Below are 72,089 nucleotides of genomic sequence, written 5' to 3' on the forward strand. Positions count from 1 at the left end.
TCTTGAGAAAAATAAGGGAAATGACTATTCTCTATCCCTTGCAAATGACCAATGCAATGTTCAAATATTGGAATGCAAGATTGAGGAGGTTTTAAAATTTGCCAAATTGTGCTCATAGATGTTTCTGTGAGGAGACGTATTGCCCAAAGTGAATGAGAGTATGGATGCAAGCTGAGTAAAATAGGAAAGGGGCTAATTATCTGTGTGTGTTGTTAGATGTTTAGTTGCTGCTCCATGCTGGCTATACATGGATAGGAAGGGAGAGCTCTCAGTTTGTATGAGTGAAGAAAAGATGAAAACAAAATCAGAGAATGGCTAAAGTCAAAACCCTTTTGATCTCCCTCTTCTAGAAACAGCATTTTATAGCATGCTTCACATTATAGTTTCAACTTGGTTTATTTGGTCGTACTATCATAGGAACATCAAGAACAGGAGGAAGCCAGTCAGGGAAAGTGGTGATGTAGTGGTAATGTCACTGGCCTAGTTACCGGGAGTCCAGCTCTGGGGGCATGAGTTCAAATCTCATCATGGCAGATGGTGAAATTTGAATTCAATTAATAAATCTGGAATTAAAAACTAGTCTAATGATGACCATGAAAGCATTGCCGACTTGTTGTAAAAACCCATCTGGTTCACTAATGTCCTTTAGGGAAGGAAATCTGCTGTCCTTACCTGGTCTGGCCTACATGTGACTCCAGACCCACAACAATGTGGTTACCTCTGAAATGGCCTAGCAAGCCACCCAGTTCAAGGGCAATTAGAGGTGGGCAATAAATGCTGGCCTAGTCAGCAATGCCCACATCCCATGGGCAAATAAAAAAAACCCTTGCACCTGCTCCACCATTCAATTAGATCATGACTGATCTGTACCTCAACTCCATTTCCCTGTCTTAGCTCCATATCCCTTACTCAACAAAAATCTATTGATCTCAAATAGAAACAGAAAATGCTGGAAATACTCAACAGGTCTAGTAACATCTGTGGAGAGAGAAGCAACGTTAACGTTTCAGGTCTGTGACCTTTCATCAGACCGGCAAAGGTTTGAAATGTAGTATGTTTTAAGCAAGTGAAGTGGGGGTGCAGGGGAAAAAGAACAAAAGAGAAGGTGTGCGATAGGGCAGAGGGCAGGAGAGAATTGGATGACCTCATGTTTACTGCTGCCCGTGTCTTAACTCACACAGAATCCCACTCTCCTATCACCCCTGTGCTCACTGACCAACATTGGCTCCCAGTAAAGCAGTGTCTTGATTTTAAAATTCTCATCCTTGTTTTTAAATCCCTCCATGGCGTCACCTCTCCCTATCACTGTAACCTCCTCCAGCCACACAAACCTCCGAGATATCTGCACTCCTCTAATTCTGGCCTCTTGTGCATCCCTGATTTTAATCGCTCCACCATTGGTATCTGCGCCTTCAGATGCCTAGGCCCCAAGCTCTGTCATTCCTTCCTCATACCGCTCCACCTTGCTTTCCCCCTTTAAGACACTCCTCAAAACGTACCTCTTTGACCAAGCTTTTAGTGATCTGGCCTAATATCTCCTTTGTGGCTCGGTGTCATATTTTGTTTTATAATGTTCTTGTGAAGCACCTTGGGATGTTTTATTACATTAAAGACACTATATAAATATACATTTTTGTTATGCTGTTTACTGAATCTCACTGTGCATAAAATATTGATGTGTTTTGGCTACAGTACAACACTCACTGGGATAGATGTTTAAACTTCTATTCTGGCATAAAACTGGCACTGAGGATCACCCACTCATTACAAAGCCTCCTGATCTTCTTTTCCATTGAAATCAACAAGTAGCCGAATTGCAGTGCTGGTATTATTCCAGCTTTGTAAGATGAGAACTCTATATCCACTGTGTTATAAATAAATTCATTTTACAAAGAGTGCATTATGAGGTTTCTGAAATGTGTAAAGGCAAATTTTCCTCTTTTTCACATTACAAATGTTCTCAAGGGGTTCTCTTCAACCACAGGTTGAATTGATTGTTGGCGACATTAACAATTCCAATCGGGTACTTTGGACCCGCTGCAGGAATCTGTTACTGTCTTCAAGAGCTTTGTTTTCTCTGTCATTGTTTCCTTTCATTTTGTGATAGCAGATTCTAGTCTGTGTCAACTTCAGAGATTTAACTCTATAGTAAGTGTCAAGACAGTCATCTGATGCTCATTTGCTGCCGTCTAGCAAGAGATGATTGTCTTGGAGATAATTTCAAAGGGCTTTTGGGTGCACGTGTTGATTGATAAGTGAATTGTGCTTTGAAGAAACCATTTCATGTCTGCATCAGAAGCGAGATAATCCATCCTGCTACTTTTATTTTGCTTGCAGAGATCGTATTGCAAACCTTGGACAGTTGCAGCATAAACCACAGAAGGTGAAAGCGACAAAAAGACACATGACTGATGAGACAAATCAGCTTTATTACCGGAATCCCTTCTGACTGCTCACACTTGAACTGTCAGTTTGAAATCATTCACAAGACCTCACGTCAAACACGAGAATGTTCACACGTTATAGCAGAGCAGTGGATGGATTTGGAAGTCAGGGACTGTGGTTACCAGATACAGCCTCTGATGGTGTGGCTGAGAACATCTTTGCTGTTTGTCTCATTTGCCTAATGATTACTTATCTGCTGAGTGTTAGATTTCCCTGAGTGATCCTTTCAACCCTTCTTTTTGAAATGGTTCATTAAGGTGAAGAGTGACAGAGTACAGGAAAAAGTTGCTAACAATGCTTAGGATTACTAATATTGCACATTTTGACTAGCCTCAAAAATTAGCCTGTTTTGTATTGCAGACGATATTATCTTAATATGAACATTGCCCCACTGAGGAGGTGCCAATCCTATTCTCTGGTAGCTTCAACAGATATACAGTAATATTCACAAAATGTTAGAGATTATTTCATTCCTATACTAACCAACTTTTGCCCTAATCCAGTGCAGTGATTGCTATTATAAGCAGTTTTTTCAAAAGTAAAGGATGAGCTGTTGGTTCTAACTGGTAGACAGCCCAGGTTGTTGATTGGTCTCTAGACTACTGCTCTCATATCCTACCCCACAACCTGTCTCTTTGATAACTCAGTCATGACACTCAAGAGTCAATCCTCACCTAAAATGTCAGGTCCTGTGATCTGCTCCCAGAACAGCTAGCTATTTATGCCTTATCCCTGCCCAACCTATTTGGCTACTCCTTTTATCAGCTCTTACATAGGATCACAAAAAAACTACAGCACGGAAAGAGGCCATTTGGCTCAACTGGTCTATCCTGGTGTTTATGCCCCACACAAGCCTCCTCCCACCCAACTTCATCGAGCACTATCAGCATAATTTTCTCTTCCTTTCTCCCTCATGTGTTTATCCAGCTTCCCCTTAAATGTTATTCACCTTAACTGCTTCATGTGCCAGCAAGTTCCACATTATAACTACAAACTGGGTAAAGAAGTTTCTCCTGAATTCGTTATTGTGTTTATCTGTGACTATTCCATATTTATGGCCCACTGTTTCTCGACATTTGCCCAATCAATTACCTTTCATACTTTTAAAGATCTCTTTCAAGTCACACGTCGAGAAAGGAGCCAGGGCCTGTTCAATTTTTTCTGATAGTTGTAACCTGGTATCAACCTTGTACATCCTTTTTGCATTTTCTTCAGTGCCTCTATATCTCTTTTCATAATCTGGACATGAGAACTGTGCAGTATACTGCACTTGGTACAGGAAGGTTCAAGAAATCTTCAATTACACTTGATTTTGTGTCTCTGTGTCATATGTCACCTCTCATTCAGATACTGCCACTTTTCTATGTCTTGGAATTTCAGTTGTCGGCACCATTACCTTTTATTTATTCACAGGATGTGAGTGTCACTGGCAAAACCAGCATTTATTCCCCATCCCTAATTACCCTTGAGAAGGCGGTGGTGAGCTGCCTTCTTGACAACTGAGTGGCTTGTTAGGCCATTACAGAGGGCAGCTCAGAGTCAACCACATTGCTGAGGGTCTAGAATCACATGTAGGCCAGGTAAGGATGGCAGATTTCCTTCCCTAAAGGATATTAGTGAACAAGATATGTTTTTAGGTGGTTTCATTGCCGCCATTGCTGATACTAGCTTTTCATTCCAGATTTAATTCACTGAATTTAAATTCCCCAATTCCCATAGTGGGATTTGAACTCATGCTACTGGATTATTAGTTCGGGCCTCTGAATTGCTGGTCCTTGATGCACCAGCAGCTAAAGATCAGTTGGTCCATTCTGGTAGGCCGCTTCTGCACCCTCCAAAGCCTTAGCACCCTTTGTGAAGTCTGCCAGCGTTTCAGTGGGGCTGTGGAATCCTGGGCCCTGAGGTCTTCATTTTTGGTGGTCAGCCATTTTGCAATGTGACGAGCCCATTTAAATTCTTGCAGATACTGTATAGTGGTGGGTTTTCAACTGCTCTTCTTACATTGCGTTATTGATTACCATCAACAAAGGCTATTAGCAGTGATAAAAAGTCAAACCACTCTCTTTCTGTAATTAGAAAGAACTTGATATGATCTATTGGACCATTGTTCTTTCTTCTGTGAGGCTGACACTCACATGCAGTCCAGACTGATTAACGAGCACACAACAACATCAGTCGCATTTATATAATCCGCTTAATGTAGCAAAATGCCCGAAGGCACTTCACATAGAATTACAGTCCCGAATTTTACTGGTGGAAACAGAGGTGGGGGGGAGGGGTGCAGTAAAATAGCAGGAGTCTGCATTGGAATGGAAGTATCCCAGTAGCGGACAGGAGGTGGGCCATGGCGAGGATCTGCCACTTGCAGCACGGGAGGCTGGCAACTGATTTGCATAAAAAAGACACCTCTTAGTGGCCTGCCGGCATTTTGCTAATACTCCACGGCCCAAAGAGAGGCCCAAGGGCAGGAACGACATCCCCTGTAACCCCGACGATTGCACCCCCCCCCCCCCATCCCTGGAGGTCTCCCCTCCAATCAGCCAGGCCTTTCGCCCTCAACAATCCAGAATTTGAAACAATTCTTACCGGTCTGAGGACCCCTAGCTGCCTCAGCAGCGCATACCTCTCCTGGTGGGTCCTCCAAGACTTCAAAACTGCTGGTCCTCTGATTCGGTCGGCAGTATCAGGACCCCGCCCGCCATCCTTATTTGGATGGCAGGCCCAGAGGTGGCCAATTAGGGGGCCGCCTCTGCTAAAATCACCAAGCTGGTCCTGCTGCCTGCAAGTGTGGGCTTGGGACCCCCATTTGCTCCCAACCTCAGGGTGTCGAAGCCCATGATAAAATTCAGTACAAAAGGAGGCCATTCCACCCATCGTGCCTGTGCCAGCACTTTGAAAAGAGCTATTCAAATAGTCTCATCCCCCTGCTGTTTCTCCAAAGCCATGTCAATTTTTCCTTTACAAGCACATATCTAACTCCCTCTTCAGAGTTACGATTGAATCTGCTTCCTCTGCCCTCCAAGGCAGAACATTCCTTTCATAACTCACTAAGTAAAGAAAAGAAAATTCTCCTCATCTCCTCCCTGGTTCTTTTGACAATTATCTTAAATCTGTGCCCTCTGATTGTCTCCCTATTTGCTCAATTGGAATATATGAAAAAAGGAAAGAAGGTACCAGCCCTTCGTTTTGCAAGCTGGAACGTCAGAACTATGTGTCCTGGCCTGTCGGAAGACCTTACACGAATCAACGATTCTCAGAAGACCGCCATCATTAACAACGAGCTCAGTGGACTCAACGTGGACATTGCAGCACTTCAGGAGACATGCCTCCCTGCGAGCGGATCTCTAAGAGAGCAAGACTACACCTTCTTCTGGCAGGGTAGGGACCCTGAAGAACCAAGACAGCATGGAATGGGCTTCGCCATCAGAAACTCTTTGCTCAGCATGATAGAGCCACCCTCAAATGGCTCGGAACACATACTGTCCGTCCGATTGTTCACCTTAATGCCAGGGTTGGGGCCGACCATGACTCATGGCCCTCCTGCCTTGGGCACTATGGCATTGGAAGGATGAATGAGAATGGACAGAGACTGCTTGAGTTGTGTACCTATCATAACCTCTGCATCACCAACTTGTTCTTTCACACTAAACCCCGTCACCAGGTTTCTTGGAGACACCCAAGATCACGTCATTGGCACCAGCTGGACCTCATAGTCACAAGGCAAGGCTCTTTAAACAGCGTTCAAATCACACGCAGCTTCCACAGTTCGGACTGCGACTCCGATCACTCCCTGGTGTGCATCAAGGTTAGACTCAAACCAAAGAAGCTGCATCACTCCAAGCAGAAGGGCTGCCCGTGCATCAACACTAGCAGAATTTCTCATCCACAGCTGTTACATAAGTTTCTAAATTCACTTGAAAAGCCCTTCAAAACACTCCCACAGGGAATGCAGAGACAAAGTGGGCCCACAACAGAGACGCCATCTATGACTCAGCAATGACCACCTATGGCAAACATGTGAAGCAGAATGCAGGCTGGTTTCAATCTCACTTTGAAGAGCTGGAACGTGTCTTAGCCGCTAAGCGCATTGCACTGTTGAACTACAAGAAAGCCCCCAGCGAGTTGACATCCGCAGCACTTAAAGCAGCCAGAAGTGCTGCACGAAGAACAGCCTGGTGCTGCACAAATGACCATTGGAAACACCTATGCAGTCATATTCAGCTGGCCGCTGACACCGGAAACATCAGTGGAATGTATGATGGCATTAAGAGAGCTTTTGGGCCAACCATCAAGAAGATTGCCCCCCTCAAATCTAAATCAGGGGTAACGATCACTGACCAATGCAAGCAAATGGACCGCTGGGTGGAGCACTACCTAGAACTGACTCCAGGGAAAATGTTGTCACTGAGACCGCCCTCAGTGCAGCCCCGTCTCTGCCAGTCATGGATGAGCTGGACGTACAGCCAACAAAATCGGAACTCAGTGATGCCATTGATTCTCTCGTCAGCGGAAAAGCCCCTGGGAAGGATGGCATTACCCCTGAAATAATCAAGAGTGCCAAGCCTGCTATACTTACAGCACTGTACGAACTGCTTTGCCTGTGCTGGGACGAGGAAGCAGTACCACAGGACATGCGCGATGCCAATATCATCACCCTCTAAAGGAACAAGGGTGACCCCGGTGACTGCAACAACTACAGTGGAATCTCCCTGCTCAGCATAGTGGGGAAAGTCTTCGCTTGAGTCGCTTTAAACAGGCTCCAGAAGCTGGCTGAGCGTGTCTACCCTGAGGCACAGTGTGGCTTTCGAGCAGAGAGATCCACCATTGCAATGCTGGTCTCGCTTCGCCTGCTACAGGAGGAATGCCGCGAACAACAGATGCCCCTCTACGTTGCTTTCATAGATCTCACCAAAGCCTTTGACCTCATCAGCAGACGTGGTCTCTTCGGACTACTAGAAAAGATCGGATGTCCACCAAAGCTACTAAGTATCATCACCTCATTCAATGACAATATGAAAGGCACAATTCAGCATAGTGGTGCCTCATCAGACCCCTTTCCTATCCTGAGTGGCGTGAAACAGGGCTGTGTTCTCGCACCTACACTGTTTGGGATCTTCTTCTCCCTGCTGCTCTCACATGCGTTCAAGTCTTCAGAAGAAGGAATTTTCCTCCACACAAGTTCAGGTGGCAGGTTGTTCAACCTTGCCCGTCTAAGAGCGAAGTCCAAAGTACGGAAAGTCCTCATCAGGGAACTCCTCTTTGCTGACGATGCTGCATTAACATCTCACACAGAAGAGTGTCTGCAGAGACTCATCGACAGGATTGCAGCTGCCTGCAACGAATTTGGCCTAACCATCAGCCTCAAGAAAACGAACATCATGGGACAGGACGTCAGAAATGCTCCATCCATCAATATTGGCGACCATGCTCTGGAAGTGGATCAAGTTTCACCTACCTAGGCTCAGCTATCACCAGTAACCTGTCTCTCGATGCAGAAATCAACAAGCGCATGGGAAAGGCTTCCACTGCTATGTGCAGACTGGCCAACAGAGTGTGGGAAAATGGCGCACTGACACGGAACACAAAAGTCCGAGTGTACCAAGTATGTGTCCTCAGTACCTTGCTCTACAGCAGTGAGGCCTGGACAACGTATGTCAGCCAAGAGCGACGTCTCAATTCATTCCATCTTTGCTGCCTCCGGAGAATCCTTGGCATCAGGTGGCAGGACCATATCTCCAACACAGAAGTCCTTGAGGCGGCCAGCATCCCCAGCATATACACCTTACTGAGCTAGCGGCGCTTGAGATAGCTTGGCCATGTGAGCCGCATGGAAGATGGCAGGATCCCCAAGGACATATTGTCCAGCGAGCTCGTCACTGGTATCAGACCCACTGGCTGTCCATGTCTTTGCTTTAAAGACGTCTGCAAACGCGACATGAAGTCCTGTGACATTGATCACAAGTCGTGGGAGTCAGTTGCCAGTGATCGCCAGAGCTGGCGAGCAGCCATAATGGCGGGGCTAAAGTGTGGCGACTCAAAGAGACTTAGCAGTTGGCAGGAAAAAAGACAGAAGCGCAAGGAGAGAGCCAACTGCGTAACAGCCCCGGCAACCAATTTTATCTGTAGCACCTGTGGAAGAGTCTGTCACTCTAGAATTGGCCTTTATAGCCACTCCAGGAGCTGCTTCACAAACCACTGACCACATCCAGGCGCTTACCCATTGTCTCTCGAGACATGGAGGCCAAAGAAGAAGAAGAGGAAGAAGAAGAAGAAGAAGAAGAAGAAGGTATGTGAAGGAAGCAGTAACCGAGCCAGGAATTAGCGGGGCATGCCAAATGCTCGGTTGAAAAGATGATATTTCAAGGAAGCTCTTATAAGAGGAGGCGGATGTGTGATGGCAGAGTAGTTTAGGGAAGAAATTTCAGAGGGAATGACTTAGGCATCTGGAAGCTCGACTGACGAAGATGTGTTGAAGGAAAAGAGGAAGCACAAGAGACTGAAGTCAGAGGAACATATATTTTGGGGAGAAGAGTATGGCTGTCAGGATAAAGAAGATATGGCAATAAGGAATGGAGGTGAGGTGACAGAACATTTCAACAGAAGATTGGGAATTTTGAAGCTAAGACGCTGCGGGGGGAGGTGTCAGGGGTGTTGTTGGTCAATGAGGTCGGGGGTGATGGACGAGTGGGACTTGGTACAGGAGAGGATATGAGCAGCAGAATTCTGGACAAGTTAGGGTCCATGGAATGTGGAGGGTGGGAGGCTGTCAAGTAGACCATTAGAGTAATAAGTAGAGCATTAGAGAATTGAAGATAACAAAGGCAAGTGTGAGGTTTTCAGCAGTGGATGGGCTGAGGTACGGACGGAATTGGACAACATTTTGGAGGTGGAAGTAGGCGGTTTTGCTCACGGAGAGAATATGAGTTTATAAACACAACTTGTGGTCAAATAGAATTCCATTGTTGCAAATATTCTGTTTCATCCTGAGGCAGTGATTGGTGTTCTGATCTAGCTGGGAGGAGTGCACTGTCTTTTCTAGTTCCACTTCTCCACAGGTCACAACATCCATTTAAATGTTTACCCGGTTACCGATACAGCCAACTATATACTCTATTTTTTACCCCAGAATAAAATACACCAATCAGGTTTCTTTAATAAACAACAAAATTATCAGTTAATTATGAAACAAGACTTAACCAGTAATGAAGCAAAACATTAACACAGAGTGAAATTTGAAAGTTCCCTGTTTAAAAATTCCCCAATTACACTCACACACACTGGAAAAAAATACAGAAATTCACTCCGCAGAGGTCTGTTACACAAAAGCGACAAAAAAACTACTTTAGACAAATATTTGCTAATTATTGATGAAAAAAGAAGATATGGAAGGATTTCAGTTGTCCCTTTTTTGGTCTGGCATCCAGGTATGCGGAGATGGGTCACGAGGATCATTTTGGAAGCCGTCCGTTCTAGAGATGTGAAGAATTATTCCAGTAGGCTTTCTAGGAGAAATGTAGCATCAAGATTTTTGCACCAGCACGCTATACAGCACCAGGGAATTTTTTTTTCCACACTGGATCTTGGAAGAATTTCTTCAAAAAGTTAGAGAAGGAGGTGAGCTGGGTGATTTATTTTCCCTTGGCAGGAAAACATCAACTTTCTTCCAACAGTTCACACCACAACAAAAGCAATGTCCAAACCCCAAATAGTCGACCTCCTGACCTCCATAAACCTTGACATGTGGCTTTTCTGTAACCATTTTTCCCCAATTCACCAAGGGTTCTGCAGCTTTCTGAGCCCAAGTCACAGGTGGCCTCCAGCGCAGGTAACTTTCAAACAACATCTTTGAATTTGGTAAATAAAAGCACATCCATGGAATATTTTCAGTTTTAACACAAGTCCTCAAAAAATAAAATTATTAAAAATAATGGAAGCACTTTTGTAACATTGGTGATAGAAAGATAGTTGTTCACAAGGGAATATAGTCTTTAGAAGAAACTGAAGGTGAAGGCTTCAGTCTTCCCAATGTTTTGTTGAAGCAAGTTAAGACTCGCTTAAGACTGGATGTCAGACAGCCTGACAGCACAGAGGTGGAGGTACTGAAAGATGTGATGCAATGATAGACTTGTTAGTGTAGTGTAGAAGTTCTGCCCTGTGCAGAGTTAATTGAAGATTGATTTTTTAAAAACATCTAACTATAGTTATTATATTTTGAAAGGTCACTGACCTGAAATGTTGGGCTGGATTTTACATCGGGCAGGCGGGAACTGGCCACCGACGTAAAAGTCAGTGGCGAATCCGCTTCTGCCTGGCCTGGGGATCCGTCCCACATTTTACAGGTCCCCAGGCTTTAATTGTTCCGAGGTGGGACTTCCACCCGCTTCAGGGAGGAGGTCCCGCCTCATTTTGCTGCCGGCCAATCATCGGGCTGGCAGCTCTCAGTCCCAGCAGCGCCACCAGGTGCAGTGGCCACTACTGGTACTGCAGCCCAGCCGAGGACATGGAGCCAGGACTGCAGGTAAGTTTGGTTTGCCTCGCCAGGGATAATTGGTCAGGCCCCGGCGAGGCAAGGGTGGTCTTTGGGTCCTGGGGGTGGTTGAGGAAGCGGAGGGGCACTCAATCGGGCATCCTGTGCCCATTTGGCAGGGCCCAGCCCCGGGGCACTAAGAGGCCACCAGCTTTCACTGGGCAGCCTTTCCTGGCTCCCGGATTCCTGTTTGCCGTCGGTAAAATCCCGGTGGAGGCAGGCGAAGATGCTTAAGTGTCCGTTAATATGCAGCTTAAGGGCCTTGATTGGCCTAGGGCGGGCGGCCCATTTTTCTCCCCCCCCCAACACTACATAAAGTGGGACAGAGGTGGGAGTGGGTGGGGAAGGCCTCCCGGAGTCTCCCGCTCCATTATACACCATCCTCCACCTGCCACCATCCGCCTCGATGATGTGGCTTAAAATTCCGGCCACTAACTCTGTTTCTGTGTCCACAGATGCTGCCAGACCTGCTGTGTATTTCGAGCACTTTTTGTTTTTATATTAAATGACAGATGGAATTTAGTACAGAGAATGTGAGGTGATGTGTTTTGGCAGAAGGGGTAGGGATAAGCATTTAGACTAAATCACACAGTTCTCAAATGTGTACAAGTGCAGAGGGACCTTTGGGTTCATGTGCATAGATCTTTGAAGGTGGCAGGACCTATTGAGAGAGTGGTCAGCAAAGCATATGGAATCTTGGGCTACATAAATAAAAGCATAGAGCACAAAAGCAGGGAAGTTTTGATGAACCTTTATCAAGCTCTGGTTTGGCCCCAACTGGAGTATTGTATCCAGTTCTGGTCATCAAATTGTAGGAAGGATGTGAGGGTGCAGAGGAGATTTACCAGAATGGTTCCAGGGATGGGGGATTTTAGTTACAAGGTTAGGTTAGAGAAGCTGGAGTTGTTCTCACTGAAGCAAAGAAGATTGAGGGGAGATTTGATAGAGGTGTAGAAGATTATGACAGGCTTAGATAAAACAGACCAAGAAACATTGTTCCCATTAGCTGACGGTACAAGGACTAGGGACACAGACTCAAGACTTTGGGCAAGAGCTGTAGGGGGCATGTGAGGAAATACATTTTTACACAACAAGTGATGATTACCTGGAACTTGCTGCCTACAAGAATGGTGGAAGCAGAGATGATGGATAACTTCAAAAAGGAAATTGGATGGGCACTTGAGGGAAATAAACTTGCAGGGTTATGGGATAGAGCAGATGACTTGGACTGATTGGTTTTCTCTACAGTGAGCTGGCATGGAGTCGACGGGCTGAATGGCCTCCTTCTACGCCATTATGACTCTATAATTGGATAGAAACAGCACAGGCATGATGGATCAAATGGTCTCCTTCTGTGCTAATTTATGATTCCAGTACACAAATGGTATATACATGTTGAAAAGAGATCTTGAAGTGAAAAGCAAGTACTTGTATTCTGAGCAGCAGCTTTCTGTTGTAGTCAGCTGAGGAATGTAGAATATTAGTGATCTTGGTAAGATTCTGCAGTCAATCAGGATGGTCTCAGAAACTAATTACATAGAATGTATAGCACACAAACAGGCCATTAACCCAAATGGTCTGTGTCGATGTCCCTGCAATACACAAGCCTCCTTCACCCTACTTCATGTAACCCTATCTCTATGATCCTTCTATTCCTTTTACCCTCATGTATATCTGAAGTAATTTATGACTTTAACCCCGTTTAGGGACTTAACCAAATCAAGCTTACATCCCTATAAGTCTCCCTTAATTAAGTTCAGACCAGACAAGTTCCTGCAGACACTTGTTTGGGTCTGAAGAACTGAACTAATCTTCCCTCAAAGAAAGAAAACTAACAGAAAATATTACTATATTTTGGATAGCCTATTTTTAATAATTATAGCTAAGTCTTAAATATCCCAGATATTATAAGGGTCTGGGAAATTCTCTTCAATAAGTATCTCCCCACTTAAGGAGACACTGAGAGGGGATTCTTCTAGTTGTATACAGGATGCTACTTGAGATGATTTATCAACTTTAATATATTTATTAAAGAGTTGAGCATGGAATACACTTTAAGTGGCTAAGTATACTACAATATCAAAGATTATTAAGAGATGTAAAACATAATCTTATTTCTAAAATAGAATCCAAAAGTTTAACCTTGACAATGTTACAGCAAAATATTTGGAATATCCATCAAAATTTAAAGTAAACTTTTACCTTAAATTCACCGAATACCATAGGTTGAGAAGCATTGATGAGGAATTCAATACTTTTGGCTTTTTGATTCAAAACTCTCATGTTTATGCTGTTTCTAATCTTTCATCTCATCTTTTGGAATGTAGGTGTTACTTTCTGTGTGTGTTTTTCCTGCTTTTGAAATCCATAAATGGTAATATCGTGGGTTAACGTATTTGCTGGAAATCCCCTTCTCTTGAAGTTGTGAGCTTTTATCTGGTCAAAATGTTTGTAATTGGATTTACTTGGAATCTGTTTTTGTAAGTATCATTTCATGTTGTAATTTATCATCTGTAAATGTCTTTTTATGGTACCTTATACCATGATTTTTAGTCAGACTGTCTATATCACTATCAACTTATTAAGTTTATAACCATCAGTATTGACTTCACATAGGATGTTTCAATGTGTGTCATGTTCTAATTCCATTGTAGCAGAGACCTTGGAAGACCTTGGAATGGATTTTTTTTTAACTCTACCTTCTTAAAGGGGAATTTCAGTGAGCTTTGAAAATTGACCATTTAGTCAATCTAATTCTAAAAGGTATAATGTATTAATTATATCTAAATTCTGCTTAATTAAATCTATTATACCTATGCTTCATCACACCCCACTCTTGATCAATATAAAGGCGAACAACAAAGACAGATTCAGAATAATACTATGCTAAGTGTTGGTGATCTCAGGTCATGAAATGTTTAATGAAATGAATGTATCTCGACACGTCGAACATCAATGATCAATCGACGAAACTATGTGATGAAGTGGAGAAGTCTGATGAAGCGAGGCAGACACGTCTTCGATGAGATGGACAATAAGGCCACTCAGCGCTGGTTCGAGATTCTATTTGCAGAGCTAAAACAAACTTATAGCAGCAAAAGAGAAAAAAAACCCTGCAAAGACTACAGCACTGAACATAATTTGAAAAAGAGAAGAAAGAAAAAAGATCACTTAAGAACTAGAATGAAGATAACAATCTCTATCACAGTGAGCACTGGAACGAGATATGAGAATATACCAAAAGTGCATCCAACCACTCCTGTGACAGCATCGGTAAGTCATTCAATGGCAGATTTAGCAGCAGAAGTTAACCCCGACATTGCCTCTACAACCCCTTGACTAATAGCCTGTTGACAGGCCAATCTACAGCTTGCCAAATATTAGTCAATTTAACCTGCGACAGCAAGTCCTTCTAATAGTTTCCTTAACTAATAATCAGTATAGATAAGAATACCCTGTAACTGGCTAAGTACAGTACTAAGCTTACTAAGTTTAACAGGAGTATAAATAACATGAGGACCATAGGAATTGCTAGATCTAGAAGATTTAATATGTTGGAAAGTGTGAGCACAGCAAGTAACATCCTCAGAGGGCGTGTTCGTAGAGAAGTAAAGTTCCGTAGCTGCCGCTCGATCTTGAATCAATAAAGTCCTGTTGGCATAAACTAAAATGTGCTTTAGTCCATTTTTAGTCACATTCCAGCCAATGTCCTCAGACCAAGAATAAAGTGAATAGACCTTAACATCAGGGAATTCTGATATTTCCTGGATAGCAGTGCTATTCAGAACTTGATTATTTTTATAACAGGTGTACGTTCCATTAGATGCTAACTTGGCGATACAAAGAAGAACCATTCCGCCATGTTTTCCTTTGTGCCATCACACTCTTCCAATGTTATAATGAACGGGACCATCACATGCATTACCTCTCCTCCAAATGTCACTTGGGTCAAATGCAGTAAAATGTTTTATTTCTGCTTCTCTGCAGGAAATTACATAGTGTGAGGTGTTCAAGCAGTAAAACATGTCTGGCATGTCACATGCACTGCTTGCATCCGGAAGACCTTTAACAAAGAATGAACCAGTACCTTAACCCTTTCTTTACGTGAAAGCAAGTCCCATCACTGAGAGCCTTTGTTGCTTTGTTCCTTTCCCGTAGTGTCTTCTGTTGTTGTGACTTGACTATCGCTTGTTGTGTCGGGTGTGGTTTCCGGTGAAACCAACCTTTGAGGTACGACGAGGTCCTGCATGGGGATACTAACCCACCTCCAGGGTGGCCGTACTAACATAGATAGTAACAGGAATTTCATAAAAGTCAATCAGCTGTGTCTTGCACTGTGTGAATCCCCCTACTGATAACTGATAAATCAGCTTCCCACATCTGACCACTGAGGTTTTATAATTACAGGATCCATGACTGAGTAATCAGCTCCTGTATCAAAGATTGCCTGTACCTGTTCAGCAGTGAACAGTGTTGCCAGGGCATCGGGGAATTCGATGGACCCTGGCTGGGTGCCAGCCCTTCACTGTGGAGAGTCTGATGCTTCCAAGTCCTGATTATTAGCCCTGCCTTGATTCCTGATGACTTTAACTGAAGTCTGCCCCTCCCTCTTCAGAATCTCATGTTTTCCATGTAGGTGGTCTGTCAGAAGGCTTACAGTCACGACTATCACCCCCTTGGGGTGGATGCCGATCCTGTTGGGAATTTTTCTGATCTCTGCCTCTGTCAGCCCTGGAACCTCCCATTACTCTGTGATAGGAACGGCCAGTGTAAAATTCATCCCCATAGAGATCGCAGCTGACCCTGCTACCTCTACAAGGTGCTAGAAGGTTCCCACCATTCCGGGGGAGGTATGCCACTTACCTGGCAAGATGGTGGTGTGCACTGACCGGAGTGCTCGACCGGAGGCCCAAAGGAACGAGTCTGCGGGCGACTGGAATGAGAAAGAGCCCGGGCCCTATCCTGTCCCTGTTTGTGTGAAGCAGAGACATTGTCTGTATTATTTTTAACCTTAGGATCCGGTTGGACCACAGGCTTAGTATGGGGCAGAGCCAGCAAGGCATGGTTCGAGCAGATAATGCGTTCAACATGCTCCCACCTCTGCTGGTCATCAGGATAAGCAGACAATGCCCCTTCAGAGGCTGTCTAAGTGCAGAATTCTGATACTGGTTAGCCAGATAACCGTGAACAATTTTCCAGTTTCCATGTGTAAGGTCCTTACCTAATCGATAGGCGGCAACCAAACCATCTGACTTGACTGTATTTTGAAGGATTTCTTTGATTGAGCCCAGAACATGCCCTCCCTGAGTTGTGGTCAGGAGGTGGGCATAAATTTGTATCCCGTTGTTGCACCTATTGATTGGGCGGACAAGATTAGAGCTCAGCAGCATTGTCAGGAGCTGCCGTAAATGTGAGACCTCCAGCCTTGACAGCAAGTGTCAAGTCTATCAAGGTTGTTTACAATCCATCGTGTTTTATCTTGGTTGGTGAGACCAGACTTGCCACACATGGCACATATAGAGTTAAGATTCACATTGCCTAGGGGTGTAATTTGAGACTGCACTGGCTGTCCCACAAGCAGAGGAAAGCCTGCAGCACCGTCATTAACAAAAGCTTGAAGAAGTGCTTGTTTCATTTGAAGGTGATGTGTCAGTAGCTGTCTACAATCCTCCTGCAAATTATGATCATAAACCTCATTGTGAGGAAGCCATCTAATCCGAAACCCATAGCCACCACGTACCTAGGGAGACCCAGGACCTACAATTCTACCATGGATACCCCCGCCCTGTCATTAGGCCACCCAATTGTGTTGGCAAACACTTTATCATTAAGGAATGCTGTGGGTCTGGGGTATCAGTCTGTTTATCCCACTAGATATATTCTATCTCTTCCTCCTGGGGGTCAACCATAATAGTACCATGAGCTCTAATTGAATCATCGGCATCAAAATCATCTATCTCAAAGACCACTACCTGATTAGCCTTAGGCAACGGAATGGGATTCTGTAATCTAATGAAACAAGTTGATGGATCGCCCAACAGGAAAATGAAGCCAATCCCTTTATGATTAGCCATTCTATCTGAATGGAACCTGAACTAGATACCTACCCCACATGGGCAGCAGCGGTTCACCAAGGCAGTTCACCACCACCTTCTCAAGAGCAATAGGGATGGGCATTAAATGCTGGCCTAGCCAGTGACACCCACATCCAATGAATGAATAAAAAAAAACTAGGAGCTAAAATGTGTCAGGACCTAATCACAACCAGGATTTAAAGTGAACATTAAAGGAAATTTCCAAACCTCAAAAGTAGAATGAGGGAGTTCTGATTTAAGATCCACAAACCGTGATCAAGAGTTTTCCATCTCTTGAAACTTAAATCTGGGTCTTAATACCACTGGCAGCAAAACACTCCTTCTGTACTTACAAATCTAAAATAAACATTAAAGAAAAATAGATAGGTACAGGATTCTGTTAACAACAAGACACGATTTGGGTGCCAACTGAAGTGATTTATGACTTTAACCCCTTATAGGGACTAAAACAAATCAAGCGTACATCCCTATAAGTCTCCCTTAATTAAGTTCAGATCGGACAGATTCCTACAGACACTTGTTTGGGTCTGAAGAATTGAACTAATCTTCCCTCAAAGAAAGAAAACTAACAGAGAATATTACTATCTTTCGGATAGCCTATTTAAAAAAAAATAATTATTGCTAAGTCATAAATATCCCAGATATCATAAGGGTCTGGGAAACTCTCTTTTTTTTTATTTAGAGATACAGCACTGAAACAGGCCCTTCGGCCCACCGTGTATGTGCCGACCAACAACCACCCATTTATACTAACCCTACAGTAATCCCATATTCCCTACCAGCTACCTACACTATGGGCAATTTTTATAATGGCCAATTTACCTATCAACCTGCAAGTCTTTGGCTGTGGGAGGAAACCGGAGCACCCGGCGAAAACCCACGCAGACACAGGGAGAACTTGCAAACTCCGCACAGGCAGTACCCAGAATTGAACCCGGGTCGTTGGAGCTGTGAGGCTGCGGTGCTAACCACTGCGCCACTGTGCCGCCCCAATTTATTAACTTTTATATATTTATAAATTTATTAACTTTTATATATTTATCAAAGAGTTGAGCATGGAATACACTTTAAGTGAATACGTATACTACAATATCAAAGATTATTAAGAGATGTAAAACATAATCTTATTTCTAAATTGAATCCAAAAGTTTAACTTTCACACTGTTACAGCAAAATATATTAGAATATCCATCAAAATTTAAAGTAAACTTTTACCTTAAATTCCCCAAGTACCAGAGGTTGAGAAGTATTGATGAGGAATTCAATACTTCTGTTTTGTTGATTCACAACTCTCTTTATACTGTTTCTAATCTTTCACCTCACTTTATTGAATGTAGGTGTTACCTTCCTGTGTGTGTTTTTCCTGCTTTTGAGATCCATATATGGTAATATCATCAGCTACCATTCCCACTTAATGTATTTGCTGGAAATCCCCTTCTCTTGAAGTTGTGAGCTTTTACCTGGTCAAAATGTTTGTAATTGGGTTTACTTGGCATCTGCTCTTGTAAGTACCATTTCAGTTTTAATTTATCATCTGTAATTGTTTTTTTATGGTACCTTATACCATCCTTTTGAGTCAGTCTGTCTATATCACTATCAACTAATTAAGTTTATAACCATCAGTACTGACTTCACATAGGATGTTTCAATGTGTGTCATGTTCTAATTCCATTGTAGCAGAGACCCTGGAAGACTCTGGAATGGATTTTTTAACTCTACATTCTTAAAGGGGAATTTCAATGATTCTTGAAAACTGACCATTTATTCAATCTTTAATTCTGAAAGGTATAATAGATTAATTAGATCTAAATTCTACCTAATTAAACCTATTATACCTATGTTTCATCATGTACCTAGCTGCCCCTTTAGTGTATCCTTTTCAATATTATTCTTTCATGGGATGTGGGCATCGCTGGCAAGGCCAGCATTTGTTGCTCATCCCTAATTGCCCCTGACAACTGAGTGGCTTGCTAGGGCAGTTAAGAATCACCCACATTGCTGTGGGTTTGGAGTCATATGTAGGCCAGACCCAGTAAGGACAGCAGATTTCCTTCTCTAAAGGGGATTATTGAACCAGATGGGTTTTTATGACAATTGATCATAGTAATTGTGCTATGACTTCAATTCCTGATTTTTATTAATTAATAGAATTTAAATTCCACCAGCTGCCGTGGTGGGATTTGAACCTGAATCCCCAGGGCATTAGCCTGGGCCACTGGATTACTAGTCAGTGACATCTGTCCTATTCATCTCAATTACCCCAAGTTTCACATTCTCACCACTTTTTGGGTGAAGCAGTTTATCCGGGGATTTCCTCTTTATTAGATTTTTTTAAGTGATTATCATATCAAAGTAATTCATGACAACGCTACTTCATCGGACACGTCATCAGGATGCGCCGCGGTGCGCACATGCGCAGACGGTCTCATGCCCCCTGCGCATGCGCTGCGGTCCGGCTTACCAGGACCGCTTTGCGCATGCGCAGACGACACGGTACGCGCATGCGCACACAGTCTCCTCATCTCTGCGCATGCGCTGCGGTCCGAGCTGCCAGGACCGTTGTGCGCATGCGCAGATGACGTCATCGCGTTATTTCGTCTTCCTCGCCGACGCGCCAGTTTGGCCTCTGCGCATGCGTCAAAGCTTCGGCGCGACTTTTTGAAAATGGAAGGAGGGGAGGTTTCTTCGGGCATTTTCTCGCAGTTTATCTGAATTATTTATTCGTTTTGGAGATTTGCTTCATTTTTATTTGACACAGGAGATTGTTCCAAGGTAAGTTGCTCTGCCTTTGTAAGTTGCTCTGAAAACATTTCCATTGTCTGGGCCACCGCATGTTCTCCAGTCCCTGTTGTGAGTTGCTCTGAAAACATTTCCATTGTCTGGGCCACCACATGTTCTCCAGTCCCTGTTGTGAGTTGCTCTGAAAACATTTCCGTTATCTGGGCCACCGCATGTTCTCCAGTCCCTGTTGTGAGTTGCTCTGAAAACATTTCCATTGTCTGGGCCACCGCATGTAGCAGGATGAAGGCACAGTGACTGTGATTTCTGGCGCCAAACAGTACACACTGCAGATACATGATGGCCAGGCTACCTGCAGCTGCATCTTCTCCATTCAGACTTTGTTGCCCTGCAAACATGCTGTTGTTGTGCAGAGGCATCTGGGTCTGCCTTTGGACAGGCTCGCCCCCAATTGTCGCTGGCGTGCATCTCAGACACCAACGACGACAGGCATGGCTGCTGCCATTGTGATTACAGAGGAACAGCCAAGGCCCCTCAGCCACAATGAAAAATACCGCTTGCTTTCAGATCAATTGTACCAGCTACAACAGGCCGTTCTGCAGAGTGGAACGGCAGCATTCATGAGACTGGACTGGCTGCGGCAACAGACTCTCCGCTGGCAGCAAGGACTGGCTGATGAGATGGAGCCATTTACTATGCCCAACAATTGCCCGGAAGCACCTTCGGATGGAGGTGGCTGCGCGCTGGACATCAGTCACGTGTCACAAACCCTGGATCCTGAGCGTCTCACCCACTGGCCTAATGATCTGATGGACCATACATATGTCTGCCTGTTCAAATCTCCACTTCCCCTACCTGCGGTACCCTCTCCTTGCTGCTCAGCTACACAGTCACCTGCTCCTACACCCATCAGGGCAGTGCACATGGACACACAGTTACCTGCTCCTACACCCATCAGGGCAGAGTTCATGGACGCACAGCCACCTGTTTCCCCATCCAACGTTGAAACAACCATGCAGAGCCTTGTGAGACTCCGCAATTGCCAGTTGCTGCCTGTCAAGCAGAGAGGGCGTCCAAAGGGGTCAAGCACTTGGGGAACATTCAGCAAGAAGAGACTGAGCACTAAAAGAAACAAGCATGCCGTGTCCAGTGGTAGCAGAAATGTGAATGCTCTTGCTGTGAACACAACTGGTGATAGTAGTAGGCAGGATTAAATGGGAATGGATGGAAAGACGCACGAGTAACATAACCACTGGCAGGGAACTGCTGGGCTAAATGGCCAGCTTTATGTTCATAGCCCAAAAGAAATGTGCTTCTTTTCCAGCACCCTCACATCATTCATGTTTTCCCTGAGAGCAGCATTGAACCATCACGAGATAGGGGCAGTAACATCATCCTGCCTCCTACAGCTGAGGTGGGTACTAAGTGATTCATTGGCGGTGTTATCAGTACATGCCTTTACCGCAGAACACAAAGCATTCTCAACAGTAATTTCATTGGAGGGAGGGAAGCTCTGACACTGATTTGCTTTATTTCTTTTCATGTAAAACATGCCGTCGAGAAAACAATCCTTGAGACTTAAGGTCAGCATTCAAGCAACGAAGGCAACTAGATCATGCTGCGGAGCTCATCATGATGTGGAAAGGAACATTGCATTTATGGATGAATTGGGAGTGCACATTGGGATGCGCTTGGGGAACATTCACCAAGAATAGACTGAGCTCAGACTCTTGTGACTTTGCCTTCTTCACATGGACAATACAGTAGTGGAATAGAGAGCCAAGCATTCATTCACCACAAGGCTCTCCAGGAACAATCTCTTTAGCTGTGCATAGCAGAGACTCGGCCTGTCTGTCTAACGGGAATGCTGGACACAACACTCATGTATCCATGCACAGCAGTTCCTCGGATACTTAATGAACTTAATAAAACTTTTCAATAATTAAACCCAGAATTGTTGAGGTTTTGTTTTGCATGCTATTTCCCCGACTTTGCAACTGCTCTTCAGATATTCAACTATGGTGGGGGGGTAGAGGGAGGGGTGGGTGAAGATGGGGAGGGGTGGGGAGAGCGGGGAGGGGTGGGGAGAGGGAGCATGCAAAATGCAGGGACCAAACAGTTGCAATGCCAGATGTACTGTGGAGAAGTAGAGAAAGCAACTGGGTAGGGGAGAAAGCAACTGGATTGGGCATCCGCAGCTGGAGGGAACGGCTGAATGGAGAGGGCCGGAAGCGAGAGGCCGTAGAGAGCCGCGGGGAGCGAGCGTGCGAAGACCTTGGTGTCACCGGGTCCAGGGACTGGCCAGTAAGTCTTTTGCTGTTGTGTTTATGGCGCATGCACAGAAAAAGGCACTCCTCTTCTGTTCCGCTGCTCCCCCCCCACTCTCTCCCCTTCCTCCCTCTCCCCCAGCTCTCTCCCTCCCCCCTTCCTTACCCCTCCCTCTTTCTCCCCCTCCCCCTCTCCCTCTTTCTCTCCCCCTCCCCCTCTCCCTCTTTCTCTCCCTCTTTCTCCCCCCTCCCCCTCCCTCTTTCTCCCCCCTCCCTCTTTCTCCCCCCTCCCTCTTTCTCTCCCTCCCCCTTCCTTACCCCTCCCTCTCCCTCTTTCTCCCCCCCTCCCTCTTTCTCCCCCCCTCCCTCTTTCTCCTCCCTCTCCCTCCCCCCTGTCCCCCCCATCGCGCCCCGGCACCGCTACCGCTGGTCTCCCCGCACTGCTGTCCCCGGCCCCCGCGCTGATCTCCCCGGCCCCCGCACTGATCTCCCCGGCCCCCGCGCTGCTCTCCCCGGCCCGCTCCACTCTCTCACACCGGCCATTGTATTCTGCCACGTGTTTGTCAGGTTTCATATCTGTGATTCTTTGAGCAGCACCATCTTTAGTCCTGGCAGCTGCTACAGTCGCAGGCTGTGACGTTTTCGTGGCACATGCTGTATTTGCGCATGTGCCAAAACAGCGCCACCTACCGATCGCGTTGTCAACAATTGCGGTCTTATCATATTTATAGTGATTATCTTGTATTTAGATTAATAAATCTCAACAGTCGCTTCCTTCAAACAAACATCCAAACAGAGTCTGAATCACTTGGTAGCTCATGCTTTCCAGTCAGAAGGTTGCCTTTCAGCTGTTGAGTACATAATTTAGGCTGATGGTCCTGAGGGAATCCTGTGTTGTCAGAGTTATTGTCCTCAGGATCAGATGGTAAACTTTCTGCCCAGTCAGATTGACCAGGTAAAGCTGATAGTTCCAGTAGAACTATACAACAACAACTTGTATTTATATAGCATCTTTAATGTAGTGGAATATCCCAAGAAGCTTCACAGGAGTATTATCAAACAGAATTTAACACCGAGCTACATAAGGAGATAGCAGGGCCAAAAGCTTAGTCAAAAAGGTTGGTTTTAAGGAGCATTTTGAAGGAGGAGAGAGAGGTAAAGCGGTGGAGTGATTTAGAGAGTAAATTCTAGAGTTTAGAGAAGCTGAAAGCCAGTGGTGGAGAGATGAAAATTGGGTTGTGGAATTGGCCAGAATTGGGGAAACACAGATACCTTGGAAGGGTGTAGCACTGGAGGCGATCACAGAGATAGGGAGGGCCGAGACCTTGAAGGGATTTGAAAACAAGAATGAGATCCAGGTGTTGCTGGACCAGGACCCAATCAATATATGTTAGCAAGCATAGGATGATGAGTCAATGGGACTTGGTGTGATTTAGGATATGCGCAGCAGAGTTTCGAATGAACTCAAGTGTGCAATAGATACATCCCCTGGAGCTTATGAAGAAGATGAGGAGTTATTCTGATCTCCTGGTCAACATTTCTCCCCAAATCCCTCACCAAAAAATTCACCTCATTGGTGTTTGTCAGACTCCCAGAATGTACAAATGGTGTTTGTCTATGTGCTATTATACTGCAGAAGAGTTCATTGGATGTGAGGTATTTTTGACAGATGTGACAGGGTATTGTAGTCTTTCTCTTTTAAAGGAGTCAAGAACAGTAAAATGTCACTTGTTAGTCTGAACCGGAATCACGACCATCACATACCCAGAAAGTTAGACCATCTTGACTGAATCATCATGCATGTTTCATTAATAATTGGTGACAGACTAATTTAACTGTGAGCTGTGGGGGTGTTGGGGGAGGAGTAGTTTGACAGATATTTACTCACACCCCATGACCATACTTGTCATTTATTAAATGCTAGAGAGCCAAAAGGGAATGATTAGCCAGGAAATTTCAAAAATGCCAATTAGACTAAGTTTGGAGAACAAATTGCTTACTGTTGTACCCCATAACCATCATGAATTTTAATTTAAAATTGATTTTCAAAATAATTAAAAATGCATGAAAGCTCCCAGATCTCTGATGTATGACTGGATGCTTTGTACTCTGAGCAGATTTGCAAGGAATGTATTCAATCAATAATGCACTATAATTTATTACAGACACTCACATCGTTTAACCCTTCTCCATCCTACGAAAATCTCTGCCTCTTCCTTTAGCTTAGAGGAAATAATTTCCTGACAATCTACCAACACATACTTAAAATTCTGACAACCCTTTGAGATCTTAATAATGCTCAGAGGAAAAGGTTATAATTCTAAACCTATACTCTAGAATTCAATATGTAACATTATGATGACCCTTTTCATTGGAGTGTTAGTGTAGGTTAAACCAATAATTCAATTATAGCATGACAATCCTCTGAGATCGCTGCATTCCTCCAATACTGGCTTCTTGTTCTTCCCAGATTTTCATCACTCCACCATTGGGAACTGTGCCCTCAGTTGCCTGGCTCCCAAGCTCCAGAATTCCCTCCCTAAACCTCATTGTCCCTCTACCATTCTCCTCTTTTATGATGCTCCTTGAAACCTACCTCTTTGATCAAGCTTTTGGTGATCTGTCCTAATGTTTTCTTGTGTGTCTCAGTGCCAGGTTCTGACTGATAATGCTCCAGTGAAGCACCTTGTAATGCTTTATTATATTAAAAGGGCTATATAAATCCAAGTTGTTGTTCTTGTTAGGAGTGAGGCTCAATGGATGTCCTCATTACTGCCTAAATCCTTATCTCATTGAAACTTACATAATTCTTACAGGGTGTGACAGGGTGGATGTAGATAGGATATTGCCCCTGGCTGGTGAATGTACAACCAGGGCACATAATCTCAGAATAAAGGGTAGACCATTTAAGACTGAGATGAGGAGGAATTTCTTTTCTCAGAGAGTGGTGAATCTGTGGAATTCTCTACCCCAGAGGGCTGTGAAAGCTCAGTCATTGAGCTTGTTCAAGACAGAAATCGATAGCTATCTGGAGACTAATGGCACCAAGGGATATGGGGATAGCATGGGACAGTGGTAGAGGTGGGTGATCAGCCATGATGTAATTGAATGGTGGAGCTGGCTCGACAGGCTGAATGGCCTACCCATGTTCCTATGTTCCTAAGATTGAAGATAAATTTGGCAATTTCTAATTAAGACTGATTTTTAGAAAACTGCCTGTTCCTCTCTGGATCCTGGGTTTCAATCTATCCCAGATTCAGGTGATGAAAGTCCTGTTGGCTGGAAGGGTACTACGTTAGATGAGTTTTGTCAGCCTGACTGAGTTCCTACTGGGCATAAAGCTACCCAAAACTACTCCAATCATGGAAAATTCCCAACTTGACTTGGAGCTACCCCAGAATGGATGGGATGGGAAACAGAAAATGGAGCAGGTTGTGATCTTTTGAGATTTAGTTGCATCATGCTTCTGAGGAAGTGTACTTTACATCTACCTCTGCCGTTAGACACATCTGGGAGCTATTAGATACTAATATTGGATGCCCATAAATGTGAGAAAGTTTGATCTCCCAGCTGTGACAGCTCCCAGCTTTGGGGCAGGAGTTGGCTATTTAACCCCTCGAGCCTTTTTATAAAAATTCATTTGTGGGAATCGCTGGCTCGGTCAGCATGTATTGCCCATCCCTAATTGCCCTTGAACTAAGTGACTTTCTAGGCCATTTCAGAGTCAACTACATGGCTCTGGAGTCACATATAGGCCAGACCAGGTAAGGACAGCAGATTTCCTTCCCTAAAGTGAACCAGATGGGTTTTTATAGCAATCGACAATGGTTTCATGGCCATCATTAGCCTAGCTTTTTAATTTCTGATTTATTAATTGAATTCATGTTTCACCACCTGCTGTAGTGGGTTTTGAACCCATGTCCCCAGAGAATTAGCCTGGGCTCTGGATTATTAGTCTGATTAGAGATACAGCACTGAAACAGGCCCTTCGGCCCACCGAGTCTGTGCCAAACATCAACCACCCATTTATACTAATCCTACACTAATCCCATAATCCCACCAAACATCCCCACCTGTCCCTATATTTCCCTACCACCTACCTATACTAGTGACAATTTATAATAGCCAATTTACCTATCAACCTGCAAGTCTTTTGGCTTGTGGGAGGAAACCGGAGCACCCGGAGAAAACCCACGCAGACACAGGGAGAACTTGCAAACTCCACACAGGCAGTACCCGGAATCGAACCCGGGTCCCTGGAGCTGTGAGGCTGCGGTGCTAACCACTGCGCCACTGTGCCGCCATGGTGCATTACCACTTTGCCACCACCTCCCCTGACTGACTACAGTTGACCATTCCAATTACATAATTGTGTTCACAAAAGCAAAATACTGCACATGCTGGAAATACGAAATAAAAACAGGAAATGCTGGAAACACTCAGCAGGTCTGGCAGCATTTGTGGAGAGAGAAACAGAGTTAACATTTCAGATTGATGACCGTTCATCAGAAGTGGAAGATGTCAATGGTTAAGAAAAGAACCACATGGGACGTTGAGGAGAACATTTGTACAGAGCGAGTTGCTGTGATCCGAAACGTGCTGCCTGAGATGGCGGTGGAAGCAGATTCAATAGTAACTTTAAAAAAGGAATTGGATCTTTTCTTAAAAAGGAAGCATTTTCAGGACAATGGGGAAAGGGCAGGGACAGTGGGACTAACTGATAGCTCATTCAGAGAGCTGGCAGGGCACTGATGGGCTGAATGGTCCCTTCTGTGTTGCTTGATTTCATGTTTCTAAGACTCTTCTGGTCCATTGGATGTTTTTGGAAGCTAACTCGCTTTCCTTCTTCTGGGACCAAGGGAAAGGAAGCCCAGAAGAATTGCAGGAATGAACCAGGTTTCTTTTGCTCAACGCCTCAGAAAGTCGATTCCCTATAATGCACAGCCACCACAACCTTGTTGTGTTTGTAACGAAACCATTAATGGGGTGGATGGGAAAGTAATTCTTTTTGGGCAAGGTCTACTCCCTTGGGTGTACAAGTCAGGATAGAGATGGTGGAGACATGTATTGCAGGGTCAGAGTCCCGGATTTGTGAAGGGCGAGAGCAAGGCCCAACCTTCAATAGACACTGCCAGATGTTCCTCTTTCATTTTCCTACCGCTTCACTGATTGCACCAAACCCCAAACCCTGGGGTTTTCCTCAAAGAAGATGGCATTGGACATTCCTCTCGAATTGTACTCAGATGGCAGGGACTGAGGGGAAAGGTAGCAATGCATGAGCAATCTGAAAAGCTATACTCAGTGGGCGGAATTTTATGCTCTCCCCCCCCGACGGGTTTGTAGGCGGTGAGAGCATAAAATCGGGTGGGGGTGGTGGCAGGGGGATTTCCCGCCACCATCCCATCACCGCCAAAATTTAGTCCAGAGCTGGAAAGCCTGTGAATGGCCTTCCCGTCCTGCCAACAATTGAGGCCTTTAACTGGGCAACCAATCCCCAATTCAGGGCCTCATCCTGCCCCGCCACAATTAGCCGTGTGGCATGTGGCCCAGGCCATGGGAAGCATGGCACGAAAATCTGTAGGGACTGCTTCCTGGCTGTGGGGAGTTGGGGGTCCATCGTTAAAAGGCACTTAGTGACTAAATAAGGGACCTGGCATCGGGAAGGGGGGCCCGCTGAGAGCCACCCCCTGCCCTTGCTAGTGACCCTCACCTAACTGCCCCACCCATGACCCCCCACCCCGAGAGACCCCTTCCTCCATGTGACCCCTTCATGTGACCTGGATCCAGCGTGGTCCTGGGCCTTCAGTAATTTCTCCACTGGCAGCAGTCACCGCCTCTGAGGTGGCTGCTCAGTGGAAGAGCTGCTGGCCTCTGATTGGTGGTCGTCGGCTCTTCAAGGGCAAGACTTCCCCAGCGACGAGGTCCTTGACCCTGTGAAAGGCCTGCCGCTGTCCACTTAAGTGTCTGATTGACACCAGATTTCACAGGCTTTGCAGAGAAGAGGTGATGTGGGGTTCACGGTGTCACTTTTTCCACACCCCTATTGCCAACATAAAATCCCGGCCATTATATAAGATTTACAATAACACTTTTCACTGGACTTTTAATCTAACTGAAACTAACAAGGGAATTGCCATGGTTCATCTTTTCCTCAAAGGCTCCCCTGTGATTTTGGTGCTTGGGCACCAGTTCACTGCTGGTGTCTAACAGAAGCCCCATGCCATTGCCTCTCCAGCCTGCAAAATGAAGTTGACTTTCGCAGACACTTCCAACTACAAGGGGTGAGCTTGCAGTTGGGAGCATGCAACCAGGTCATGATAATATCTTGGCTGATCACTTTCAGGAGTACTGAGGCCTGCACAGTTGACATGCTTACATGGAGCTGTGCCTGTACATCAACAATGACAAGAACATAAGAGCTAGAATAGGCCATTCAGCCCCCTCAAGTCTGTTTCACCATCGAATAAGTTCCTGGCTGAAACCGACCTCAACCCCACTTCCCATCCAATCCCCGTATTCCTTATGCCATTAACACTCTCTTTGCCCTTTACTTCAGTTATTTTTTCCCTTTTCCTTTTGTTCCATGACATCTTTGTCATTTAATCTCTCCTTCCTCTGTCCTATCACAGACCTTCCCTTTTGGTCTTCTTCCCCCTCCCACACTTTCACTTGCTCAAAGCCTATTACATTTCTCACCTTTGCCAGTTCTGATGAAGGGTCACAGACCTGAAACATTAACTCTGCTTCTCTCTCCCCAGATGCTGCTGGACCTGCTGAGCATTTCCAGCACTCTCTGTTTTTACCTCATGTCCATTGATTCCCCCAGAGTCCAAATCTATTGGTATCAAACTTAAAAAAAACCCAACAACTGAGCAAACACTGAGGTAGAGAATTTCAAAGATTCATAACCTTCTGAGTGAAGAAATTTCTCCTCACCTCAGTCCAAAATAGCCATTCCCATGTTCTTAAGACTATGACCCCCAGTTCTACCCTGTCACGCATGGCAACAGCAGCAATAACTTGCCTTTAATGTAGTAAAACATTCAAAGGCGCTTCTCAGGAGTGCAACCAGACACAAAAATAACATCGAGCCATGTAAGGAGACATTAGAACAGGTGACCAAAGGTTCTAGCGAAGAGTAAATTTTAAGGAGCATCTTGTAAATGGTACACAGTGCTGCCACAGTGCACTGGTGATGGAGGGACTGAACGTTTAAAGTGGTGGATGGGGTGCCAATCAAATATGGATGGTGCCGAGCTTTTTGAATGTTGTTGGAGCTGCACGCATCCAGGCAAATGGAGAGTATTCCATCACACTGCTGATTTGTGCCTTGGAGATGGAGGACAGGCATTGGGGAGTCAGGAGGTGAGTTACTCGGTGCAGAATTCCCAACCTCACATCTGCTCTTCTAGCCACTGCATTTATGTGGCTGCAGTTACATTTCTGGTCAATGGTAACGGCCAGCATATTGATCTTGGGGGATCCAGCGATAGTAATGCTGTTGAAGGTCAAGGGAGATGGTTAGATTCTCTTTTGTTGGAGATGGTCATTGCCTGGCATGTGTAATCGTGGCTTTTAAAGGGGAATTGGATAATTATTGAAAGAAAAAGTGAGGTGAGAGTGACTGTTCTTAACATCAAGGCAGCATTTGACTGAGTATGGCATCAAGGAGCCCCAGCAAAACTGGAGTCAGTTTTGCAGCGGTGACAGGGAGAGCGAGGTGGCACCTGTAGTGTCTCCCACCCGCCCTCCTCCTCTAACCAAAAAAAAAGGACTCGGTGGTGTGTAGATAAGGTCAGGCTTTTTCTATTCCTTTTTTTTACCTCGTGTGATTGGTAAAAACTTTTTGTTCCTTTTTCATTTATCTAAGTTAAGACTAAGTTAAGCTGAAGATTAAAAATGGCAGGAGATCTCAGACCCATGTTATGCTCCTCTTGCTCAATGTGGGAGCTCAGGGACACGGCTGATGTCCCTGACTCCTTCACGTGCTGGAAGTGTGTCCAGCTGCAGCTCTTGTTAGACCACATGACGGCTCTGGAGCTGCGGATGGACTCACTTTGGAGCATCCGCGATGCTGAGGATGTCGTGGATAGCACGTTTAGCGAATTGGTCACACCGCAGATTAGGATTGCTGAGGGAGAAAGGAAATGGGTGACCAAAAGGCAGAGAAAGAGCAGGAAAGCAGAGCAGGTGTCCCCTGCGGTCATCTCCCTCCAAAACAGGTATACCGTTTTGGATACTGTTGAGGGAGATGGCTCACCAGGGGAAGGCAGCAGTAGCCAGGTTCATGGCACCGTGACTGGCTCTGCTGTTCAGAAGGGCGGGAAAAAGAGTGGAAGGGCTATAGTCAAAGGGGATTCGATTGTAAGGGGAGTAGATAGGCGGTTCTGTGGTCGAAAACGAGACTCCCAAATGGTATGTTGCCTCCCAGGTGCACGGGTCAGGGATGTCTCAGATCGGCTGCAGAACATGCTGAAAGGGGAGGGTGAACAGCCAGTTGTCGTTGTGCACATAGGCACCAATGATATAGGTAAAAAATGGGATGAGGTCCTACAAGCAAAATTTAGGGAGTTAGGAGCCAAGTTAAAAAGTAGGACCTCAGAGGTAGTAATCTCAGGATTGCTACCAGTGCCACGTGATAGTCAGAGTAGAAATGAAAGAATAGTCAGGATGAATGTGTGGCTTGAGAGATGGTGCAGGAAGGAGGGGTTCAGATTTTTGGGACATTGGGACCGGTTCTGGGGGAGGTGGGACTATTACAAATTGGACGGTCTACACCTGGGCCGGACTGGAACCAATGTCCTTGGGGGTGCTTTTGCTAACGCTGTTGGGGAGGGTTTAAACTAATGTGGCAGGGGGTTGGGAACCAAATGAGGAGGTCAGTGGACAGTAAGGAGGTAGTAACTAAAGCCTGTAAGGAACTAGATAATGAAGTCAGCGTGACTAAGGGAAAGAGTAGGCAGCGAGCAGATGATGAACGCAAAGGGACTGGTGGTCTGAGGTGCATTTGTTTTAATGCAAGAAGTGCAGTAGGTAAGGCAGATGAACTTAGGGCTTGGATTAGTACCTGGGAGTATGATGTTATTGCTATTACTGAGACTTGGTTGAGGGAAGGGTACGATTGGCAACTAAATATCCCAGGATATCGATGCTTCAGGTGGGTTAGAGAGGGAGGGAAAAGGGGTGGAGGAGTTGCATTACTGGTCAAAGAGGATATCACAGCTGTGCTGAAGGAGGGCACTATGGAGGACTCGAGCAGTGAGGCAATATGGGCAGAACTCAGAAATAGGAAGGGTGCGGTAACAATGTTGGGGCTGTACTACAGGCCTCCCAACAGCGAGCGTGAGATAGAGGTACAAATACGTAAACAGATTATGGAAAGATGTAGGAGCAACAGGGTGGTGGTGATAGGAGATTTTAATTTTCCCAACATTGACTGGGATTCACTTAGTGTTAGAGGTCCAGATGGAGCAGAATTTGTAAGGAGCATCCAGGAAGGTTTTCTAGAGCAGTATGTAAATAGTCCAACTCGGGAAGGGGCCATACTGGACCTGGTGTTGGGGAATGAGCCCGGCCAGGTGGTTGAAGTTTCAGTAGGGGACTACTTTGGGAATAGTGATCACAATACCGTAAGTTTTAGAATACTCATGGACAAAGACGAGAGTGGTCCTAAAGGAAGAGTGCTAAATTGGGGGAAGGCCAACTATACCAAAATTCGGCAGGAGCTGGGGAATGTAGATTGGGAGCAGCTGTTTGAAGATAAATCCACATGTGATATGTGGGAGGCTTTTAAAGAGAGGTTGATTAGCGTGCAGGAGAGACATGTTCCTGTGAAAATGAGGGATAGAAATGGCAAGATTAGGGAACCATGGATGACAGGTGAAATTGTGAAACTAGCTAAGAGGAAAAAGGAAGCATACATAAGGTCCAGGCGGCTGAAGAAAGACGAAGCTTTGGAAGAATATCGGAATGTAGGACCAATCTGAAACGAGGAATTCTGAGGGCTAAAAGGGGTCATGAAATATCTTTCGCAAACAGGGTTAAGGAAAATCCCAAAGCCTTTTATTCATATATAAGGAGCAAGAGGGTAACGAGAGAAAGGATTGGCCCACTCAAGGACAAAGGAGGAAAATTATGCGCGGAGTCAGAGAAAATGGGTGAGATTCTAAACGAGTACTTTGCATCGGTATTCACCGAGGAGAGGGACATGACGGATGTTGAGGTTAGGGATAGATGTTTGATTACTCTCGGTCAAGTCGGCATAAGGAGGGAGGAAGTGTTGGGTATTCTAAAAGGCATTAAGGTGGACAAGTCCCCAGGTCCGGATGGGATCTATCCCAGGTTACTGTGGGAAGTGAGAGAGGAAATAGCTGGGGCATTAACAGATATCTTTGCAGCATCCTTAAACACGGGTGAGGTCCCGGAGGACTGGGGAATTGTTAATGTTGTCCCCTTGTTTAAGAAGGGTAGCAGGGATAATCCAGGTAATTATAGACCGGTGAGCCTGACGTCAGTGGTAGGGAAGCTGCTGGAGAAGATACTGAGGGATAGGATCTATTCCCATTTGGAAGAAAATGGGTTTATCAGTGATAGACAACATGGTTTTGTGCAGGGAAGGTCATGTCTTACCAACTTAATAGAATTCTTTGAGGAAGTGACAAAGTTGATTGATGAGGAAAAGGCTGCAGATGTCATTTACATGGACTTCAGTAAGGCGTTTGATAAGGTTCCCCATGGTAGGTTGATGGAGAAAGTGAAGGCGCATGGGGTCCAAGGTGTACTAGCTAGATAGATAAAGAACTGGCTGGGCAACAGGAGACAGAGAGTAGCAGTGGAAGGGAGTTTCTCAAAATGGAGACGTGTGGCCAGTGGTGTTCCACAGGGATCCGTGCTGGGACCACTGTTGTTTGTGATATACATAAATGATTTGGAGGAAAGTATAGGTGGTCTGATTAGCAAGTTTGCAGACGACACTAAGATTGGTGGAGTAGCAGATAGTGAAGGGGACTGTCAGAGAATACAGCAGAATATAGATAGATTGGAGAGTTGGGCAGAGAAATGGCAGATGGAGTTCAATCCGGGCAAATGCGAGGTGATGCATTTTGGAAGATCCAATTCAAGAGTGAACTATACAATAAATGGAAAAGTCCTGGGGAAAATTGATGTCCAGAGAGATTTGGGTGTTCAGGTCCATTGTTCCCTGAAGGTGGCAACGCAGGTCAATAGAGTGGTCAAGAAGGCATACGGCATGCTTTCCTTCATCGGACGGGGTATTGAGTACAAGAGTTGGCAGGTCATGTTACAGTTGTATAAGACTTTGGTTCGGCCACATTTGGAATACTGCGTGCAGTTCTGGTCGCCACATTACCAAAAGGATGTAGATGCTTTGGAGAGGGTGCAGAGGAGGTTCACCAGGATGTTGCCTGGTATGGAGGGCGCTAGCTATGAAGAGAGGTTGAGTAGATTAGGATTATTTTCATTGGAAAGACGGAGGTTGAGGGGGAACCTGATTGAGGTGTACAAAATCATGAGAGGTATAGACAGGGTGGATAGCAAGAAGCTTTTTCCCAGAGTGGGGGATTCAATTACTAGGGGTCACGAGTTCAAAGTGAGAGGGGAAAAGTTTAGGGGGGATATGCGTGGAAAGTTCTTTACGCAGAGGGTGGTGGGTGCCTGGAACGTGTTGCCAGCGGAGGTGGTAGACGCGGGCACAATAGCGTCTTTTAAGATGTATCTAGACAGATACATGAATGGGCAGGAAGCAAAGAGATACAGACCCTTAGATAATAGGCGACAGGTTTAGATAGAGGATCTGGATCGGCGCAGGCTTGGAGGGCCAAAGGGCTTGTTCCTGTGCTGTAATTATCTTTGTTCTTTGTTCTTTGAATCAGAGGAAAGCTGTCTGCTGGTTGGAGTCATACCTAGCACAAAGGAAGATGGATGTGGTTGTTGGAGGTTAATCATCTCAGTCCTAGGAGATTATTGCAGGGGTTCCTAGGCCCAACTATCATCAACTGCTTCACCAATGACCTTCCTTCCATCATAAGGTCAGATGTGGGGATGTTTGCTGATGATGTATAATGTTCAGCACCATTCGTGACTCCTCAGATACTGAAGCAGCTCATGTCCAGATGCAGCAAGACCTGAACAGCACCCAGGCTTGGGCTGATAAGTGGCAAGTAACAGTTGCACCACACAAATGCCAGGCAATGACCATCTTAAACAAGAAAGAATCTAACCATCCCCCCTTGATGTTCAATGGCATTACCATCGATGATTCCTCCACTATCAACATCCTGGGGGTTACCATTGACCAGAAACTGAACTGGAGCAGCCACATAAATACTTTACTTTTTTTACTTTAGAGATACAGCACTGAAACAGGCCCTTCGGCCCACCGAGTCTGTGCCGACCATCAACCACCCATTTATACTAATCCTACACTTATCCCATATTCCTACCACATCCCCACCTGTCCCTATATTTCCCTATCACCTACCTATACTAGGGGCAATTTATAATGGCCAATTTACCTGTCAACCTGCAAGTCTTTGGCATGTGGGAGGAAACCGGAGCACCCGGAGGAAACCCACGCAGACACAGGGAGAACTTGCAAACTCCACACAGGCAGTACCCAGAATTGAACCCAGGTCGCTGGAGCTGTGAGGCTGCGGTGCTAACCACTGCGCCACTGTGCCGCCCCAACTGTGGCTATAAGAGCAGGTCAGAGGCTGAGAATTCTGTGGCAAGTAAATCACCTCTTGTTTCCCCAAAGCCTGTCCACCATATACAAGGCATAAGTCAGGAAATTGATGGCGTACTCTCTGCTTGCCTGCATGAGTGCAGCTCCAACAACACTCAAGGAGCTCCATACCATCCAGGACAAAGCAGCCCGCTTGATTGGCACCCCATCTACAAACATTCACTCCCTTCACCACTGGCACACAATGGCAGCAGTATATGCCATCTACAAGGTGCACTGTAGCAACTCACCAAGGCTCCTTTGACAGCATCTTCCAAACCCGCAACCTCTTCCACCTAGAAGGACAAGGGCAGCAGATGCCTGGGAACACCACCACCTGCAAGTTCTCCTCCAAGTCACACACTATCCTGACTTGGAACTATATCACCGTTCCTTCACTGTCACTGGGTCAAAATCCTGGAACACCCTTCCTAACAGCACTGTTAGTGTACCTACACCCCAAGGGCTGCAGCGGATCAAGAAGGCAGCTCACCACTATCTTCTCAAGGGCAATTAGGGATGGGCAATAAATGCTGGCCTGGCCAGCGATGCCCACATCCCATGAATGAATAAATAAAAAAAATTTAAAAACTGCGGGGCAATGGGGATAAGGGAGAAGACTGGAACTAGCTGAGTAGCTGTTACAGAGAGACTGCACGGATATGACAGGCTGAATGGCCTTCTTCTATGCTGGAACCATTCTGTGCCCTCAAAGGAGCAGTAGTCTCGGGAGGGTATTGCAGAGCTTAGGGCTCAGGCACCTAGGAACCGGAGTCAGCTAATCAGCATCGCATTCCGCCATTTCACCAGATCATGGCTGATCTGTATTTTAACTTTATTTACCTGCCTTGATTCTTTAATGTATTGTTGAAGGCACAGGATGGCCAGGACACTCAGCATCAAAACTCTCATATTTTCAAAGATTTAGTGGGTTAAATTGGGATTATGGATGTAGAAAGACTTGCATTTATATAGCGCTTTTCATAATCTCAGGATGTCCCAAAGTGCTTTACTGCCAATGAAGTACTTTTGAGGTGCTGTGACTGTTGTAACGCAGGAAAGGCAGCCATCGATCTGCACACAGCAAGCTCCCACAAACAGCAATGTGACAATGACCTGCTTTATGGTGATATTGAGTGAAGGATAAATATTGGCCAGGTCATTAGGGAGGACTCCCCTATTCTTCTTCTGAATAATGGTGTGGGATCTTTGTCATGCAGCCGAGAGAGGGCCTCAGTTTAATGTCTCATCCAAAAGACAACACCTCTGACAGTGCAAGGTTCCCCTAGCACTGCACTTGGGAATGTTTACTCAGGTTGCTGAGGTGGGACTTAAACCCACCACCTTCTTGACTCAGTGCTAAATGAGCTACCCACTGAGATATTACCAAACAGCACAGCTCCTTGATGGTGGAACAGACAGACCCCTTTATCTATCCTGAGAAAGCAGATGCTATTCAGCACTCTCTGCAATCAAATTGTTTTTTAAACAAGAAATCATTGCAGGAAAAGGTGACCTTTAAACAGCCCTTCACACTATCTGGAGCTTAGGAGAGACAGCAAAAGTTGCAAGGTCAGTAGGGCATTTTGTAAGTGAGCCTCAAATTGGTCTTTGGATTATTTTGAACTTTGCAGCTCTCAGAGGGGCCATAACTGGAAGAATTAAATGCACTCCAGCTTTTTTCCAAAATAGTCTTACTTTGCTCTGACACCTCTTATCAAAGAATTGCAGAATCAGAGATTAATACATCTCTGAAGGAGGCCATTCATTCCATCGAGTCTGTGCTGGCTCTTCCAAAGAGCAATCCTCACTCCTTTGTTCTTTCCTCAATTTCCTGCATTTTTTTTCTCTTTCAAGTATTTATCCAATTCCCCTTTGAAGGCTACTGTTGAATCTGTTTCCACCAGCAGTGCATTCCAAATCCTAATTACTCGCTGTGTAAAGAGGTTTTTCCTCATGTCGTCTTGGGTTCTTTTGCCAATCACCTTAAATATTCAAAGGTCACTTTTATTACCAGTGTTAGCTTACCAGGGTAGCCCTGAAATGATCCTTTGGATTGTAAACGTACAACATACGCAGCTTTGAGACTTGTACCTTCAGAGAGTGTCGTAGGAACAAAGAGGTGACCATTCAGCTCCTTGAGGCTGCTTTCCCATTGTGGAAGCTCCAACTACATAATCCCAATTTCATACCCGCTCTCCAGATTCCCAATACCTCGAACTTCCAAATAAACACCATCCTTCTCATTGCTGTTGGTGGGATCTTGCTGTGTGAAAATTGGTCTTCGCATTTCGTATATTGAAACAGTGACTCCAATTCTAAAGTACTTCATTGGCTAGGAGATACCTTGGGACATTTTGTGGCCATGGAAGGCCCTAATAAGTGCAAGTTCTTTCTTTCTGGAATTGACTCACAACCACTTAAAACTACCCTGTGATCTTGGGGTGAAAACTGCAATATGTCCTTGAGATTTGAACTGAGCATTGGTATCTTTCAGGTGTGTATTTCTTCAATCTCTCCAAATTTCCGATGTAACGAAACCTAATATGAATCATTAAACAGCTGCACTGACTGAGTAGTTTGGAGGAGACGGTACTCCACATCATGGGGCTGGCTGTGACTGAGGCCGTTACATCCTGCATTGCTGATAACATTGAGGATGACAGTATGTTCCTGCCTTATACCCATTCTCAAATCGCATTTCACACTCATCTTGCTCTCTGGCCTGAAGTATAAACTGCCAATAGTGTGACCGTGGACCTCTTGCTTTCCACTCCCCCATGCACCCCACTACTCTCATAACAACCCTTCCTTCTGCATTTCTGCTCTCAGATACCTAAGATTTGCCACTTGACCATCCAGTGCTGTCTCACCATAAAGGGTGACAGCTACAGCTGACCTCTGATGAAGAAGCACTGTCACTTGATCTGACAAAGCCACCAGTTCAGATACTGGCACTGCACATACCTGAGTGGGTTTAGAGGCAGGATCTGCACATGGTGAGTCGCTGAGCACGAGTGGGCTGCAGCCAGGCCAGGGCAAAAAGAATAGTTTGTGTGCCAGCTCACTGCTGTCGAGTTCTGCACAACTCACAGACTCAAATGAGGACTTGGTTGGTGTGGCATACAGAAGAAAGGTGATCCTCATGCACAGCCAGATGCTTATCGCATTGGCAAGCCTGCCAGATAGCCTGTTGCCACTGTCAAGGAACATGGTGTAGTGCTCCTTCAACTTGGCAAGGGCATCAAGCAGGGCTTTCCAGCATGGAGGTGGTGGCCAACTCCTTGACAGCACTTGCCAACTCACTCCTGATGCAATGGGGTTTCCACCAAGTGGCGCTATGGAGTCCAGTTTCACGGCCTTTATTTTTCACAACTCACAGAAGGAACTGGTCCGCCCAAACAGCCTGCTTAGAGTCATAGAGCAAGACAGCACAGAAACAGGCCCTTCGGCCCATCATGTCTGTATCGGCCATCAAGCACCTAATTATTCTATTCCCATTTTCCAGCACTTGTATACTATAGCGTTTCAATTGCTCATCTTAATACTTCTTAAATGTTGTGAGGGTTCCTGCCTCTACCACCCCTTCAGGCAGTGTGTTCCAGATTCCAACCACCGTCTGGGTGAAAATGTTTTTCCTCAAATCCCCTCTGAACCGCCTACCCCTTACCTTAAATCTATGCCCCTTAGTTATTGACCCCTCTGCTAAGGGAAAAAGTATCTTCCTATCTAATCAATTAATGCCCCTCATAATTTTGTATACCTCAATCATGTCTCCCCTTAGCCTTCTCTGCTCTAAGGAAAACAACCCCAGCCTTTTCAGTCTCTCTTTATAGCTGAAATGCTCCAGCCCAGGCCACATCCTGGTGAATCTCCTCTGCACCCTCTCCAGTGCAATCACATCCTTCCTATAGTGCGGTGCCCAGAACTGTACACAGTATTCCAGCTGTGGCCTAACTAGTGTTTTATACAGCTCCATCATAACCTCCCTGCTGTTATATTCTATGCCTTGGCTAATCAAGGCAAGTATCCCATTTGCCTTCCTAAACACCTTATCTATCTGTGCAGCTGCCTTCAGTGATCTATGGAAAAGTACACCAAGGTCCCTCTGATCCTCTGTACTTCCTAGGGTCCTACCATCCATTGTATATTCCCTCGCCTTGTTAGTCCTCCCAAAATGCATCACCTCACACTTCTCAGGGTTAAATTTCATTTGCCACTGCTCTGCCCATCTTACCAGCCCATCTATATCATCCTGTAATCTAAGGCTTTCCTCCTCATTATTTACGACACCACCAATTTTCATGTCATCTGCAAACTTACTGATCATACCTCCTATATTCACGTCTAAATCATTAATGTATACTACAAACAGTATGGGTCGCAGCACCGATCCCTGTGGTACATCACTCGTCACAGGCTTCCACTTGCAAAAACAACCCTCGACCATCACCCACTGCCTCCTGCCACTAAGCCAATTTTGGATCCAATTTGCCAAATTTCCCTGGATCCCCTTCTTAACCAATCTCCCATGCGGGACCTTATCAAAAGCCTTACTGAAATCCATGTAGACTACATCAACTGCTTTACCCTCATCTACACATCTAGTCACCTCCTCAAAAAATTCAATCAAGTTAGGTAGACACGATCTCCCCCTCATAACGCCTTGCTGACTATCCCTGATTATTCCCTGCCTCTCCAAGTGGAGATTAATCCTGTCCCTCAGAATTTTTTCCAATAGTTTCCCTACTACTGATATTAGACTCACCGGCCTGTAATTACCTGGTTTATCCCTGCTACCCTTCTTGAATAATGGTACCACATTCGCTGTCCTCCAATCCTCTGGCACCTCCCCCGTGGCCAGAGATGATCTGAAAATTTGTGTCAGAGCCCCTGCTATCACCTCTCTTGCCTCACATAGCAGCCTGAGAGACATCTCATCTGGGCCTGGGGATTTATCCACTTTTAAGCCTGCTAAAACATCTAATATTTCCTCCCTTTCAATGTTAATATGTTCAAGTATATTGCAATCCCCCTCCCTGATCTCTACACCTACATCGTCGTTCTCCACAGTGAAAACAGATGAGAAGTAATCATTTAAAACCGCACCTATGTCTTCCGGTTCCACACACAGATTGCAACTTTGGTCCCTAATGGGCCCTACTCTTTCCCTGGTTATCCTCTTGCCCTTCATATACTTATAAAAAGCCTTAGGATTTTCCTATATCTTGCCCGCCAGTGTTTTTTCATGTCCCCTCTTCGCTCTCCTAATTATTTTTTTAAGTGCCACCCTACACTTTCAATACTCCTCTAATGCCTCCGCTGTCTTCAGCACTCCGAATCTGCCATAAGCCTCCTTTTTTCTCCTGATCCAATACTCTGTATCCCTTGACATCCAGGGTTCCCTGGACTTGATGGTCCTACCCTTCACCTTAATGGGAACATGTTGGCCCTGAACCCTCACTATTTCCTCTTTGAATGACTCCCACTGGCCTGATGTAGACTTTTCTACAAGTAGCTGCTACCAGTCCACTTTGGCCAGATCCTGTTTCATCAAATTGAAATCGGCCTCCCCCCAATTCAGATTAGAGAGATTAGAGATACAGCACTGAAACAGGCCCTTCGGCCCACCGAGTCTGTGCCGAACATCAACCACCCATTTATACTAATCCTACACTAATCCCATGTTTCTACCAAACATCCCCACCTGTCCCTATATTTCCCTACCACCTACCTATACTAGTGACAATTTATAATGGCCAATTTACCTATCAACCTGCAAGTCTTTTGGCTTGTGGGAGGAAACCGGAGCACCCGAAGAAAACCCACGCAGACACAGGGAGAACTTGCAAACTCCACACAGGCAGTACCCAGAATCGAACCCGGGTCCCTGAAGCTGTGAGGCTGCGGTGCTAACCACTGCGCCACTGTGCCGCCCTAAATTCAGTACCTTTATTTCTGGCCTGTCTTTGTCCTTTTCCATAACTACCTTAAATCTTACAGAGTTATGGTCACCATCCCCGAAATGCTCCCCCACTGACACTTCTATCACTTGACCGGCTTCATTCCCTCGGATTAGGTCCAGTACTGCCCCTTCTCTTGTAGGACTTTCTATGTACTGGCTCAAAAAGCTCTCCTGTATGCATTTTAAGAATTCATCCTCCTTTAAGCCTTTTGCACTAAGACTATCCCAGTTGATATTAGGTAAGTTGAAATCCCCTACTATTATTACCCTATTATTTTCACACCTCTCTGAGATTTGCCTACATATCTGCTCCTCTATCTCTCCCTGACTGTTTGTAGGCCTGTAGTACACTCCCAGCCAAGTGATTGCCCCCTTTTTGTTCTTACGTTCTACCCAAATGGCCTCATTTGAGGAACCTTCGAAGATATCATCCCTCCTTACTGCAGTAATTGACTCCTTGATCAACAGGACAATGCCACCTCCTCTTTTACCCCCTGCCCTATCACACCTGAAGTTTCTATACCCTGGAATATTGAGTTGCCAGTCCTGCCCCTCCCTCAGCCATGTCTCTGTGATAGCAATAATATCATAATTCCATGTGCTAATCAATGCCCTCAACTCATCTGCCTTATTAGTAAGACTCCTTGCATTGAAGTAAATACATTCCAGCTTTGCATTTTTCATTTGTGCCTTAACAGGTCTACATTTGCTCTGCCTTCCAGACTATCCAGAATCAGCAACTCCCCAAAGTAATGGGCGTGAGGACAACATAATGAATTGCTTACTATTTATCAATGAACGTTGTCTCCACAGAGCAAGTCAGAAATAATAGTGAATTATGACAAACCTGATTGGCACCAGTCTCCACACCTCAATAAACTGGTCTCATTCGAATCGACTTCCTATCTGTCCAAACTTAGCCAAGACTGGTGAATCAGCTCGCACTGAGGGAATCTATGTATGAGACCAGTAGCACTGCCCTGTTAGACCTATATCATCTGTATCTGTGCTGCATTATGGCTACATCAGTCACACACTGCATTTCCAAAACTCCCATGAAATGGCAGCTAGAATCTGTAAACACTTCGGTGTGAATGGAAACACTACCTGATGGATGTTGTGAAGAATATACAAAGGCCGGTAGAGACAAAAGGTGGTGATTTAACGGAGAGGATTATGTTGAGGTTCAAAACCAAGTGAGAGAAGCTCCTGTGATTTATGATGTCTCTTGAACACGCTTGATTCAATTACCAGTGTGAATCTCGCAGTCAGCCATCTATTATCTAACATTCCTGTGCTCAACCAGCAAGAAAACAAACTGATTGGTGTTGCCATGGTACCAATCACTCACTGCATAGCAGTACAATGTGCACCCTCATTTTTAATATCCTTTTATTTATTTTATGCCTCCTTCAATGTATTTGAGATATACACAGTATAATGTCGGAACGAGGGAGCCTCCTCGGATGACTCTGCTGATTAAGGCAGCGTTGAGTCATCCAGATCAGCATGAAGGACCTGGTCTGATTGCTTCTCTTTGCCTGGATAACTGATCTAAGCTAGGGGAGCTATAGTTGACCTTAATGCCTTGCAAAGATATCAAAGTTAAGTACTTGCAGAGTTACATGAGGCTGGATTTTCAACACAGGGCCAGGAACCTGCTGCCTAGATGATTTCCAGGTCCCGATCCTGGACCTCAGCTGCATTGCTGATGCAACGCGAGCTTCATATAGTAATGCCCCAATGCCATGATGTGGCCTGCCACTGTTTTGCTGAGGAGAGCAGGCAGATCACCAGAGGATCAGGTGAGGCAACAGTTCCATCATGTAAAAAAAGTGTCCTGGGCCGGGCCCGGTGTGAAATCCCCGCGGGCCGAAAACATTCCTTCTTCAAACAACAAAGTTAGTCCCATGCCCGCTGCGAGTCTGAGATTTGTGCACTATCATGCGACAGACTTATCAGATTCGTCGGGTTCCTCTATGAATATTATGGGGCGAACACTCCCGCCCCTCCCCCCCCACCCAGCGAGCTCCTAAAGAAGTTTAATGGCCCTTTAATTGGAATCAAGCAGCTTCCTTGATCCATCTCCCCCCACCTCGCATTAAAAATTGCAGACTGTCCCAGAGACGACCTTTTATGACTGGGATTTTTAAATGCCGTCCGCACTGGCCCCTGACCTTCCCTTTCACAATCCAAACCCACAGAGTCTACAGAACAGAAACAGGCCATTTGGCCCAACTAGTCTGTGCAAACATTTATGCTGCACACAGCTTCCTCTCACGCCTCAATCTCACACTATTGGCATATCTGACTATTACTTTCTTCTTTGGCAAGGTCAGCATTTTGTTGTCCATTCCAACTTGCCTTTGACAACTGAGCGGTTTGTTAGGCCATTTCAGAGGGCGGTTAAGAGTCGACAACATTGCTGTGGGGCTGGAGTCACATGTAGGCCAGACCTGGTAAGGACAGCAGATTTCCTTCTCTAAAGGGCATTAGTGAACCAGGTGGGATTTTATGACAATCAATGATAGTTTTGTGGTCTTGTTACTGAGACTAGCTTTCAATTCCAGCACTTTTTTTTATTAATTAATTGAATTTAAATTCCGCCAGCTGCCATGATTTGAACCCAAATCCCCCAGCCATGAGCCTGGACCTTTGAATGACTAATTCAGTGTCATTATCACCATGCAACCACTTCCCCCTTCTGCCTATTGGCAGAGTCATCTGAGGAGACTCCCTCACTCTGTCATTATACTGTGAAAATGTGGTTTTTTAGTTTCCTCTTAAATGAATCTATGCTACTGATGGTAGCACATTTCACATTCTTACCACTCTTTGGGTAAAAATGTTCCACCTGAAATCCTTGTTGGATTTGTTAGTGACTATCATGGGGAGGTGGTGGTGTAGTGTAATGTCACTAGACTAGTTATCCAGAGCCCAGGGATGTGGGGATGTGGGTTTGAATCCCACCCCGGCAGATGGTGAAATTTAAATTCAATTCATAAAATCTGGAATTAAAACAAGCTAGTCTAATGATGACCATGAAACCATCGTCAATTGTTACAAAGACCCATCTCGTTCACTAGTGTCCTTTAAGGAAGGAAATCTTCCGTTCTTACCTGGTCTGGCCTACATGTGATTCCAGAGCCACAGCAATGTGGTTGACTCTTAACTGCCCTCTGAAATGGCTGAGCAAGACACTCAGTTAATGGGCAATAAATGCTGGATTAGACAGCGACTTCAAAAAGAGGAATAAAAAAATTCATATCTAAATTCCCTATCTAAGTGCTGATGAGAACGAGGCCATTTGCCCAACCTTCCATAGAAACCAACATTGTTCCTCACAGGATTGTTACAGCACAGAAGGAGGCCATTCAGCCCGTCGTGTCTGTGCTGGCTCTTCAAAAGAGCAATTCACTTAGTGCCATTCCTCTGCCTTCGCCCTGTACATGCTTTCTTTTCAGATAACAATCCAATTCCCTTTTGAATGCTTCGATTGAACCTATCTTCAACACACTCTCAGGCAGTGCATTCCATCCTAACCAGTTGCTGCGTGAAAAGGTTTTCCTCATATCACTTCTTTTGCCCATGACCTTGAATCTGTGCCCTTTTGCTCTCGATCCTTCCACCAATGAGAACAGTTTTTCTCTATCTACCCTGTCCAGACCCCTCATGATTTTGAAAACCACTATTAAATCTCCTCTCAACCTTCTCTTCTCCAAGGAAAACAGTCGTAACCTCTCCAATCTATCCACGGAACCGATGTTCATCATCCCTGGAACCATACTTGTGAAAGTTTTCTGTACCCTCTCTAATGCCTTCATATCTTTCCTAAAGTGTGGCACCCAAAACTGGACACAATATTGCAGTTGAGGCCGAATCAGGGTTCTGTGCAAATTTAACATAACTTCCTTGCTCTTGTACTCTATGCCCCTATTAATAAAGCCAAGGATACTGTATGCTTTATTAACCACTCTCTCAACCTGTTCTGCCACCTTCAATGATTTATGCACATATACACCCAGGTTCCTCTGCTCCTGCACCCCTTTAGAATTGTACCCTTTATTTTATGTTGTTTCTCCATGTACTTCCTACCAAAATAAATCACTTCATATTTCTCGGCATTAATTTCATTTGCCGGCTGTGCGCCCATTCCATCAACTTGTCTATGTCCTTTTGAAGTTCTACACTACCCTCCTCACAGTTCACAATACTTCCAAGTTGCATATCATCTACAAATTTTGAAATTGTGCCCTGTACACCAAGGTCTAGGTCATTAATATATATCAGGAAAAGCAATGGTCTTAACATTGAACCTTGGGGACCTCCACTACAAACCTTCCTCCGGTATGAAAACATCTATTAACTACTACTCTCTGTTTCCTGTCACTCAGCCAATTTTGTATCCATATTGCCGTTGTCCCTTTTATTCCATGAGCTATAATTTTGCCCAGAAGTCTGTTGTGCGGCACTTTATCAAATGATTCTGGGCTAAGGAGAAATTGCATTGGAAATGTTTTCTGCTGCTCGGGACCCCTGTTATTTGCTTGTCTCTCCCTCTGCCTCAGCCCATCTGCTGTTGAAAATTTCAATTGCATCTTTATTACCTCCATGGCGATTCCAATGCTCTCCTTACTGGCCTCCATAAACTTGTGTTCATCCAAATCTTTGCTGCCTCCATTCTAATTCGCACCTGGTCCCATTGACCTATCACTCCTGTGCTCACTGATCTGCATTGGCTGCAGACTCAAAACTCCTCAGTTTTAAAATTCTAATCCTTGTTTTCAAATCCCTCAGTGGCCTCACCCCTTCCTATCTCTGTAATCTCCTCCAGCTCCACAACCCATCGAGAGCTCTGTGGTCCTCCAATTCTGACCTCACACATCCCAGATTTAAAATGCATGACCATTGGTGGCCATGCCCACAGCTGCCTCGGCCCTAAGCTCTGGAATTCCCTCCGTGAACCTCTCCACCTCTTTAGCTATTTCTCTTCCTTTAAGATGTTCTTTAAAACCTACCTCATTGAACAAGCTTTAGGTCATTTGTCCTTGGTCCTGGTATCAAATTTTGATAAATTTGTTTGATAATTCTCCTGTGAAGTATCTTGGGATGCTGACCAGCCCTTCTTAATAAATTATTCACTTATGAGCCTAAAAATGACTGTTCCCAATACTAGTAGATGAGCTTTTGAATCTCAGTCTCTATGAAATAAAGATCTTGCATTTATATAGTGCCTTTCACAACCTCCGAACATCCCACAATGCTTTGCAGCAATGAAACATTTTTAAAGTGCAGTCACCCATTGTAATGTTGGAAATGCAACAGCTAATTTGTGCACAGCAAGATCCCACAAACAGCACTATGATAATGACCAGATAATCTGTTTTGTTGATGAGGTATAAATATTGGCCAGGACAGTGGGGAAAACTCCCCTGCTTTATTTTCAAATAGTGCCTTGGGATCTTTTATGTGCACCCGAGAGGGTAGACAGGGCTTTGATTTGAAAGTCTTACCCAAAGGGCGACACCTCCAACAGTGCAACATTCCTTTTGGGACTGCACTAGAAGCGTCAGCCTAAATTTCGTGCTCAAGTGCTGGTGTGGGATTGCATTCAGTAAAGCAATAAGAATTATTTATTGAAAAACTTGCTTCAATAACAAATGCATAAGCAGTAAAAATCCACTTCTGTGTTCGAAGCATGTGCCAAGAGCACATTTCGTGATATTGCACATGCACACTCCCAGCCTGCAATATTCCAAGCAGTAATATTAAGGGATGGAAAAGCATGGGTTGAGAGGGCAGTATTTTGGAGGAGAATGATGGAGGTGAGGATAAGTGAAGGATGATGGAAGAGAAGGAGTGTGTAAGGTGATGGAGGAGGACAAGAGGAAACTCCAGGGAAAAAATAGATTGCAATGAAGAATGATGTTGAATGCTAGAAGTAGTCAAATTGCATATTAGGAAACAAGGATTTTTCATGTATTACTATCAAATGAGAGGAAAATTTTCACCTTGGAAGATTTAAACTCTGTGTCATCGCACAGGAGCAGAAAAAAAGCTTTTCAGTTCAAGACTCAGTGTAATAAAACATCAATTACTGCTTGAGGTATCCTGAGACCCAGCTCGCTAAACAGTGTTAAGAGTTAGGCAGGCAATCTTCCAGCACCTGTCTATTTAAGAGCTTCATATATTAAAGCTGTTGTGAAGTGTGTGTATATTTATTAAAGAATGATGGATGGTCCAAGCCATTTTTATTAAAGCAATAATGGCAAATGCTCTGAGGCATTATCTTGACGTAATAATGATTGAGAACCTATGCGTTACTGTCAGAACTAAGTGGCTGATTGTAATATTGTATTACAATAATCACAAATAATCCTCAAATTTCCATTCATTATTACTTTACTATGAAGCCTTACAGCAACACTGGTGTACAATGATTTCAAATGCATCTTCACTACTCAAAATCCATCAGGACACAGTTGCCTAAAGCCTTTAAGAACAACAGTTATATTTTATTGCCAAGAAAACGTAACAGCATACGCAACACAGGATGGGTGACTAATGCTTATAAATGAGCAACTGTTGTATGATATCCAATCACATACAATGGGATCTTGCTTATCCACATTTCCATCAGCCACAACCTCAATCATGCTCACCCTTAATTATCTCAGATGCTCCCACTGTTAATAAAACCCAGTGCCTTGCCCGACCACTCCCAGCATTTACCTGTCTTCATTCCACTTAAGGAGTGCTGCAGTGTTGGAGGTGCTGAATTTTGGATGAGATGCTAAACCAAGGACCCTCTCAGGTAGACATGACACTATTCAGGAGAAGAAGAGGAGAGATCACCCTGAGTGTTCTTGAAAACATTTATCCCTCAACCAAGATCACTAAAAAATAGCTAATCTGGTCATTATCACATTGATGGTTTTGGGATCATGCTGTGCACAAATTGGCTACTGCATTTCCTACGTTACACCAGTAACTGGACTTCCAAAGTACTTCACTGGCTGCAAAACACCTTGTGATGTCCTGAGTTTTTGAAAGATGCTGTATAAATTTAAGGCCTTTCCTTTTTAGTAAGTAATATTTCTGACTATCTGCTTTAATAGTTCCAGGGAGGATGGGAGGTCTAAGTTCTGACAACACTGGAACAGCCCTGTGTTTAAACAGTATCAGAGAGGTATCCCACAGTCTGACATAACTGGGATTGGGAGTGCAGAGGTTGTTAGGACTGGCCTGGCCAAGTACTAGGTCCCTGCAGTGGAGCATCAACCTTCATGTCATACTCAAGTCCCTGGAGTGGGACTTGAGCCCACAATCTTTTAACTTAGTGACAAGGGCACTACCCACTCAGCTGACTGTTGTTGACTTTCCTTGTTGAACCAGATGTGAAACCAAGGGTTCAATGATTGGACTGAATCTTAGCAGCCACCAAGTGGAGGCAGGGAGCCCATAAAATAGCTGGGGAGCCGTATCGGCACAGCTGGCTGATGCAGTCCTGCCGCTGGGGACGTTTCCCAGCAGCGAACAGGAGGCTGGCTGTGAGGTGGATCGGCTGCTCATTCCACAGAGCCGGGTTGCTGATTTACATAATTATGGGCTGCCGGCATTCTGCCGATGGTGAACCAGGTCTCCACTGCATGAGGAGGCTGTCAGCTTTAAGGAGGCAGCTTCCTTACGGTAGCCCAGTAGGACCATTCGAGCCAGAAGCGCCATGCCTCCACAGAGGGAACCATGGGCATGAAGGCAACCCCTGTGGCTCCAGTGATCGTCCTGGAGGAGTTTGTCTGCGATTGGCAGGGCCTACCACCTACAGCCAACCTGAATTTTAATTTTTACATACCTGTGCGAGGGAGCCTCCATCTTGAATCACTCCGAGGTCTCCTGCCTGCATCAGCAGTGCCCAACCCTCCCAGTGGTGCGACTGAGACTTCAGAGCTGCCAGTTCTCTGATTGGGTCAGCAACATCAGGAGCCCACCCGCCATCCTGAGTTGGATGGTGAGCCCCCAGGCAGCCAATTGGGAGGCCTCCTGTGGTAAAATCGCCAAGCTGGTCCCAGCAAGTGTGGCCTTGGGACCTGGTTTTTGCCCCAACGTTGGGTTCCTGAAGCCTGAGGTAAAATTCAGCTGAGTGAGCGGGAAATGCTCAGCTGGTGATGGCGGAATTCAGTTGGCGCATGGCTTCAATTGGCAATTGATGGACTCAAACAGGAATGATGACATTTCTGCAGATCGCAACCATGAGGTCAGTGGCCGTGCCTACTCAATGAGGTAGCTGGGGAAAGTGGAGGAATAAAGCTCAGAAACTCAAGAAAGAACCTATAAAAGTTTCTTCATGGAGAAACTATCACTGTGGCTTCTGACAGTGACTAGACCTTGGAAAAACATCTTATTTAAGCCGTTCCAGAAAATAAAGGAGAATTGGATCAGTAAATGTCATCCTACTGTTGTCAAATGTGCAATTTTTTTTGTATGCAGTTATTGATCTTGATCTCTGCTAGGCTCACTTGTTCTCTCCCTGTAACTCAGGCAGGAATTTGATGGAGGCCCCTTGGAGAAATAACATTAATGGCTGGACATATTCACTTACATTGTATTTCCATTGTTTCCACTGATCTGCTGAAGCTATGGTGTGAGCTTGGGACAATTCCTGCAGAACCTTATAGGAATATAGGAACAGGAATCAGCTATTCACCTTCGAGCTTGTTGCTGCCAATCAAATCATGGCTGATCCGTATCTTAACTTCATCTAGCCGCCTTGATTCAATAACCTATAATACCTCACACAACAAAAAAATCTGTCAATACTAGTTTCGGAATTTTCAATTGAACTCCTCCCACACCACCTCCCCACTCCTGCCCCAACTTCAACAGCTTTCTGGAGTAAATGCCTGCTACCCAACCTGAACCCGACAGGACCCGACAACATGTGTCAGGTTCGGGTCGGGTCGGGTCGCACTTCTGGGTCCAGCATTCGGGCTCGGGTCGGGTCGGGTCAGATCGAACATGCTCTATCACCACCTCAGGTAAGTGACTCTAATGTTAATCTAATTTTTGGACTTTAAAGATGGTTTTGGTACAGTTATTTTAAGCTTGTGCAGGTAAGGACAAAGTGAAAAACAGAAGGTAAGTTAACTGATGGTCGGGTCAGGTTGGGGGGGGGGGGGGGGGAAGAAATGGAAGGACTCGGACCGGGTCAGGCTCGGGCTCAGATGGGGTTCTGTCGGGCTTGGGTCGGGTCTCATTTGCAGACCCGAGCAGGCCTTTATTCTGGAGGATTTAAGGCCATGATATTTAAGGCAGAAATGTGGGTGTAGGGACTGGTGATTGGGTTGGTGTTGGATCAGGTTTGGTTGGAAAGGGAACAGATTAGCAGAAGTTAGGTCTGGTCTTGAGGTCAGGTTGTGACTGGACAGAAGGAAGTTTGAAGCTTGTGGTAAACACAATCAGCGTGAACCATTAGGTAACAGATCCAATTTTAATAGGCCTAGACGGGTGGTGCATGGAGTGCCGCAGCAGAGCACAAACTGCCTTGGAGATACATCTGGAAAGACCCAGTAGGAGGTAAGTATATTTAATATATACAAGTAAGATTAAACATGACAGTGACTTGTAACAGTCAGGCTCTGCATTCAGGTCCTACTACAGGGATTTGAATGCAAAATACAGGCCGAAACTTCCAATGCAGTACTAAAGGGTTGCTGTACTTTAGGAGGTGTTGTTTTTTAGAAGAGAGCTTAATCCAAGGCACCTTTTGCCGTCTAATGTGGATGTAAAAGAACCCATGGCACTATTTTGAAAAAGACCAGGGCAGTTCTCCTTGAGTGTCCTGGGACCCTTAAACAACATCACATAAAACATCATCAGGTCATTATCACGTTGATGTTTGTGGGAGCTTACTGTGTGTAAATGGACTGGCATGTTTCCTTCATTACAACTGTGACTATGCTTCAAAAGAGCTTTGGGATATTCTCAGGTTGTGACTGGCAGGATGTAAATGGAAGTTCTTGCTTTAATATTAGTATTAATTTCATTTTGGAGATAAGCTTTCTCTACTGGGCTAATGAGGGGGAAAATCAGCCTTATCTTTTGCATTGATGTGCGGAGCCACCTCCCCTAGTTAGTTGTTTAATTGTCCAGCACCATTCACAACTGGATGTGGCAGGAGACTGCAGAGCTTAGATCTGATCTGTTGGTTCTGGGATTGCTTAGCCCTGTATATCACATGCTGCTTCTGCTGTTTGGAATGCAAATAATCCTGTGTTGTAGCTTCACCAGGTTGACACCTCAATTTGAAGTATGTGTGGTGCTGCTCCTGGCATGCCCTCCTGAACTCTTCAATGAACCGGGGTTGATCTCCTGGCTTGATGGTAATGATAGAGTGGGGGATATGCCGGGCCATGAGGTTACAGATTGTGGTTGAGTAAAATTCTGCTGCTGCTGATGGCCCACAGCGCCTCATGGATGCCCAGTTTTGCATTGCTAGATCTGTTCGAAATCTACCCCATTTAGCACGGTGGTAGTGCCACACAACACGATGGACAGTATCCTCAATGTGAAGACGGGAATTTGTCTCAACAAGGACTGTGCGGTGGTCACTTCTACCAATACTGTCATGGACAGATGCATCTGCAGCAGGCAGATTGGTGAGGATGAGGTCAAGCATATTTTTTGCTCATGTTGGTTCCCTCACCATCTGCCGTAGACCCAGTCAAGTAGCTATTTCCTTTAGGATTCGGCCAGCTCGGTCAGTAGTGATGCTTCGAGCCACTCTTGGTGATGGACATTGAAGTCCCCCACCCAGAGTACATTTTGTGCCCTTGCCACCCTCAGTGCTTCCTCCAAGTGCTGTTCAACATGGAGGAGTACTGAGTCATCAGCTGAAGGAGGGCGTTAGGTGGTAAGCAGCAGGAGGTTTCCTTGTCCATGTTTGACCTGGTGCCATGAGTCTTCATGGAGTCAATGTAGAGGACTCCCAGGGCAACTCCCTCCCACCCGGGGATGGTGATGTCAGTGGCTGGGACATTGTAAGGTATGATTTGGTGAATATAACTATGTTAGGCTGTTGCTTGACTAGTCTGTGGGACAGCTCTCCCAACTTTGGCACAAGCCCCCAGGTGTTAGTAAGGACGACTTTGCAAGGTTGACAGGGCTGGGTTTGCTGTTGTTGTTTCCGGTGTCCAGGTCGATCCCGAGTGGTCCGTCCAGTTCCATTCTGTTTTATTGATTTCATAGCGGTTAGATACAACTGAGTGGCTTGCTAGACCATTTCAGAGGGCATTTAAGAGTCAACCACATTGCTGTGGGTTTGGAGTCACATGTAGGCCAGACCAGGTAAGGACAGCAGATTTCCTTCCCTGAAGGACATTCGTGAACCAGATGGGTTTTTACAACAATTGACAATGGTTTCATGGCCATCATTTGACTAGCTTTTAATTCCAGATTTATTAATTAAATTCAAATTCCACCTTCTGCTGCGGTGGGATTCGAATCCATGTCCCCAGAGCAATATCCTAGATCTCTGGGTTACTAGTCCAGTGACAATACCACTACTACGCCACCACTTTCCCCATTAATTAACTTAATTGTTATTGTGGGGGCGGGAGAGGGGCAAAAGAGATGTATTCATTCAATTTCATTAAATCTTTCTTTAAATATTTAAATATGCCGGCAGGGCTAACAGCCCTTTAAAAATGGAGTGATCAGGGTGCGGGTGGCCCGCTCCGACCATTTAAATGAGCCGCCGCGCTTGGAATCGCAGCAGCTCTTGGACGTGCGGCCCTTGCGGGCACGATGACATTTTTTTCGCCCACTGCCAAAATCAGCGGCAGGCTTATAAAATTCAGCCCAGTGTTCCAGATGCGATCTCACCAAAGCCTTATGCAATTGTAACAAGACTTCTGTATTCTTGTACTCCAACATGCCATTTGCCTTTCAGATTGCTTGCCGTACCTGCATGCTACCTTTCTGTGTTCCTTGTATGAGCACAGCCAAGTCTCTCTGAACATCAGCATGATCGAATAACTTTCCCTATTCTCACTTTCTGGGCCCACATATGAAAACTGGGTGCTGGGATGAAGTATTTGTGCACAGTTAGCAATTATATATCTGTACCTAAACATGATTAAATGCTTTTGCGAGAGGTGGGGGAAATTGGAATTAAACCAAAAATCCAAAGATTGTTATAAAATTGCATCGAGTTAACATCAGAGAAAGAGGCCGTTCAGCCTAACCGGTCTAGGCCAGTGCTTATGCTCCACATGAGTCTTCTCTCACACTCCTTCATCTCACCCTATCATCATATCCACTTCTATTCTTTTCTCCCTCATGTGTTTATCAGGCTTCTCCTTAAATGCATCTAGGTTGTTCTCCTCAACTACCTCATGTGGTAGAGAGTTCCACAACCTCACCTGTCTCTGAGTAAAGAGGTTGCTCCTGAATTCCTCATCGACTCAATAACCTGCGTCGGAGGGGCTGTCGTTTGGATAAAACATTAAATCGAGGCCCCATCTGCTCTCTCAGGTTGATGTAAAACATCCCATGGCTCTATTGAAGAAGAGCAGGGGAGTTCTCCCTGGTGTCCGAGCCAATATTGATCCCTCAATCAACGTCACAAAAGCAGATGATCTGGCCATTATCACATTGCTCTTTGTGGGATCTTGCTGTGTGCAAATTGGGCATTTCCTACAATACAACAGTGACTGCACTTCAAAAGTATTTCGTTGGCTGTAAAGTGCTTTGAGATATCCGGTAGTCATGAAAAGTGCTCGAGAAATGCAAGTTTTTTTTTCTTTTTTTCAGCTAAATGAACAGTCTCTTGTGGGGCATCAATGAAAGCACAGACATCCTCAGCACTGTATTACAGTTTAAAGAAAGCTGTGAAGACAGTGACATTGCAAAGATCATTCTTCATCTTAGCCAACTACTTCATTCATTAATTACTGCAAGACATTGTAAATCTGAATCTCACCCATGCTTTCAGGAAACTACAGCATCAGTCGTTCTCATTTTAATAATTCTTCTTTTTGTTTACTTTGGGAGTATAAACCAACTTGCTTGGACTAATCCACTGGGCTTCTAGCAGCTGATGGTTTAGGTGTCCACAGAACGTCAGGAGCACAAGGTCAATAGAAAAGCAGAAAATTATTGACCACCGCACAGCTTGAGAACCTTGTGGTTGTTGGAGTTTGGGGAGGATTGCAAAGAGCTTTTCCACTGAATAAATTGAGAAGAACAATGAATTACAGTGAAAAACCTCACCAAGATTAGAAAAAAAAACCTAAGTGAAGGCAATGAATTAAGAAGTAGTGGTTAGCTGATGCCAGCTTCGGTCAAAATTGTAGGAAGGAAAAACTCAGGAGATGTAAGACGTTCTTCAGGTAGAGGTCCTTGAACCAAATGAGCTAGAGTAGAAGGCATCGCAACAGGGCTTGATATTAACATCACAACAACTTGTAATTGTATAGCAGCCTTAAAATAGTAAAATGTCCAAAGGCACTTCACAGGAGCATTATCAGGCAACGTTTGACACTGAGTAACATAAGGACAGGTGACAAAAATCCTTGGTCAAAGTGCAAGTTGTTAAGAAGTGTCTTAAAGTTGGAGCAAGAGGTAGAGAGCCAGAGAGGTTAAGGGAAAGAATACCACAGATTAGGTACTAAAACAGAAAGTGCTGGAAATACTCAGCAGGTCAGGCAGCTTCTGTGGAGAGAGAAGCAGAGTTAACGTTTCAGGTCAGTGACCTTTCATCAGAACTGGAAAAGGTTAGAAAAGAATTTCGTTTTGAGCACATGAAGTGGGGGGAGGGTGGTGTGGGTAGTTGCGGAAAAGAATAAAAGGGAAGGTGTTTGAGGGCAGGAGAGATTAAATGACAAAGCTGTCCTGGGACAAAGGCAGAGAGTGTGTTAATGCTTGCGGTGAAAGACAAAGCATTAGTCCAGAGAGAGTGTTAATATCAGAATAATGAGCAGCTCTGTTGATATGAAAAGCAGGCACATGGTTAAAAAATTTAAAAAACTAAAAGAAAAGGTTAGTCATGCTTTGAAGTTAATGTTCAGTCCGCGAGGCTGTAGAGTGCCTAATCGAAAGATCAGGTGCTGCTCCTCGAGCTTGCGTTGATGTTCACTGGAACACTGGAGCAGGCCAAAGACAGAAATGTTGACATGAGAGCAGTGGGGGGGTGGGTGTTGAAATGGCATTGTGTCCAACATGATGCCACCACCAAACACAGCTTCCCTTCCCCTGCCATCAGCATTCCGAAGGGATTGTTCCCTCCATGACATCCTGGTCCACTCCTCCATTACCACCAACACCTTGTTCCCTTGCCATGCAATCGCAGGAGGTGTAATACCTGCCCTTATACTCCTCTCTCCTCAAAATCCAAGGCCCCAAACACTCCTTTCAGGTGAAGCAGCGATTTACTTGTACACCCTTCAATTTAGGGTACTATATCTGCTGCTCACAATGCGGTCGCCTCTATATTGGGGAGACCAAATGCAGATTGGGTGCCCACTTTGCGGAACACTTCCGCTCAGTCCGAAAGCATGACCCCGAGCTTCCGGTTGCTTGTCATTTCAACACACACCCCCTGCTCTCAGGCCAACATTTCTGTCCTTGGCCTGCTCCAGTGTTCCAGTGAACATGAACGCAAGCTCGAGGAGCAGCACCTGATCTTTCGATTAGGCACTCGACAGCCATGCAGACTGAACATTGAGTTCGTTAACTTCAAAGCATGACTGGCCTTTTTTTTAGTTTATTTTATTTTTTAAACATGTGCCTGCTTTTCATGTAGACAGAGCTGCTCATTATTCTGCTATTAACACTCTCTCTGGACTAATGCTTTGTCTTTCACCACAAGCATTAACATACTCTCTGCCTTTGTCCCAGGACAGCTTTGTTATTTAATCTCTCCTGCCCTCTGCCCTACCGCACACCTTCCCTTTTGTTCTCTTCCCCACCAACCACCACCCCCCCCCAACCCCAACCCGCCCCTTCACTTGCATAAAGCCAAAATTCTTTTCTAACCTTTTCCAGTTCTGGTGAAAGGTCATGGATCTGAAACGTTAACTCTGCTTCTCTCTCCACAGATGCTGCCAGACCTGCTGGGTATTTCCAGCACTTTCTGTTTTTATTTCAGATTTCCAGCATCTGCAGGATTTTGCTTTTACCACAGCTTAGGGCCTAGGCGCTGAAGGCACGACCCCCAATTCCGGGGTGAAGAAAGTGATGGATAGACAAAAGGCCAGAATTGGATGAATACAGAGTTATCAGTGGGATGTGGGGCTAGATAGAGGTGGTTACAGAGCTAGGATGGGGTGAGGCCAGGGAGGCATCGGAATACAAGGATGATGATTTTAAAATGGCGGCATTCAAGAACTGGGAGCCAATGTAGATCAGCAAGCACAGGGTTCATGGAGTAATTACAGCACAGAAGGAGATCATTCAGCCCATCAAGTCCATGCTGTCTCTCTGCAGAGCAATCCAATCAGTGATGGGCAATGGGTGAACGGAACTTTGTGCAAGTTAGGGTAAAGGCAGCACTTAGGATAAGGATGCAATGAGTAGCAAGAGTTTGGAGGGAACCACATTTGGCATTCTGAATAGGAAAGCTCAGGGGAGTATTCGGTAGAAAGATGTGAAATCTTTCTGGTGGAATGATTGGTTGATACCATTTTGGATCCTTATGACCTCACACATGCACAATAAAAATGCATATGCACGGTGAGGTGAATGGAAATGAGAGCAATTGTTCTTCTAACAGTGGAAAGCAAACCTTCGGAACTCATTTACCAAAACACAAATGAATAAATTCCAGCTGAGAAGGTTGTGTAACCAGTTCTAAGAGGTAAGAGAGCAAATTAATCTTCTAACTTCAACTGCAAGCTATACTCACTGAATTAGTCAGTAAAATCTGTCAAGTGCACTACCTTTCAAACTTTTCTACCAGAGACAAAATGCTTACTGTCAGTGTTATAATTTTTATGAGATTAATCTTAAAACTGAAATTTTGATGTCTTCACATTACTCTTAGCGCAAGAGTAAAGGAACATTAGTGTCAAAAAGGGCTAATGTTTGAAACCATTTTTCTATTATATAATTGCAGCTGATTTGATGAATTCCTCTCCTATATCTGAGCATGCATTAAATCCAAATGCAAATATACCACCCAAATTTTATAAATTACTAACGTTCTCTAAATCTGACAATTTACTTAACAGAAAGGTTGCCTGGAGTTCTCGTGCTTTAGTTCCCTTGAATCAATTATAATAACTTATAGTGATTGTAGAGCCCAGGAATGGCAGGTATATAGCAGAAGTGAAATCTTATAAATAATGCCCTACTTTCCTATCTTTAATATACTACTGCATTGCAAGAGGCAGTGCAAGAACTGTTCTGATCACTATGTGTAGAGACATAGTAGATGATTTCACCAACAATATATTCGTAATTCAACTGCAATGAATGAAGCAAATGCTACAAATTCTGATATTCAGCCAGCTCTCATTTAACTAAATCCTTTGTTCAGTTAGTAGCACTCTCCCCTCTGATCCACGAGGATTGTGGGTTCAAGCCCCACGCCAGAGATTGAATGCAAAATCTAGGCTGTTGCAGTGCAGTATGACTGTCGAAGGTGCCATCTTTTGGCTGAGATGCTAAACAAAGGCCTCGTCTGCCTTCTCATGTGGATGGAAATGATCCCATTGCAAAGCAGAGCATGGGAGCTCTCCCAGTGTTCGAAACAATAGTTAACTGTCAAACATACCTAAAAAGCAAGTGATAAGAAAACGAGAAATAGGAGGAAGAGTAATCCATATACCCGTTTTGACCCTGGTGTGCTCTTCAATAAGATCAGGGCTGATCTTCTACCTGAATTCAACTTTCCCATCCTATTCCCCTTGATAGGGGAGGCAGTGGCTTCATAGTATTGTCACTGGACTAGTAACCCAGAGACCCAGGGTATTGCTCTGGGGACATGGGTTCAAATCCCACCACAGCAGAAGGTGGAATTTGAATTCAATTAATAAATCTGGAATTTAAAGCTAGTCTAATGATGGCCATTGTCGATTGTTGTAAAAACCCTTCTGGTTCACTAATGTCCTTTAGGGAAGGAAATCTGCTGTCCTTACCTGGTCTGGCCTACATGTGACTCCAGATCCACAGTTGACTCTTACATGCCCTCGAAATGGCCTAGCAAGCCACTCAGTTCAAGGGCAATTAGGGATGGGCAATAAATGCTGGCCTGGCCTGCGACGCCCACATCCCATGAAAGAATTTTTTAAAAAAATTCACTCAGAATTTAGAAATCTATGATCTCAATCTTGAATATACTCAGCAACTGAGCATTTACAGCCCTCTGGTAGAGCATCCCAAAGAATCACAACCCTCTGAGTGAAGACATTTCTCCACATCTCAATCCAAAATGGTCGACCCCTTATCCTGAGATTATGACCCTTAGTTCTAGATACTCCAGCCAGGGAAAACAGATTTTCAGCATCTACCCTGTCAAACCCTCTCAGAATCTCATATGTTTCAATGAGATCGCCTCCCACTCTTCTAAAATCCAGGGAGTATAGACCCATTCTACTCAATCTCTCCTCATAGGACAGCTTCTTAACCCAGGAATCAATGATATGGTCATTTTGTTTGCTGTTTGTGGGAGCTTGCTGTGCAGCTTTGCTGCCACGTTTCCTGCTTTACAACAGTAGCTACACTTCAAAAAGTGCTCCAATATCTATCAAGCACTTTGCAATGTCCCAAGGTTGTGAAGCAAATAACAGCAAAATCAACACTCAGGACCAAAAACAAAGCTGATGGAACAAAGATGAAGATCGAAAGTTTTGAAATGGGTAAACTTGTACCTATGCATGTGTTGTGCATTAATGCAGCCTAAGGTACCTGTTTAGTATAAGAATGGGATAGGTTTCTCTAAAAGGTCATCTCATGGTTGGTTGGCAGCCCAATCTGAACAACTGCAAGTCTGATCAACTGGAATAAGACTTTGTGGAAAGATAAAACAGTTGTATTAATTGCTCACCATTTGATGAAATACTGTCGAACATTTTTAAAACCAGTAGTATTTTTAGTCAATGAATACGAAAGTTTGTATATTTAAAAACCACTTGGGCCCAAATTTGAATAACAGTTATTCGTGTTGGACTAAGACCTATTTTGCTGCAACAGTTCTTTGTTTCCAAGCTCCATTCCTATTTACCGACACCATTCCTCACCCTGGCATCTGTCTGAGACTATACCAGTCGCAACCTTGACCCAAGATGAGCTTTCATGCCATCGCTAAGAACCTTTGTTTTCATCTCAGTAACATTGCCCGATTTTGCACCTGTCTCAGCTCATCTGCTAGTGAAGCCCTGATCCATGTCTTCATTACCTCGAGACAAGACTATTCCAACGCACTCTTGGCTGCTGCCCCACACTCTATTCTCCGCAAACTTGAGGTTACACAAAACTCTGCTGCGCGCCTCTTAATTCACACCAAGTCCCGTTCCCCGATCACCCCTGTGCTTGCTGACCTACATTGGCCCCCAGTCAAGCAATGCCTCCATTTTATAATTCACATCCTTGTTTTCAAATCCCTCCATAGCCTCACCCGTCCCTATATCTGTAATCTCCTCCAGCCCCACAACCCTCCAAGATATCTGAAATAAAAACAAAAGGTGCTGGAAATACTCAGCAGGTCTGGCAGCATCTGTGGAAAGAGAAGCAGAGTTAACGTTTCAGGTCTGTGATCCTTCATCAGAACTAATGCTTTGTCTTTCACCACAAGCATTAACATACACTTTGCCTTTATCCCAGACAGCTTTGTTATTTAATCTCTCCTGCCCTCTGCCCTATCAAACACCTTCCCCTTTATTCTCTCCATCACCCCCCTCTCCTTCACTTGCTTAAAACCTCATTCTTTTCTAACCTTTGCCAATTCTGACGAAAAGTTCTGCCCTGAAACGTTAACTTTGCTTCTCTCTCCACAGATGCTGCCTGACCTGCTGAGTATTTCCAGCACTTTTCGTTTTTGTTTCAGATTTCCAGCATTTGCAGTATTTTGCTTTTACACTTCTAAAGTAATTTATTGGTTGTAAAGCAATCTGGGATGACCTAGGAGCTAGATAAATGCATTGTTTTTCTTTTTAGAAGCCCACAGCCTGACAGTATTCCACACCCATCATGCGGTATCAGTTTGTTATCAGATTCAGCTTCTAGCACTATAGGCAAAGTATTGAAACAAAACACGCATGCAGACTTGTTTCTATTCATTACAGGCATCACTGGCAATGCCAGCATTTTTTCTTCATCGCTAATTAGCCTTGAGAAGGTGGTGGCAAATAACCTTTTATTTATTTCCAAAATATACTTTATTCATAAAATCTGTAAAAAGAAATACATTACAAAACAGTTCCAAAAAGCACAAAGTCAAACAATACAAAGAGTGCAAAGGAGATCAAACAAAGAACAAAGAACAGTACAGCACAGGAACAGGCCATTCGGCCCTCCAAGCCTGTGCCGATCTTGATGCCTGCCTAAACCAAAACCTTCTGCACTTCTGGGGACCGTATCCCTCTATTCCCATCCTATTCATATATTTGTCAAGAATCCTCTTAAACGTCACTATCGTACCTGCTTCCACCACCTCCCCCGGCAGCAAGTTCCAGGCACACACCACCCTCTGTGTAAAGAACTTGCCTCGCACATCCCCTCGAAACTTTGCCCCTTGCACTTTAAACCTATGTCCCCTAGTAACTGACTCTTCCACCCTGGGAAAAAGCTTCTGACTATCCACTCTGTCCATGCCGCTCATAACTTTGTAAACCTCTATCATGTCGCCCCTCCACCTCCGTCGTTCCAGTGAAAACAATCCGTGTTTAACCAACCTCTCCTCATAGCTAATGCCCTCTAGACCAGGCAACATCCTGGTAAACCTCTTCTGTACCCTCTCCAAAGCCTCCACGTACTTCTGGTAGTGTGGCGACCAGAATTGCACGCAATATTCTAAGTGTGGCCTAACTAAAGTTTTGTACAACTGCAGCATGACTTGCCAATTTTTATACTCTATGCCCCGACCGATGAAGGCAAGCATGCTGTAAGCCTTCTTGACTACCTTATCTACCTGCGTTGCCACTTTCAGTGACCTGTGGACCTGTACGCCCAGATCTCTCTGCCTGTCAATACTCCTAAGGGTTCTGCCATTTACTGTATACTTCCCACCTGTATTAGACCTTCCAAAATGCATTACCTCACATTTGTCCGGATTAATCTCCATCTGCCATTTCTCCGCCCAAGTCTCCAACCGATCTATATCCTGCTGTATCGTCTGACAATCCTCATCACTATTCGCAACTCCACCAACCTTTGTGTCGTCTGCAAACTTACTAATCAGACCAGCTACATTATCCTCCAAATCATTTATATATACTACTAACAGCAAAGGTCCCAGCACTGATCCCTGCGGAACACCACTAGTCACATCCCTCCATTCAGAAAAGCACCCTTCCACTGTTACCCTCTGTCTTCTATGACTGAGCCAGTTCTGTATCCATCTTGCCAGCTCCCCTCTGATCCCGTGTGACTTCACCTTTTGTACCAGTCTGCCATGAGGGACCTTGTCAAAGGCTTTACTGAAGTCCATATAGACAACATCCACTGCCCTTCCTTCATCAATCATCTTCGTCACTTCCTCAAAAAACTCAATCAAGTTAGTGAGACACGACCTCCCTTTCACTTTTGTTGCTGCCTCTAGCTAATAAGTTTCCTTCAATACAGGAGTGAGTTGCCTCACAACCCTTCCATTTCATTTGACATGCCATGTATATTTTACAGCAAACAAATATTTTCTGGCTACTGTTCGAGGCGTTTTCCATGGATCCAGCCCCTCAGTTCAGCTTGGTGGGGGGACCTTACGCTGTGGCCTTTCCCCATTGAGCCTTTGCCGCGGCTGCCCCAAGCTTTAGTGCGTCCCTCAGCACATAGTCCTGGATCTTGGAATGTGCCAGTCTGCAATACTCGGTCGTGGACAACTCTTTGCGCTGGAAGACCAGCAGGTTTCGGGCAGACCAAAGGGCATCTTTCACCAAATTGATAGTCCTCCAGCAGCAGTTGATGTTTGTCTCGGTGTGCGACCCTGTGAACAGCCCGTAGAGCACAGACTCCTGTGTTACAGAGCTGCTTGGGATGAACCTCGACAAAAACCACTGCATCTCTTTCCACACCTGCTTTGCAAAGACACATTCCAGAAAAAGGTGGGCAACCGTCTCTTCCCCACCACAGCCACAGCAAATCACCTTCTTTAATACAACTGAGTATCTTGCTAGGCCATATCAGAGGGCAGTTAAGAGTCAACCACATTGCTGTGGGTCTCGAGTCACATTTAGGTCAATCCAGGTAAGGCCAGCAGATTTCCTTCCCTACAGGGCCTTAGTGAACCAGATGGGCTTTTATGATAATCTGGTAGTTTCGTGGTCACAATTACTGATACTAGCTTTTAATTCCAGATTGATTTAATTACTTGAATTTAATCTCCCAGTTGCCATGATGGGATCTAAACTCATGCTTCTCAGATCATTCATCAAAGATTCTGGATTACTCGTCCAGTAACATAACCACTATGTACCGTACCCATGTAAGCTGAAAGCTCTGATATCATATGGCATTTCAAATAAACAAGTCGAGGTTAAATAACAGAAGGAGATGAAAAATGTATGAGCCATTACCATGCATCTTTTGTGTGTGGAATGGGAGGGAAGTGAAGAGTTAGAGAGAAATGTTACTTAACTTCACATCTGTCTTGATCTCCTGCAGTCCAAACAGACTTGGGACAAAGGACTACCTCATGATAGGCAGCCAACATATGCATCATTGCTCTGTAAAAGTCAATCAGTCAGAATAATATGAGTGTTAATTTTGAAGAAGTAATCCTGGGCTGTCAGTGCCGCCATTGAACATTTGATTTCTTTTGTCAGAAGCTCAAAGTGAGAGTGTTTCTGCTGCGATGCAATCCATTACTCGGCTGTGCATACACAGAACATCTGCCTGGGGCAATTTCTGTAACCTTTGATATTTGGTGCACTTTCTGTCCCCAAGCTGTGCAGTAAATGTCAGTGTATGAATAACACAGCCTATTCACATGTCTCTCAGTGGTCGCTGGATCGTTCGGCACACTCACACCAACTACTTCAAGGAAGAGGTTCAATTATGAGTGCATTTTTCACTCTCTGAGTGGCCCACACTGTACCTTTTGGCCGTGACATGGAGTCGACCAAATTCATTCCATCGGCAGGGAAACAAAAGAAGAACAAGCCGTATTTGTGCAGGCAGCAATAATGCTTCTGCACAAAGTGCTGAAATAACTGCTATTGACCTTAACATGAACCTGAACAAAGACATAAATACCATTTGCAGAGTACAAGCGATTTTTAAAAAGGAAACTATGACAGGTTGTAAAGGTCATTTTTAAGCAAATGTCACAACGATCTCACTGGCTAAAAGTTATGAACGTATATTAACCCTTTGCTGGCAGAAATCTATAACTTCATCGGTTGTATCTGCTTGTTGCACAGTCTCAGCCCTCTCACATAGAATATAACTATGGGGCATGAGAAAGAAAAATTTATCAGGCAGAACCTGACTAACTGAGAAGATTCTCGGGCTTGGGAACCATATTCGGGTCCCGACCCTGATGGTGTCCGAGTCCCACCTGCTTGCATGATCTTCCTGGAGGCGGTCAATTAACAAACTGTCTCCGGGAGCCCCGTCCAATTAGGGATGGTGGGTGGGCTGCACAGGCGGGAGGACGAAGCGGAATGCCGAGGTTGTAGATGGCTGGTGGCAGCCCCTCCGGGAGAGGTAGGTGCTGCTGATGCCGGAAGGAGACAGCGAGGGCATCTCAAGATGAACACTTCACAAAATGATAACATTAAATGCGGCTATCCAGTGCCAGGCCACTGCTGTAGTAGGGGAATCACTCCTCAGGATGGTCTGTGGCCGCAGCCTGGTGGGATAGGAAATTAAAGGAGGTGTCACTGGCCCTCCAGCCTACTGCTGGGAGACTGCCTCCAGGTAATGACCAGGCTTCGTCTTCAACAGGGGGACCGTCCACTGTCGGGAAGATCCTAGTGGCGTCACCAATCTGCCACCAAATGGGCATTTAATTGCCACTAATTGGCTACCTGCCATTGCTGGGCAGGTAGTTGGTGCCGGTTTCACCCCACTTACGGCAAGACCATCCAGAGGCGGGTACAAGCTGGGTAGGCAACCCGATACACAACTTTCAAACACGCCCCCTCAAACACCGGCAAAACTACCTCCGTGTGGCTGATAAGATTCTGCCCATCATGCATCATTGCACCAGTACAGTTTGAAATGCAGTAACTTCTGTTATGTAGGTGGCACAGCAGCAGAATCTCAGAATTAGCGTTTTTTTTTGGGGGGAGGTGGTGGTTTTGAGGGAGGAATGCCAATCAGACATCTGAAAGTCTTCCCCCTCTTCAACTAGAACTATGAAATTTGCAAGATCCACCAAAACACCAGAGAAGGTCTTGGTTTATGCTCCCATTTGATAGACAGAATTGCAGGTAATGCAGCACTTGCTCAGAACTGGACTGCTGTACCTGTCAAGATTGTGCCTTCAAGTTCTGGAGTGAGGCTTTAACTTACAACTTTCTAACTCTGAGGCAAGAGGGTCAAACGGACATAAGCCAGCTGTTGTGTTGTGTGGAAGAGCTTGGAAGCAGTACGATTAGTTTAAGGTAACAGCCCCATTAGTCCCAGTATTTACTTTTGTCTTCATTCCTCTCTAAAGGATAGTGGCACATGCTTAGTTATAGTTCCCGAGATGCTGACAACCCTTCGATAGCTCAGTTAAGCGTCCAGGATAATATTTCATCAACCATCAGCTGTTACCTTTTCTTTATTCATGGGATGTGGGCGTCACTGGCCAGGCCAGCATTTATTGCCCATCCCTAATTGCCCTTGAGAAGGTGGTGGTGAGCTGCCTTCTTGAACCGCTGCAGTCCATGTGGGGTAGGTACACCCACAATGCTGTTAGGAAGGGAGTTCCAAGATTTTGACCCAGCGACAGTGAAGGAACAGTGATAGAGTTTCAAGTTAGGATGGTATGTAGTTTGAAGGAGAACTTGCAGGTGATGGTGTTCCCATGTGCCTGCTGCCCTTGTTCTTTTAGGTGGTAGAGATCGTGGGTTTGAAAGGTGCTGTCTCTAGAGCCTTGGGGCTAGTTGCTGCAGTGCATCTTGTAGATGGTACACACTGCTGCCACTGTGCACCGGTGGTGGAGGGAGTGAATGTTTAAAGTGGTGAATGGGGTGCCAATCAAGCTTTGTCCTGGATGATGTCGAGCTTCCTGAGTGTTGTTAGAACCACACTCATCCAGGCAAACAGGGAGTATTCGATCACACTCCTGACATGTGCCTTGTAGATGATGGACAGGCTTTCAATAACAGCAGCCAACTTCTTTGTGCGAGGCATGACTCCAACCAGTGGAGAGTTTTCCCCCTGTTCCCATTGACTTCAATTTTTCTAGGACTCTTTGATAACACATTTGGCCAAATGCTGACTCGGTGTCGAGGGCAGTCACTTTCACCTCATCCCTGGAATTCAGTTCATTTCTCCATGAGGTCTGAAGCCGAGTGGCCCTGGTGGAATCTGTCCTAATACTTCCTTCCTTCGCTCACAAGTAATTTTTGATTATTCTCTGATTATTCTCCTGTCTCAGCACATTGGAAAGTTTTACTACAGTAAAGGATCTATATCAATTATATATTAACAGGGAACGAGCATAAGATTAACCAGGGACCTTCCTATTTAGCTTAGTTCCACACTTGGTATGGACTGAGACTGAGCAGAGAAAAGGTGAAAAGATGGTTTAGAGTACACTCCTTCACACAGAGTGGTGAAGTTGAGAAATGGACTACCCAGAGAGATGGCAAATTCAAGGAAAATTTCTGATGAAAGGTCATTGACCGGAAACTTTTGGGGGGGAATTTTAACCCAAAAATATGGGCAGGTTTGGATCGAGTGGAGGCTTAAAGTTCTAAAAATCAGATTCCCCACTCAAACCCACCTCTGCGCTCCAAACATCCGGCGTTAACTGAGGTGGGATAGTGGGTGGATGACCAACCTGCTCCAAGGAGGCAGGTTGCTACTTTAAATATGCTGATGAGGCTGCGAGTCTAATTGTCATTCAGCTTTTTGAATTGACCTGTTCTCGGCCAGGTTTTTCAAGCCTCAGGGAACCCAGCAACTACATCCAGGCAAGGACTTGGCAGGTCCTAGATCTAGAGTGCCTCCTGGAGGAAACGGCCATGACCAGGCACTATTCTTCGCACAACCTTCCCCTCAAGGCCTCTGATTTCCACCCCCCCCACACCCCACCACACTAAAATACCTCCAATTCTCCCCCCCTAGGCCTCTGACCTCCCTCTCAAACCTCTGATTCCCCCGGGACCCCTGGATCAGCAGCCTTCCAGGTATGGATCCCCCACCACTAATCCACCCGGCACAAGGGGGAGATGGTGGTAATGCCGCAGACCTAGTAATCCAGAGGCCCAGGATAATCCCTTGGGGACACAGGCTCAAATCCCACCATGGCAGCTGATGGAATTTAAATTCAATTAATTTATAAGTTCAATTAATTAGTAAAAAATCCTGAAATTGAAAGCTAGTCTAAGTAATTGTGGTATGAAACTGTAATCAAATGCTGTAAAAACCCATCTGGTTCACTAATGTCCTTTAGGGAGAGAAATCTGCTGTCCGTACCTGGTCTGGCCTACATGTGACTCCAGACCCACAGCAACGTGTTTGACTCTTAACTGCCCTCTGAAATGGCCTAGCAAGCCACTCAGTTGTCAAGGTCAATTAGGGATGGGAAACCAATGCCAGTGACACCCACATCCCATGAAAGAATACCAAAAAACATTCCCCTCCACTGAGATTGACTTTATTTATTTATTTAGAGATACAGCACTGAAACAGGCCCTTCGGCCCACCGAGTCTGTGACGACCAAGAACCACCCATTTCTCCTAACCCTACAGTAATCCCATATTCCCTACCACCTACCTACACTAGGGGCAATTTACAATGGCCAATTTACCTACTACCTGCAAGTCTTTGGCTGTGGGAGGAAACCGGAGCACCCGGCGAAAACCCACGCGGTCACAGGGAGAACTTGCAAACTCCGCACAGGCAGTACCCAGAATTGAACCCGGGTCCCTGGAGCTGTGAGGCTGCGGTGCTAACCACTGCGCCACTGTGCCGACTTCCCTCCCCCAACTTCACGATCGACTTTCAGCACCACCCCCCCTCCCCCCGCAATCCCCAAGACAGACTTACCTGCTCCAGCAGCCTTTACCAAACAGTTGCCCATTCGACTGGAGGCCTGAAATGCTGAGAGTTTGCACACACACTCTGTTTTAGTTTCAATAGAAAGTTGAATTAATATCTAAAGAGTAATTGAGACCAATAGTGGGATGTGATATTTCCTAGACAATGGGACCAACCAGCTATTCTGCCTTAGTCTCTGTACATTCCTGTGTAATCCAGCATTTAACAACAGAGGCACTGGGTGAGTTCATTGGATTTAGTTTTTCATATCTGCAGTTACTATACCAGACCACAGTAACCATTGCTGGACAATGATGTCTATGCTCTAATTCTGATATAATCAACAACAACAACAACATGAATTTATATTGCACCTTTAATGTAGTAAAACCTCCCAAGGTATTTCACAGGAGTGCTATCAGACATAATTTAGTTTAGTTTAGTTTATACAGCACTGAAACAGGCCCTTCGGCCCACCGAGTCTGTGCCGACCATCAACCACCCATTTATACTAATCCTACACTAATCCCATATTCCTACCACATCCCCACCTGTCCCTATATATTTCCCTACCACCTACCTATACTAGGGGCAATTTATAATGGCCAATTAACCTATCAACCTGCAAGTCTTTGGCATGTGGGAGGAAACCGGAGCACCCGGAGGAAACCCACGCAGACACAGGGAGAACTTGCAAACTCCGCACAGGCAGTACCCAGAATCGAACCCGGGTCCCTGGAGCTGTGAGGCTGCGGTGCTAACCACTGCGCCACTGTGCCGCCCATTTGATACTGAAGCACATAAAGAGACAGATGATCAAAAACTTGGTCAAAGAGTGGATAGGAGGTGATATTGGCAATACAGGCAATAGCCCAATTTTCTTTTCCCATTGACCAATTTCACCTGCAATGAGTCGTGGTCAACTGATGCTCACACAAGAACAGCATGGTACATGTGTGTCAATTTTATGTTGTGCTGCTTGCGTATAATAGCACATTTTTGCATTTTGCATCTAAGTCAGGTATGTTGGTGTTATTAGATCAATAATAAAACACATTTCAGACAGAGCACAATTAAATGCAAGGGTTCAGCTCCCTCCAATCTGCTTCAAACATCTGTGTCAGAACAGCATCCTCTCCTTACCTGTGTAATATTGGTATCGTTTCCCACATAAACACCTTGTTTTTGTTTTATTTATTTATGGGATGTGATAGTCATTGGCAAGGCCAGCATTTATTGCCCTCAAGAAGGTGGTGGTGAATCACTTTCTTGAATACAACCGAGTGGCTTGCTTGGCTATTTCAAAGGGCAGTGTGGATATGGAGTCACATATAGACCAGTTAATGTCGGCAGAATATTTTCCCTTCAAAGAACATTAGTGAGCCAGATGGGTTTGTACAGCAATTGGTAGTTTCATGGTCAACATTACTGAGACTAGCCTTTTATTCTAGATTTATTTAATTAATTGAATTTCAATTCCTCAGCTGCTGTGATGAGATTTGAATTCATATCATTGAATCATTAGTCTAGTCCATGCTTTACTGGTCCAGTAACATAACCACTCTGTTGCTATAACCCAACCTCAGTGATTGTTAATCTAATACAAACTTTGTGATGGGAGACTGTGTCCTCTCGGAACTGAATCAAGGGCACAATGAACCTTAAAAGTCGCGAGAATAGAAATGATGAAAGATCAGAAGTTAACCCACTGTAATACCGGGTCTCAAGCCTCTGAAGAACTAAAGAAGAAACACTTGAATTTATATGATGTCTTTCACAATGTCAGGACATCCCAAAGCAGTTTAAAGAAAGAAATACTGGCATTGACCGGGCACTGTCATGACTTCAGGATGTTCCAAAGTGCTTTACAGTCAATTAAATATTTACGATGTGCAGTTACTGTTGCAACACAGGAAACACTTCAGCCAAGTTGTGTAAATGAGGTCCCACAGACGATGATGATGTTAATGACCAGATTGTTTGTTTTATAGTGGTGTTGTTTGAGGGATAAATATTGGCCAGGAAACCAGGGAGAACTCCCCAGTCTTCTTCAAATTGTGACCGTGGGATCTTTTATGTCCGCTGAGAGGACAGACAGGGTTTTTGTTTAACCTCTGACCCAAAAAATGTGTATGGGTTTTACCTACAGTTTGTGATTGTAATGGTTGTGTTGTTCTTCATGGATATCTTCTCAATGGTCCTGTTTTTCATTGCCAAAAGCAATGCGACATAGATAAATTATCATGATTGCAATCTTCATCAGTGTAGTCTCTTCTCATCATGCGGAGCTGAGCATACAATTGATTACCTGCTTAGTGCTATGAACTGAAGACAAACCATCTCTTCCAGACTATAGACCTACACTTGATACGAGTGATCAAAAGTATTCATTCATTCACTTTTTCATTAGTTATGAATTATTCATCATTGTACAATGACAAGAAATGATAAAGATCCTTGATAAGCCATTCTGAACATAATATGCTTACTGTCTGGAGACTAAAAGAGAAAATTGTTTTTCAAATAAATGGCGCATATTCTGATTTGGGGATACATAATTGCCCAATTGATTTGGCCAATTTTTCTAAATTGCTACATGATTACAATGAGAACAACAGATATCGCTCTGAGATTGGAGCTGCACAGTTTCAAATGTCAGATCAAAGTTATACTGGTGGCTCTGCTTCCCTTTTTAGTCCAGGAGGTCTGTGCATGTGTGTGACTACACACATTCTCTACAACTGCTCACTAAAGGCAGGTTACATTTTGATGCTAGTGGAGAGCGAAGAGGAACATTCGGAGTAGGAGGAGGCCATTCAGCCCCTCAGGCCTACCCTGTCATTAATTAGATTGTGGCTGACTCGTACCTCAACCGTACATATCCATCTCCGCTCCATATCCCCTGATAATCTTACCAAACAAAAATCTCTCTAACCTAGTCTTGAAAGCTCCAATTGTCTCAGAATCCACAGCCCTTTTGGGAAGAAAGTTCCACATTTTTACCATTCTTTGTGTGAAAATCTGCTTCCTGATTTTACTCCGGAATAGAGGACTGGCTCTAATTTTAAGGTTACATCCCTCTTGTTCTTGATATCTCGACCAGGGAAACTATCAACTCTATAACAATCTTTTAACATTTTAAACACCTCAGTCAGATCACCTCTCAATCTCCTAGACTCAAGGGATACAAGACAATTGTATACAACCTGTTCTCATAATTTAACAACGAAGCCCTGGTAGTCATGACTGTTGACTTTGTGTTAATATTGATAATGTTAAAAATGGGAGGTGGTCCCTTAAGGAATGAAACACCATCAGACTATTTCCTTCAGCTGGTTTCCAACCATTTGCTAAAAAAAAAAGTCAAGCGTCGTCAGATTGCCAAAATTGAGTTTACGTCACGCTCCGGCTTTTGTGTACTGAGCTGAACCAACTCCGGAAAATCAGCTGAAAGAACTGTAGAAAATAAGGGCAGCCCAAAATGGGCATGCAGGGGATCATTTCCAACTTGATCACCAATTACTGACCAGCTGAAGTGGATTATGCAGCTGTTGTAGAATCCACCCAATTTTCACCACTTGATTTCAAATGATAATCAGATGAGTTTTATAAGAGGCAAGTGATCCACTTTTCCAGTTACCGTCCAGGAAGCTGAAAATTACCCCTGTAATGTTATAAAAGAGAAATTTACTTTTATATAGCAGCTTTCACAACCTCAGGATGTTCTAAAGTGCTTGACAGTCAATTAAGCACTTTTGAATTGTAGTCACTGTTGCAATTAGGAAAGGCAGCAGCCAATTTGCACACAGCAAGCTCCCAGAAATAGCAATGTGAGAATGAGCATTTAATTTGTTTTAGTGATGTTGATTGAGGGGTAAATATTGGCCAGGACACCAGCGATAATTGTTTTATGAGGACAGTGTTGGACCTTTCTTCCCCTTCATAATTAAGCTGGGGGGATCTGGGGACTGGAAGGTAAACTTCCAGCTCAATACCTCAACGTGAGGAAGCCAAAAATGTATTTGCAACCATCTTCAGCCAGGCGTGCTGAGTGGATCTAGTCCTCCTCCTGAGGTCCCCACCATCACAGATGCCAGTATTCAGCCAATTTGATTCACTCCTCATGATATCAAGAAACATATGAAGGCACTGGATATAAAGGCTATTGGCTTTGACAACATCCCAGCTGCAGTACTGAAGACCTGTGCTCCAGAACTAGCTGTGCCTCTAGTGAAGTACAGCGACAACATTGGCCTCTACCCAGTAATGTGGAAAATTGCTCAGGCCTGTCCTGCCAACAAAAAGCACACATGAGAGTGACTGTCCTTGACATCAAAGCAGCATTTGACCAAGTATAGCATCAAGGAGCCCTAGCAAAACTGCAGTCAATGGTGATCAGGGGGAAAACTCTCTGCTTGTTGAAGTCATACCTAGCACAATGGAAGATGGTTGTGGTTGTTGGAGGTCAATCATCTTAGTCCCAGGACATCACTGCAGGAGTTCCTCAGGATAATGTCCTAGGACCAACCATCTTCAGTTGCTTCATCAATGACCTTCCCTCCAGCATAAGGACAGAAGTGGGGATGTTCACTGATGATTGCACAATGTTCAGCACCGCTCACAACTGCTCAGATACTGAAGCAGCCCATGTTCATATGTGGCACAACCTGAACAACAGCCAGGCTTGGGCTGATAAGTGGCAAGTAACATTCATGCCACACAAGTGCCAGGCAATGACCATCTCAAACAAGAGAGAATCTAACCATCTCCCCCTGACGTTCAATGGCATTACCATCACTGAATCCCCCATAATCAACATCCTGGGGTCAACATGGACCAGAAACTGAACCAGTCACAAAAATGTTTTGGCTACAAGAGCAGGTCAGAGGCTGGGAATTCTGCTACAAGTATCTCACCTCCTGTCTCCCCAGTGTCTGTCCACCATCTGCAAGGTACAAG

The sequence above is a fragment of the Heterodontus francisci genome, chromosome 12, assembly GCF_036365525.1.
Source record: "Heterodontus francisci isolate sHetFra1 chromosome 12, sHetFra1.hap1, whole genome shotgun sequence".
NCBI lineage: Eukaryota > Metazoa > Chordata > Chondrichthyes > Heterodontiformes > Heterodontidae > Heterodontus > Heterodontus francisci.